At 37.7% G+C, this 60,948-nt stretch overlaps 1 protein-coding gene across 1 annotated transcript; it reads right to left on the bottom strand.

Moving 5' to 3' along the window:
* Positions 1-26,000: 26,000 nt before the first annotated feature.
* Positions 26,001-60,369, bottom strand: WDR75 (WD repeat domain 75). Its single transcript, XM_064373256.1, has 21 exons — positions 60,265-60,369; positions 52,780-52,909; positions 50,391-50,456; positions 49,444-49,534; positions 46,483-46,607; positions 44,848-44,918; positions 43,671-43,790; positions 42,812-42,900; positions 39,377-39,535; positions 38,390-38,449; positions 38,186-38,301; positions 36,604-36,779; positions 34,955-35,112; positions 33,887-34,067; positions 32,967-33,061; positions 32,093-32,188; positions 31,294-31,463; positions 30,677-30,736; positions 27,225-27,371; positions 26,750-26,841; positions 26,001-26,346 (listed from the first exon to the last, which is right to left on the bottom strand). The coding sequence occupies exons 1-21, from the start codon at positions 60,345-60,347 to the stop codon at positions 26,142-26,144; spliced, it is 2,490 nt and encodes an 829-aa protein (XP_064229326.1). The 5' UTR covers positions 60,348-60,369; the 3' UTR covers positions 26,001-26,141.
* Positions 60,370-60,948: the final 579 nt, after the last annotated feature.

The raw sequence follows: 60,948 nt of genomic DNA on the forward strand, positions 1-60,948 counted from the left end.
GAGAAAACCAACTAGTCACAATTGTCCAGAAACCTGAACTTTGTGTCCTCAGCCCACGGGTCTCAATGGACTGCCTCTTCCACAGCCGGAGGGTCCTGGAGTGGGTCCACCAGTCTTGGAAGCAAGCATGGCTTGTAAGGGCTTCATACTTAATTGCACCAAGTTCAATTTCTGGTGCTTTTCTTTTCTGATTATTATTATTATTTTATTATTATTTTTGACACTGAGTCTTACTCTATTGCCTAGGCTAGAGTGCAGTGGCCCGATCCCAGCTAACTACAGCCTCCGTCTCCAGTGTTCAAGCAATTCTCGTGCCTCAACCTAATGAGTAGCTTGTACTTCAGGTGTGAGCCACCACACCTGGCTAATTTTTATATTTTTAGTAGAGACGGGGTCTCACCATGTTGGCCAGGCTGGTCTCGAAACCCTGACCTCAGGTGATCCACCCACCTCAGCCTCCCAGAGTGCTGGGATTACAAGTGTGAACCACCATGCCAAGCCTTCTTTTTTGATCATTTAAATAATCTCTAAATCTTGCACAGCCAGGGTGGTGTCAGATTTTATTATTAAAATGTCATTAAGGACATTCATAGAGCATTTTATAATGTACAAAGCATATACATTTCTATTATATAATTTGAATCCTCAAACACTCTCTGAAGTAATCTATTTTTCTTGATTGACAGCCATGGAAAATGAGGCTTAGAGAGATTAAGTGATGAACCCGACGTCTCCTAGCTAATAAGGGACTGAGCAGGGGCTTCATCACAGGTGTTGCAGCACTGAGTTTTGTCTTTCCACGGCCAATAATTGCTCTTCACTTGAAGAAGAGCAACTTGGTTAAAAATACTCTAAGAAAAATACAGCTTCTTATCAAAGCTACTCATGTACCATGTGTCATAGAATTATATATATGTCTCCCAATTTTAGGAGTGCCTCCATTTGTATTAGTTTTTTTTTTTTTAATAATGGAGGAGAGAGATGGTTGACTTATACAGTTATCTTTGTAAAATGGCCACATATCTTTTTGTTTTAATTAAAGTTAAAGGGAATTGTTAACCAGGTTTAAAAAACAACAGGGAAATCCTCAAATGGATAGAAAGATGGCTAATATCTATTATTTCAATCATTACTTTTTAATTATACCAAGTTATATTTATATTATTTCAGGTAATAATCCAAAATATAAACCAATTATTTGGTTGAAAAGTCTTTGTAACAGCTGATTAGGCATTCTAAACTGGGTAAAACGTTGTTTTTCAGTATGAAGAAAAGAAGAATATATATTAATCCTTCAGGTTTGCAGTTCCAGCTTGATCTTTTATGGCTGGTCATTTAGTTGCACAAAAACCATTTTTTTTTGGTTGTCCATTTCAGAATTCAAGGTTTGTCAGTCCTGAATAGCAGATTTGTTGCCTCAGAGAAACTAAGAAAAATAATTGCAGCACAGAAAATGAGTCTCTTTGATTTGGGCCTATTTAGATTTGTATCAAGAATGCCTTCTCCTTAAGGCAAGCTTTATGGTGGCAGTAAAAGTCTAGTTCTTAGCTACATAAATATTTATTTGAAGGTCACCTGTAAACTTAGGTCATGGTTTAATACCAATAATGTTAATGTAATTAACACATTCTCTGCAAGGTCTCAAGAAAGCAAGAGGTTAAAAGGAATTTGTTCAATATACTTGGTATGTACAGCCAATTAGGCAAACATTATTGATTGTAAGATTTACCACTAATATGAAAACAGTTTCTTTCCTTTCTTGTGCCATGGCACACTTAGAAAACCATAAGCAGGGCTTGGTGTGGTGACTCACGCTGGTAACCCCAGCACTTTGGGAGGCCAAAGCAGGTGCATCACAATGTCAGGAGACAGAGACTGAGGAACTATGTTAACTTCTCTTCCTGGGTCCACAAGGAGCATGGTTTCAAAGGCAAGGACTTCCCAGCGCCATACCTCTATCCACCCCCGGCCCACATCTGGGAGCCTACAGTTATTTGTCTAACTTTCCTGTGTGTGGGAAGGTAGGCAGCCCAGGTGAGCTTCCTTTGTTTAGAAAGCCTGCCAAAAGCCTTGGAAGGAGGGGCTCTATTGCGAGCCAGGCAGCCAATCCAGCATCAGAGTCAAAGATCAATCACTCCAAAGGAAGTTTGAAAAAGCTCCTCTCACTGGACAACAACTTGAATGGGGCTGGAGTAACTGTGGGGTTAAATTCCCTCTTCTCCCTTACCTATACGGATTTCCCTCTCTGGGATCCCCTCCTTTTTCTCTGTCTGTCTCTCTTTACCTGTGTGGACTGCATCTCTGGATCCCCTCCCACAACAGCATGGGAGCGCTCTCTCTCTCTCTCTCTCTCTCTCTTTCTCTGCCTAATAAATTGCTTTTCTGCAAAGCTCTTTGGGTCCGATATTTATTTGGAGCTCATGGGGCCACCAGGGCCCTCTCCCATTCTTGGGTGAGTGAGGCCCAAGGACCTGGGAAAACACATCTAATCTGGGAACAGTGAGCATCTTTGGGATCCCCTGCAGCCTAGCTCCTGTCACCCAGTTACAAGACCATCATGGTTAACACAGTGAAACCCTGCCTCTACTAAAAATACAAAAAAATTAGATGGGTGTAGTGGCTTGCACCTGTAGTCCCAGCTGCTCGGGAGGCTGAGACAGGAGAATTGCTTGAACCCAGGAGGCAGAGGTTGCAGTGAGACAAGATCGTGCCACTGCATTCCAGCCTGAGCAACAGAGCAAGACTCCATCTCAAAAAAAAAAAAAAAAAAAAAAACCCCAAGAAACAAACCAAAAAAAAAAAAAAAAAAGAAAGAAAGCCTTAAGCAGATGACGGGCCTGAGGAGTCTGGTAGTGCTAGGCCCCACCAGTTTTTCCTGAAGGAAGACGAAATTAATACAAACAAATGAACAGACAAACACACGCCCCCCTGCCACTCCCTGCCAGCTTATTGAAAAAGAACATGGCACTGTTTTAAATACTGCACATTGATATAAAGACGTTTTGATTACAGAAATGTTAAAGGGGAAAGTGCATTTTAGGATAGAGGAAGCCTGGCAGCTAATTCTGTGTTACCAATTATTTTCTCGTTTACATGAGTCAGACTGAATCATTAGAGGAAGGCACATCAAAGAGACTTTGTTTACCAAACATCTCAATTCAGGGAGTTTCAGGACTCTGAGCTTAAAAACTGCTTGCCAAAACTGCTTGCCATGATAGTGTGCAGCTAAATGGATTTTAAAATGTAGAGTTTTTAGATAATGGGTAATTACTAGCAACTAGACATTTTCTTTTAAAACATTTTTTCAGATATTTTACATTCTTTCTTAAATATAAATAGAGGAAGAATTAAGCAAAAACCTTTGTATCTTGCATATTTTTAAAACAATAATATATTTCTTAAATATTCTTATTAAATACTGTAATTTCAGATAGATGGCTTGAAACTAGACTCATAAAATAGAAAATATAAATTAATTCATTTGTGCTGAAATGATATCAGGAAATCTGTAACATTTATAATCAGAGGAAAATTTACTGTTAACAAATTATATGGGTTTAATTTGCTATGCTGAAAAAAAATTCATCTCCCGTTTTATAGCCTGACTAGATTGGAGTGCATTATCAAAAAGCTAACCTGTTAAACTCATGCAGGACTCACTCTCCCAGATGTTAGTGGAGATTAATGGAGACTGTATGACTGCCATTGGCTCATTCGAAAATTAAATGTTTTGAAACCGTTGTGATGAAAGATTTTTTCTAGTCTCAATGTGGGATAAAATGTTGTATTAGTAAAAGTCAATTGGCTAAAACTTAGAAAGTTTTTGTGAATAACTACAGTTGGGAAAATTGTAAGAAACTAAATATGATTTTAATTCATGCTTACCCTAGAAAAATCATTAGTCGTTTTCTGTAAGTTCCTTCTAAATTATCTCTTGCCTAAAATCATCTTATACTATAGCCAGTGGTTCAGAGAAATCATGTCCTTGAATGAAATTTCTAAAATATTTTTCATTGTTTGGATGGAAGAAAGTGTAAATAGAATTTATATTAATATGAGTCATTATTTAAAAAAAAATACATTTGGTTGGTGTGTACCAACTGGTCAAAATATCAAGTTAGATCTCATTTGATTATTGTGGAATTACTATAAAGTCAAACTTTTTCAAACAAATATCATATTTATCATTTTCCTCCAAATTGAAAAATGGTCAAATGTTAGACAAGTATGTATTAAAGTGGGTTAAGCAGAGCTGAACGATGTTTTTTTCTTACTCTATAATTGATACAGCTTGTCATTGTTAGATCCATTTTTAGATACCTAGAAATAGATTCTTACTGTGATGAAAATCACATGGTTGGGTTGCAAGTTTCCTGTTACATTTTTAAGGTTATGAAGATAGTATGTGGCTTTACATAGGATACAAGGTAGGAAGAATAACCATTGATTCTGTTTGATGGTAATCCAGGGTCTTCCCTGGCAGAAAGATATACTGAAGTGTGCAGTAATTTTAAGAAGCGTTTAGTACCTTTTGTCTCAAAATAAGCCTTTGGGATCTAAGCTTGGACATTCTTAAATGCTTCTATGGGGTGGGGTGGGGGGAACCTATCTTCAAAGGTCTTAGCCTCTTTTGCATCTATTTTTCTAGCAAAGAACTTAATCTAATTAATTCTACTAATGCATGTTTGTTAACTGTATTTCATTACACAATGTGTCCTGAATTCAGCTAAAATTTCCTCTAATTATATAATGTGAAAACTCTTTCCTTTTCTATAGCACGTACCTTCCATTATCACCCCTCAGTCTAAACAGATTTGACTTTTCTAGGGACATACTTTTCTCAAGTGACCATATTTGATGTGTGCTAAAGTTTTACAGGAATTGTGGATAAATATTCTGGCCAGTAAGTATTTAGAAAGACCCTTGTGTTTCCTGAAATCCCAGGTGTAGACTTTGCCTCTTGAACTAAGAAACTTTGTAGTGAGTCAGAGGAACAGGCAATTGCATTTAATCTTATGTAAATCAGCCACCAGGAAACATTTACTATTTATTCCATAATCTATCCTTCCTATGTCCCCATCATTCCATATTCCATTCATATGGCAAGGCTCATCTGAGAGTATAAAAAAAATGACAGCAATATTTAACTTCTCAGCATGAGAACATTTGTCTTTGTGCATGAATACACCCACTTATTAGCAGTCATGGTAATCATTCAGAAAAAAAAATTTATTATTGAACCATTACTCACACAATAAATCTCTCAGTCTTTTCCTTAAAAATAGGATGTGACTGATTCATTGACCAGATATTAGCATAGGTTTTCCTATTCATGATGATGGTTTTTCACAGATCCAGCCACACTTGTTTGCTTCATTGCTGGTAACCTTACAAGCAATATGGGAGACAGCTGGTATGGGGTTAGAAATGTAAGTTGCACCTGCAGTCTTTAGTTTTGTCCATGTATGTTGTTGTTTATGGAGTAAACTGGTAAAACAGCAGACACATCCTTCTTGCTTTTATATATAATATAATCATTTGCAAATGAACTACAACCAACCACACCTGACTGAGCTCCAGGAACTGACCACACTCCTCACCAAGGGGACCCAGATTGCCTTCGTTATCTTTTTCCTTCTTAAATTTCTCCTCACATGTGGAGAAATAGGAACACTTTTACACTGTTGGTGGGAGTGTAAATTAGCTCAACCATTGTGGAAGACAGTATGGTGATTCCTCAAGGACCTAGAAATAGAATTTCTATTTGGCCCAGCAATCCCATTACTGGGTATATATCCAAAGGATTATAAATGGTTCTATTATAAAGATACATGCACACGTATGTTCGTTGCAGCACTGTTTACAATAGCAAAGACCTGGAACCAACTCAAATGTCCATCGATGATAAACTGGACAAGGAAAATGTGGCACATATACACCATGGAATACTATGCAGCCATAAAAAACAGTAAATTAGTGTCCTTTGTAGGGACATAGATGAATCTGGAAACCATCATTCTCAGCAAACTGACACAAGAACAGAAAATCAAACACTGCATGTTCTCACTCATAGGTGGGTGTTGAACAATGAGAACACATGGACACAGGGAGGGGAGCATCAGACACTGGGGTCTGTTGGGGGGGTTAGGGGAGGGACAGTGGGGGGTGGGGAGATTGGGGAGGGATAACATGGGGAGAAATGCCAGATATAGGTGACAGGGAGGATGTATGTACCTATGCAACAATCCTGCATGATCTGCCCATGTACCCCAGAACCTAAAGTACAATAAAAAAGAAAAAGAAAAAGAAAAATCATAAAAGCAAAAAAAAAAAAAAAAATTCTCACACTGTTTTACCTCCACCTTGAGAATACTGTGGCAAGACTTATGGAAGTCTTCAAAGTTTCTTCTTTTTGTTGACGTAATTCTTGCTACATATCTGTAGAAGACATATGAAAGGCAGACAATTACTTCCACATATTCTCCAAAATCCAATCACATTTTAATCATATGCATATATTACTTATTCAAAAGTTAATATAAAGCATTTTAAGAGGAGATAAAATAAAAATATATGGTCATAAATTTCACTAGACTGACTGATTTTCTCCTCTCCACATTTTTCTCCATTATTTTCTTCATTTTTTGGCAGAGTTATTTAGTAAACATACTGATAATCTATTATTTCCAAACTTCTGGCAAATGGTTTTTAAAAATGTAACCCAAGGAAATATATCATCCAAGTACAGAAATCTGTATGTGTACAAGTTTTTATTGTACCATTATTTTTGAGTAGTGAAGAATTTAAACAACATAGATGGGAGATGGTATAAATAAAATATGATGCATTAGTTTATTAGCATACTATGCAGGCAATAAAATTGTGATATGATCAATTTTATTCGCATGGAAATATGTTTATAAGAGAATGTCCCCATTGCCTGAGACTTGGTAATTTATAAAGAAAAAGGTTTAATTGACTCACAGTTCTGCAGGACTAGGGGGGCCTCAGGAAACTTAAAATTATAATGGGAGGGAAAGCAAATACATCCTTCTTCACATGACAGCATAAAGAAGAAGTGCATAGTGAAGTGGGGAAAAGCCTTTTAAAAAACCATTAGACACTGCGAGAACTCACTATCATAAGAACAGCATGGGGGCACAAATCCCATGATCTAGTTACCTCCCATGAGGTTTCTTCCCCAACATGTGGGGATTACAATTTGAATTACAATTCAAGTTAAGATTTGGGTGGGGTCAAAGAGCCAGACCATATAACATTATTACTACCAAATTTAATTTTCTCACATCAAATTTTGAAAATCTAATCTTTTCAAGGAGATTGAATTCACTCATTAATTTTATTGAAATTTTTATTATGTATAGGATTAGTGATTTTCAGTTTTATTTTGTGTTTATTATTTCTTCTAAGCCTAACTTGTTCTGGGTTAATGTGTGCAGTTATCCTTCAGCCAGTTTCCTGTTATAAAGAAGTGGAGTCCAGACCACTTGGAGAGACAAGAAAAAAGGCAGATGCAGAAAGCAGGTGGATTTGGTGGGGAGAAGAAGAGACGATGTCTAATAGTTTCTGTTTTCCCTGTGATGTATGAGACGTAGTGAATAACTAAACGTAAAGAAGAAGGACATGAATAAGTTTTCAGAGAGAAGAAGTCATCATAATAAGGAAATATGGTAGGATTCTTGGTTGGTGTTATATGCCCATTTGAGATTTGTGGTCACAGATTTTAAGTGAGATCAGCTGTGTATTTTTCTTCCTCTATGTTCAGCCTACCTCAGTTCAGGAGGGTGGCAAACAGTTGAGTTTCACCTGAGCTGGAAACTGGAAAGGTATTTATGGCTGAGGGAGAAGCACTGGTCCCATAATTATCTTTGCTCTCTCCAACACCATCCAGATTTTACTTACTGATTATTTTCTTTGGTATCAAATATGCTTCAGTACCTGTCATTCTTAAATAATAACAACAAATGCAAACACAATCTTTCTTTTATCCCACTCCTTTTAAGAGTCTAGCTACCAACCCATTTATCTGTTCCCCTTCAGGGTTTCACTTAAATGAATTTTCTGTCATCTCGGCTCCATTTTCTCACTTCATATTTCTCTCAACCCATTCCTATTAGGTTTCTCTGTCTCATCACTCCACTGAGTTTATGCTTATCATAGAACCAGTGACCACCACAGCACGGAAGCTATAGTAATTCTCAGTTCTCATCTCATTTGACCTCTGAGCATGTGGATATTCGGCGCACTTTCTTCTCTTGGCTATCTTGACACCACACATCCCTCTTTCCAAGCCCTGCCCATATTTCATTGGCTGCTCCTTTGAGGTCTCCTCTGCAAGATGTTTAAGAGAAAACTAGAAAAATCACTTTAAGTTTTCTAGATTAGAAAACTAAAATCACTTTTTCTAGTCTATTTTTTTTTCCTTGGGAATCTCTTTTATTACCAAGAATTTTAATATTATATGCCTATGACCTCCATAAATAGATTTTCCAATGTTGGAAAATCCTTGAATTCCTGGATCCACAAATGATATAGTGCCATTTTTGTACATTAAATGAGTACAAATTGCTAATGCTTTATTTAGGAGTTTTGCATCTGTATTTATCAATGATATTACCTATAACTTACTTTTCTTATTGCAGGGTAATAAATTATGCCAATGCTTAGCAGCTTCAAACAAACATATCTTAGGCATTTTCTGTGAGTCAGGAATCCAGAGTGGCTTAGCCTGGTGGTTTTCTCTTGGGGTTTCTCACAGAGTTGCAGGCAAGCTATCAACCAAGTCAATAGTCATCTGAAGGCCTGACTGAGGCTGGAGGATTTGCTTCCAAGATGCCTTATCAGGTGGCCATTAGTGAGAGGACTCAATTCCTCACCATGTCGTACCTTACACAGACCTGCTTACAACATGGCAATGAGCTTCTGCCAAAGTGAGTCATCTGAGAGAGAAATTGAGGGGAGAGGGTAAGAGAGTACTCAAGACAGAAGTAGTAGTGCCTTTTATAACCTAATCTCAGAGGTGACCTGCTATTGTTTCCACTGTATACTACTGTTCACACAAACCAAGTCTGGCACAATGTGAAAGGAGACTATGCAACGACCTGAATACTAGGAAGAGAGGATCATTGGGGACCGTGTTGGAGGCTGGCTGCTACTATAACCAGCACTGCTTCAGTACACTTAAATTATCTGCAAACTCTGGAAACTCTGGAGAGATTTGCATTTTCAACTTCTGATTTCTCTGTTTCTCTCTTAGGTGGATAAACTCCAAGGGTTCTGACTCAAAACAAGTTACTTTTCTTCTTTGAGACAGAGTCTCATTCTGTCACTGAGGTTGGACTGCATTGTGCTGATCTCAGCTCACTGCAACTTCTGCCTCCCAGGTTTAGGCAATTCTTCTGCCTCAGCCTCCCAAGTAGCTGGGATTATAGGCATGTGCCACCACGTTGACTAATTTTTGTAATTTTAGTAGAGACAGGATTTTGCCATGTTGGCCAGGCTGGTCTGGAACTCCCCGCCTCAAACTCCCAAATTGCTAGGATTACAGGCATGAGCAGCCACACCCAACCAAATTACTTAAAAAAAAAAGTGAGAGGGGAGAATTAGAAAGCGTGTGAAAGCCTGACTTTTAAAAAAAATCCTAGAAAATGTTATGTTTGAGGCTCATGTTCTTCATGCTCAAAAAATACTTTAATTTCAATGTGGAAAGCTTGCAGTTGAAGGCAGAAGGCTCTCAGAGTCTCACTCTCTGGGGTAGATACACCCAGCTCTGGACTTCTGAAATCAGCATCAATGTGATAGCCGAAAACCTCTGCCTAGGAAAACAATTTGTCACTCTACTATTTCCTCACTTTCTCCTTTTTCTCCTGCCATTTAAGTTCCTAAGGTTTTTTTTAAACTAATCTAATGTGAAGATACAATTGCATGGCTAGCCAACAACCATTCCTTTCTTGCTTGCTGTCAGGGTCCCAGTTTTGTTTGGAATTAGGTGATAGATTGGATCTGTGTTCCCAATCCTTCGTTCCAATTCCACAATTGAATTATACATATACACCTCTTAGCATACAACTTTGTAGCACTTTCTAATGGAGTATACAGAGTATGTCACCTCACCCCATTTATGTTGGACTTAGCCAGCTGATTTGTCTGGCAAAGGGAATGTCACTGGACATCACATGAACAGAGACTGTAAATGTATTTGTGTTCTTTTGTCAGACTTCTTGCACATCTCCCATTTTCCATGAGAAGAACATGCCATGGGTGGCCAGTAGTGTCATAACGAGCATATATATGGAGTTGGCTGGGTATGGTGGCTCATGCCTGTAATCCCAGCACTTTGGAAAGCCAAGATGGCAGGATTTTTTTGAGCCCAGAAGTTTGAGACTAGCCTGGGGTATATAGTAAGACCCAGTCTCTACAAAAAGTGCAAAAATTACCCAGACATGGTAGCTTGCACCTAAAGTCAAGTCCCAGCTACTTTGGAGGCTGAGATGGGAAGATTGCTTGAGGGCAAGAGATTGAGGCTGCAATGAGCTGTGATCATGCCACTGCTTTCCAGCCTGGATGACAGAGCAAGACCCTGTCTCAAAAAAAAAAAAAAAAAAAAGGTTACGTGTGGGGCAGACATAAAAATATACACCTCCTGGATCCAAGCCCAATCAGTCCTGACCAAACCTAGCAGAGTCTCAACTGGCCTACATGTCCATAAGTGGGGAACAAAAGCTTGTTCTTATAAACCACTAAGGTTTGGAGGATTGTTTATTATGAAGCACAGTATTACAAGCAGCAATCTGCCCAGCTCCAGAGGTTGCACTATAACCAGTCTAAACTAATCCTGTTGTTCTTTTCCAGACACTTGATGTCTAGATTATCTTGGCTAAATGACTCAATCTTAGCCAATACATATATAAAGATTCTGCTGGAGACTTCTGAAAATGGTTTTGCTTCCCTGATGAAAGTCTATCAGCACGATTTACCACAGAATGTGCTCACTTCATGTCTCTGTGTCACATTTTGGTAATTCCCACAATATTTCAACATTTTCATTATTATATCTATTATGATAATTTGTAATCAGTGATCTTTGATGTTACTGTTGTAATTGTTTTTGGGTGCCATGAACCATGCCCATAGAAGAACGTGAACTTAATCGGTAAATGTATTCTGACTACTCCACCAACCAGCCATTCCTGTCTGTAGAGGTGTGTACATTTTTATTAGGTGTAATATTATTGTACACATAATAGGTGACAGTAGAGTTTAAACATAACTTTTATATGTACTGAGAAACCAAAAAAAAAAGTGTGACTCACTTTATTGCAATAATTCATTTTATTGAATTTGTCTGGAACGAAACCCTAAGTGTCTCTGAGGTATGCCTATATACGGTATAGCCTATTGCTCCTAGGATACAAACCTGTACAGCATATTGCTGTACTTAATACTATAAGCAATTGTGACACTATGGTAAGGATCTGTGATCTAAACATAGAAAAGGTACAGTTAGAATATGATAAAAGATTAAAAGTACACTTTGGGAGACCAAGGTGGGAGGATGACTTGAGCCCAGGAGTTTGAGACCAGCATGGACAACTTTAGTGAGACCCTGTCTCTACAAATTTTTTTTTACAAAGTTAGCCAGGCATGGTGGTGCACACCTGTAGTCCCAACTACTTGGGGAGGCCGAAGTAGTAGGACTGCTTGAGCCTGGGAGGTCAAGGCTTCAGTGAACTATGATCACCACTGCACCCCAGCCTGACAGAGTGAGACCCTGTCTCTAAATAAACAAACAAATAAATAAAAAGATAAAAAAATACTACACCTGTGTATGGGGCACTTACCATGAGTGGAGCTCACCCACTGGAAGTAGCTCTGGGTGTATCAGTGAGTGAGTGGTGAATGAATGTGAAGGCCTACTGTATACTACTGTAGACTTTATAAATATGGTATACTTAGGCTACACTAAATTTAGTTAAAAATTTTATCTTTCTTCAATAATAAATTAACCTTACCAGTAACTATAACTTTTTTACTTCATAAACTTTTTAATTTTTTTAACTTTTTTTTTTTGTAATAACACAGCTTAAAATATACACACATGGTACAAAAATTTTCTTTGTATTCTATTTTATAAGCTGTTTTCTACTTTTAAACTTTTAAAATTCTTTTTTACTTTTTACTTTTTTTGTTAAAAAAAAAAGGATCTTTGCTTTTTTGGTTAAAGATCCTTTTTTTGTAAGATATAAACATACACATTAGCCTAGGCCCATGTATTGATGACAGGACCATCAATATTACTATCTTCCACCTCTACATCTTGTCCACCTGGAAGGTCTGCGGGGGCGGTAACATACATGGAGCTGTCATCTCCTGTGATAAAGACGCTTTCTTCTGGAATGTTTCCTGAAGGACTTGCCTGAGGCTTTTTTATAGCTATTTTTTTAAGTAAGTAGGAAAAGTATACTCCAAAATAATAAAATACAGTATAGTAAATACATAAACCAGTAACATAATCATTTATTATTATCAAATATAATTATACATAATAATTGTATTGTTATGCTTTTATATGACTGGCAGCACTGTCATATAAAAGTTTATATGATGATTCCTGGGAAAACTCTTCATGCTGTTGGAGACTGTCCATTTTGCAAGAGCAAAATGAGGAATAGAGGCAGATTGTTTCTGTTCAGATAAGCAATCCAAGCTCTTAACAAAGCCACTCTCAAAGAAAGACATAAAACAGACTTCATAGAGCCAGAGAAAAACCTACTCTTGGTACAGTGCTCCAGCAGAATTCCTCAGTGTTGGTACGGCAGCCATGGGTGGAGATGTAGCCTCCAAGCCAGCCAAAGGCACAAAGTCTGCCTGTCCAGCCAGCACATCTGCTTTAAACTGGCTGACTGACCTAACCGGTGGGAATATCAACAAGACAAACAAAGACAGAAAATGGACTTAAGAATACACCAAAATCATTGATGACATCTATGCTTCTTTGGTGGAAAACAAGATGTCCTCTGATTTATCTAAGCAGCCTCAGGGACTGATGACAAGCCAGCTTGCTGACAAGCCAGCATTGCTGACACTCCCCACACCTGGCTGTGAGATAATTTGTTGCTATGTTTGCAAGATCCCAACAGGAGCAACTGGAATGTGTTCGGGGAGTGCTTGAAATAGGGCAACCAGTGAGGGTTTGTGGGGTGCATCATAAACTAAATGGTCAACCAAAGAGTCTGGCAATATGGAAGTCATCCTAGTTAATGGCAGGACCTAATGAAATGATCAGAGAAGCCACAGCAGGAGACTTCTAGAGTGGATTTGAAGTTATACCAAATAGCTTTAAAGTGAAAAATAATTAATGATGTGGAAACTTAAGGACTAGCCACCAGGAGAAGATTTTAGAGATATGATGCCTTCCAGGTTTGATGATCTGAGTGCCAACATTCCATTGCCTGAGCGCACTTGAGTACATCAGGTAAGATGGCGAACTAAATAACAAATCTAGACTGCCAAACTACTTTGTTTGGCCAGATTTGGGTCTGAAGATATATAATGCTTACAGACTAATTAGAGATTGGAAATATGGAGCCTCAAGTCTTTATTTAGATATATCTGATGTAGCTAATGTTATGATCTATGTGGAAATTTCCAAAGGATAGTGTGACCGTGAAGAACTCCTTAAAACTATCCAAGACAGAATGCTGATGAACTAACAGCAAACTCGAGAAAACCCAGCAGGCTGGGTTCAGTGGCTCACTCCTGTAGTCCCAGAACTTTGGCCGGGTGTATCGCTGAGTCCAGGAATTCAAGACCAGCCTGAGCCACATGGCGAAACTCTACAAAAAACAAAGAAATTAGCTGGGTGTGGTGGTGTGCATCTGCGGTCCTAGCCACTCGAGACGCTGAAGCAGGAGGATGGCTTGAGCCAAAGAAGTCGAGGCTGCTGTGAGCTGTGTTTGTGCCACTGTACTCCAGCCTGGGCAACAGAGTGAGATCCTTTCTTAAAAAAACAAAAGAAAGGAAGGAAGTAAAGAAAGAAGAGAAAAGAAAAGAAAAGAAAAAAGAAAACCAAGCAGATCATGATCCTATACATGATCAGAGCTGGTATTTAGACCGATCACTAAGGCAGCATTTTCATGAAGAGTATGGAGGTCAAGGCTGAACTATTGTACAATTTCTAGAAGTGGAAAGAATTCCAGTTTTGTAGTCAAAGGTCAGTGTTTATCCCAGCAGGAACTCCACATCAGGCCCATAACTTATATAGTGGAATCAAAATGACTGAAGATTTTGTTTCTCTAGAGCACATTAAACAATGCTCCTGGTTTACTCAGGAATTACGTTATCAGTCACAGATTCATGCCAATCATGAAGAGGTATTATGACTTTAATATAGTAGCAGCATCTTTTAATATAGCACAGCTGGGTGCAGTAACAGTGAGGCAGCAATTTTCATGGAGTTATTTGAAGGCAGGAAATCTGGTTAGAATCTTCTCTTTCTATTTAATATTAAGCCTGCCTATCTATGATGATAATGGGCCTACTCTGAAACTGGGGAAGGCACAGTTTCAGGTCTCAGGGACTTTTAATGTAGCAGCAGCATCTTTCAATGCATTGAAAGATGCTGCTGCTACATTAAAAGCCAGTGGATCCAGTTTCTTTCAACCCTAAGGGTCTCAGAGATGCCTCAACCCATGCACAAATGGAAGGGAACTATTGGCAGCTGCTCAGACTCTTCAGGCAAGATTCCAGTGTTCTTTGAGACTCAAGTTACCTGATCTTTTTTTTTTCTTTTTCTTTTTAAACTGTATTGACTGGTGAGAGCACTCTGTTTAATATACATTTATGGTGTTTACAGATAATAAATGTGTGTGCATAGCAACTACAGAACATGCAGCTTTAAACTGTGACTTCTCATTTAGGGCAGAACTTTTTTTAATAAGCTCTAAACACAAAACCTCTTTGGAGCTCTAGAACAATACCTGCAGTTTACTCCCAGCTATTTGGTTGGACAACTGAGTCAAACTGCATTTGAAACTATTAGGAGTCACTCTGGGCAGTTAATTGGTGTTACATTTTGTTTCATGTTTGTCTAGTAGCCCTTTCCCACTCCTTTGGGTTCAGAAGAGCAATGGAGAAAATAAGCAGCCATGATGCAGTTCTTATTGTATTGTATAGGCTTGGTATTGTATAGCAGAAGTCAACTACTATACAATTTTCGGTTAACCATTTTTAGTTAAACAGAGTTTTATTGTAAATGAAATTTTGCTAATTTTAAGGGTTAAGCATTTTGCATTCAAGTAGTCACATAATAAATCATTTACACAATACCCTTGTTGTAAAAAGTGATATCTTAGGTTATCACACACTCAATTAGCCCACTTACTAACATCAGTTCCTAGTATTAAAGTTGTGATGTATGGCAAAAAGTGGGGCTTCAATTCATATATATATTTTTTATGGCCAAAATTCAATGCCATTTAATTTGTATACAATTTCTTAAGCTGGTCTGTTTTAAAAAGTTTTGACATCTTATTTCCTAAGAAGTAGAATAGCAAGTATTTCAATAATTAACATTGTATTATTAACATTACTGAGGGTTTACATAGAACAAAGGAAGTGGAAAGAATTCCAGTTTTGTAGTCAAAATGTCTGGATTAGGATTTGAATTCTATCAGTTATTCATCATTAGACTTTGGGGAAGTAACAGCTTCTGTGCAATATAACTCTTCTGTCTATAGTTACTGAGATTAATGAGATATTCAATGTGCATTGCATTTTGTTAACTGCAGAGGGGTCTGGATAGACAAGTTTCTCCTAATAGTACACGCCCCCAGAACAGCTGGGTGCAGTGACAGTAAGGCAGCAATTTTAATGGAGTTATTTGAAGGCAGATCATCCGGTTAGAATCTTCTCTTGCTATTTAATATTAAGCCTGCCTATCTGTGATGATAATGGGTCTACTCTGAAACTGGGGAAGGCATAGTTTCAGGTCTCAGGGGCTTATAACAAATTGACCATATACACTGTTGCAACTTAAGGTTAGAAGAAGCTGGATCTTGTTCACCTTTGTGCAAAGTATAAACTCAAAAACTTCTTGAAAAAAATTGAACATTTGGATCCTAGAAATTTCTTGTCACTCCTTGGTATGATTAGGACATTGTGGTTATTTGAGGGAAAATAAAGCTTCCCTGGATTTCTTAGTGCTTCTGTAAAAAACCCTAGCCTCCTGACACTCTTCACATATCATGAGAGTTAGATCTGTGCCCACTTGTCTAATTAATTGCTCCGATCTGGGCTGGATGCGGTGGCTAATGCATGTAATCTCAGCACTTTAGGAGGCCACGGCGGGTGGATCATGAGGTCAGGGTTTTGAGACCAGCCTGGCCAACATGGTGAAACCTCGTCTCTACTAAAAGTACAAAAATTAGTCAGGTGTGGTGGCGTGTGCCTGTAGTTCCAGCTACTTGGGAGACTGAGGCAGCAGAATGGCTTGCACCTGGGAGGTGGAGGTTGCAGTGAGCCTAGACTGCACCATTGCACTCCAGTCTGGGCCACAGAGCAATACTCTATCTCAAAAAACAAAACAAAACAAAACAAAACAAAATTGCTTCAATCTGAACTGATTGTGCAATTTCTCTTACATCCTTGAGAGAGCCAAATGATTATAATACAGACAAGGTCCCTGAATTAGTCCACCTCTAGAGAACCCTAATACAGTTACTAAATTAAGCCCTGAGGGGCCAGGAAGATGATAAAGCTATCTGTCTCAGGATGAAACACAGGCCTGGGAGATATCTCTGGGCCGTAAAAGCTGAGCCACGTGAGGCTATCTGGCCCATGGAAATACTTTGTTTACATAAGGAGCAAGTAATCTGGGTCTTCAAGCCCCAGATGACGATGAGGGCCATCCAGCAGGAACGAATCAGAGTCAGTTCCAGGATGAGGAAGATAATCCTGGAGGTGAGCAGCAGGTGGGTCCATGGACTCCTTGTCCCCCACACAGATATTGTGCCAGGCCTTGGAGAGGCAGCCCAGCTGGTCCAGCAGTGCTACAAGGAGGGTGGAGATACAGAGTATGGGAAGCCTGCAGTTTCTCGGACAGCCCTGGCAGAAAGGCCTGCACTGTATCTAATGGTGCTCTGTACCAGGAACACCCACAGCCCTTCCCACACTAGCTGAGATGGCAGCAGTGCTGTTGCCCAGGCAGGCATTCACCTTCCATCGGGGAAGGGTCCAGGCTTTCATTTACCCAGCTCAGCAGCTTCAGGATGATGCCTGGGATCTGCAGAGCAGCTGAGACTATGGTAAGATTGAGAGGAGGTACAAAGGAGACCAAGGAGCCTCCAGAGGGTGGGGACATGGGTGCAGGCAGACATCATTCAATGATGGTTCGAGGCCAGGTGGGGCAGAGACCCCACCCCACCCAGTCTCATCAGAATGGGAATGTTCCAGAGCCAGGGTGCTGCACTTGCAGGAGGCCTGAGGATGGTGGTGAGGAAACCCTCTCACTGATTTTGGGGACCACAGTGGCTAAGGAACAAGTCCTAGAGCCAAATCGAGCTGGAGCTTTGGCTCATCCATTTACTAGTGCTGTTACCCCAGGCAATTCACCTAACCTTCCTGGGCCTAGTGTCCTAGTCTGCAAGCTAGAGATTACAAAACTGCATTATCACATGCATCTTAAGGTGTGGATTGAATGGCACATGATGAGCTTTAGAAAGACTTTGGATATTCTCATAATTATTATGTTATTATTATACCTCTGGGGCCCTTAAAAAGCTGGCAGTAATCTCTTCCATAAATTGTTCATGTCTAACCCACCCCCCTCCTCCTCCCCAACAACATACATATACCCGGGCCTGAGCACTGCTAAGGCAGGACGTATGTGGGCGTCACTGCAGTTCCATGCCAGGAGATGTCCATCCCTCCCTTTTTAATTGTATAAAAAATTCTGTGTGCAACACAGTAAGATTCTCTATTACCATATTCTACAATAAATTATGACTATCAATGCATGAATTACCATCTTAATTACAGAAAATATTACATAATACACTTGCAATCAAGTACTATCAGAGTCGGAAGGCCCCTGGGATGCTTCAGCCTCCTTTCGCTTCACTGATGAGGAAATGGATGCTCATGAAAGTTTAAGTGATTTTCCCAGTAAGTCAGCAGAGCCACTGTGGCTGAGCTGGGGTTGAGCTACATTTTCTTTGCACTCCAAAAGCACCCTGGGGGTAAATTCTATAACATTTTGAAGAGTAAATGTGGGCTGAGTGATTTGTGTGCACATTTCTTGTACTATAGATATTCTCCAAAAACAAGCAGAAATTTTCAGAGTAGTCCAATTTCCCACCAAAAGAGGTAGTTAGATGAGTCAGGAAGAAGGCAAAGGCAAATATAACACAGGAAATTCTTGTCCCTGTCTCAAGATAGTCCCAATTCTAGGATATACCAATAAAGATGTGTTCTCTGAGTTGTTTGGTTTTCAAGAGTCAGTGATGCTTCTCTAAGAGACCTGGACATACGTGGTATATCTTGTAATGTTCAGTGTTTCCTGTAGCTTGTTTTATATAGTCAAGAGGATATTTTTTGCCAAGGTCATGAATTAGGGGGATGAGAGAAGAGTGTTACACAGGTTGGATATAGCAGAGGAATGGAGTGGAATGAAGTCAGATATATTTAGTTGGCAGGGGTTCCAAAAATCCCTTCGCTGCCTGAAATTCATGAAATGCAGTGCACATGTTACAGAATATATCAGTCTTTATTGTCTTATGGGAGTACTTGGAGCCTGGGAAAAAGATTTGCATATAAAGAGCAAGCTTCAGCCCTTCATTTTCACCTTGACTGTTAAGTAAAGCCGTAACCCTACCTGCTCTTATCTTGTTTATTCTGTGGTTATCTTCATTCAACAAATATGAGAGCTCCTTGTGTGTCCTACACCCTGCTCCCTTATTCCAAGTTTTATTAAGTCCTGCGGAGGCAGCCTGCCTCTGGGAGCTGTATTAAATACTTTGCTCATAGTTTCTCTGGAGATGTTGCTAATGGGAGCTCTGACACCAGTCCTGTTTTCTGGGGTAAAGTCTAAAGAGATTCAGGCAAAGAACACCTCAGTTTCCTTTAGTTAGTGCAGGATCTTCTCTCTTATTCAGAAATGTAGCCTTTGAAGCTGCTTCTTTCCTCTTCTGTCTGGCACCAAGGAGGCTGCAATTAAGTAGAAAGGTCACACATGTATTTTTGGATAGGGCCAACAGAGTTCTGGGCACTTTGGAGAATCACAATTTGAGAGTCAACAAAGGGGCTCAGAGGACCATATAGCTCTGTGATCTGGCGATAATCCTTTAAACTGTCTGAGCCTTAAATCCCTTATCAATAAAATGTGCTCTAGCCCCATGCAAATGCTTTTGTTTGCCTAATATGATTATATTGCACACATAGGAAATGCATGTAAAATGTGAATACTGCACAACATTATACACTTGAGTATATACAATATTTTAATGAAAAGTCTAGGCAAATTGAATGCATATTGATTCTAATGAAACCCAGGCTTCTTCGAGATTAAAACAATAAGACCTCAAATAAGAGAAGTACAAATCTAGACAGAGACAGAACTGGAGCTAGTGGTCTTCTGACTCCTAGACCAGTGCTGTTTCTGGCAGAGACATCACCAAATTGAGTTGGGCTAGTGGACTCAATTTCACAACTACAGATAGGCATTTCTGAAGTAATAAGAAATTTAAACTTAAATTCCTATGTGAGCTAGAGCATAATATCAATGTTTGCATTTAAAATACTTGTTTTCAGAGCACTTATATTCATCCTTCCGTTAAAGTAGACAACCACTGAGTAAGAAGGATTATCAAAACTCAACAAAACAATGAAAGGAACTGGTGCACTTTCATGTCTGATTATTTCATTTTGTGAACCAAGTGCTCTGATCTCCCAGGGAGTTTCTAAGCCAGGGGTATGTCATGCCTGCAGATGGAAAACTAAGATAGCCATCTCTCCACCTATTTAAATACATGTACCAAAAATTTAATACTTGCAAAACCAGTTTCTTGGCATTTCGAGGCAGGGGATGTGATGTGGGGCCTATGCTACAATATTCTGGTATCTAAGTTTTGATGTCACAGAATATCAGAGCTGGAAGGGGTTATTTTGTCTAATTATGCAATTTAGATGAAGGAATTGAGACTCAGAGATTAAGTGGTTTGCTCATGGTTTTTGAAAAACAAAGCAATCTGAGCCACATAACTATTGATTGCATCTCTGTGGATGAGTGGTTAATTTTGATTCTATTCTCTCACCTCCTGTTCTCATACGACTATCGAATCCCAGTTACTTCCACTTCTATTTTGTTTTAATCTCAAAGTTATGCTTCAGGAATAAATAATCTACCTGGGATCCAAAATCCTTCTCAGAACTTTTACCATTTCTATGAAGACTGTGTGGTGACAGGATAATGACTTTGGTGTCTTAAGGTAACTGTCATTTTTGTTGCTATCAATAAACACAACTAACGGAGGAAGCACAATTTCTAGAAGTAGTAGGTCAGACAGAGCAGCCTCACAGAAAAATTGGTGCCATTGACAAGATTTAGTTAATTTTAACCACATGGTTATGTTAATAGGTTCCTGTTAAAGGCTCCATTATAGTCATCGTACAAAGAACTGAAATTATTTAAAACACATTATCCACAACATTTTAACATACTCTATCATTTCTCCATTGGGTGCTAGTCTGTGATAGAAAAAGCCAAAGAGGAATGTTTTTCCAGCACATTAACAATGAGATTATTTTAATCAATCTCTATTCAATTAGCCTAGACTTTTCATTAAAATTTTGTATATTCTCAAGTGTATAATGTTGTACAATATTCACATTTTACATGCATTTCCTATGTGTGCAATATAATCATATTAGGCAAACAAAACAATTTGCATGGGGCTAGAGCACATTTTATTGATGACGGGATTTAAGTTGAGACATTTTAAAGGATTATAGCCAGGTCACAGAGCTAGCTAGCTTGTTTACAGTTAAGATTAGCTCTAAATCTGGGCTATTTTGTTTGTTTCTTATAATAATTCCTCCCCAGTTACAGATCCTTCTGTAATGCTAATTAGCTGCTTTAAGTATCTGGTAGACAATGTGTTATTCTAAAGTGCACAGGATTTGGGAGTTGATAGGCAGAGATCCTCCTGTTGTAGCCCCACCTCTGATAGCCCAGTAACCTTAATCTCTCCGAAACCAGTTTCCTCATATGTTAAATTGGGGTAACACCTGACACATGATATTATAGACAAAGTATGATGTGTGTGAAATGCACAGCACATAGCTGGTGATTAACATGCAGTCCATTCCCCAGTGAAGTTGAGATTATATATTTCCTGAATTACAGGATATGCCTTTCATTATGGACATACCAGTGAGGGCACCAAGTGTAACGGGCTCATGTCTTGATAGATAAATGAAATGAACAATGAGGGAGGGATAGAAGGTGAGTAGTCTTTATGCATTCACCTTCTATGACCAGACCAGTTTCCAGTAGGAAAGAAACTGAGGGACAGCATTATAGAATGGCTAGACGGAAGTCCAGGTTTTAAGGAATCAAGCAGCCATTTCCCTATTATTTGTATAGTCTTATTTGAAAAGAAAATTGTTAATATTGAAGGAAGAACTAAAATAATCTTCCCTGGCAAAGTTTTAGTGTCAGTGGTCAACTTTTTAGAAAAAGTAATTTAATTAAGTCCACGCTTACATAGTGATTTTTCAGGTTATATAGTAATCACTGTTTTAAAAAGATATGTCTTGAATTTACTTTAAGTAATTTGATTTGAAAGTATAAAATCTTTCATGTACAACTGCAAAAAATAAGTATTTCTTGCACTTGGAAGTATCACATCAGTGTCTGAACAGGGCAAAATAATAATAAAATTTATTTGTAATTATGTCAATATGCACCTCTCTCCTAAAGGAAGAGAGAGGGAGAAGCTGAAAAGATCAAAATGAATGTTGATACAATCTTTCTTGTTTTACTTAAATTTCCAAGCTAATCTGATCAAGTGTCTAGATTTGTGCTGTCCAAAACCATAACCACTAGGCACAGGTAGCTAACTGAGTACTGGAAATGTGGCTAGTTCAAATGGAAATGTGCTGTGAGCATAAAATATACACTGAGTTTTGAAGGCAGTATGGAAAAAAATGTAAAATATCCCAATAAATATTTAAAAACTTGGTTATATGCTGAAATATTTTAGATACATGGAATTTAATAAAACATAACGTTTATTTTAGGGTTTAAAAAAATATATCATTAGCATTAATTTCATTTGGTTATTTTTACTTTTTTATTGTACCTATTAGAGAATTTAAAGTTATACATAGGACTTGCATTACAGTTCTGTTGCATAGTGCTACTCTAGATACAACTACCACTATACAGAGGGTCATGTTAAAAGCCATGAAAGCAATCTGTAAAATCAGTGAGGAACTCACAGGGCAAACTTGATTTCTTCAACAAATTGTACACAGAAAGAAAGAAGAAAAAAAGGAAAGAAAAAAAGAAGAGGCAAAGAAGAAAATATAAACTGAGACTTGAGAGGTCTACTTCAATGGCAGTCTGAGCTCCATGGACCTGCTCCTCAGAACAACCATAATTAGTGAAAGTTACTTTAAAAAACCTAGCCATTTAAAGTTTCCAGAAATTGGCTGGGCCTGTAATCCTAGCACTTTGGGAGACCCAGGTGGGTGGATCACTTGAGGTCAGAAGTTCAAGACCAGCCTGGCCAACATGGTGAAACCCCATCTCTACTAAAAATATAAAAATTAGGCTGGGCACGGTGGCTCACGCCTATAATCCCAGCACTTTGGGAGGCTGAGACAGGTGGATCACAAGGTCAAGAGATCGAGACCATTCTGGTCAACATGGTGAAACCCCGTCTCTACTAAAAATACAAAAATTAGCTGGGCACGGTGGTGCACGCCTGTAGTCCCAGCTACTCGGGAGGCTGAGGCAGGAGAATTGCTTGAACCCAGGAGACGGAGGTTGTGGTGAGCCGAGATCTTGCCATTGCATTCCAGCCTGGGTAACAAGAGCAAAAACTCCGTCTCAAAAAAAAAAAAAAAATTAGCCGGGTGTGGTGGCTGGTGCCTATAGTCCTAGATACTTGGGAGGCTGAAGCAGGTGAATCTCTTGAACCTGGGAGGCAGAGATGACGGGGGCCGAGATCACGCCACTGTACTCCAGTCTGGGCAATGGAGGGAGACTATCTCAAAAATTAATAAAGTAAATAAAGTCTCCAGAAATTGTTTTAAGGGTATACAGAAAATGAAGAAACATTTATTCAAGAAATTCTAATCTTGGTGGCAAGAACAGTGAGAGTCTGTGGCACTCAAGTCACAAGCTTCTCCTTCCTCCCCAACTGAGCCAGCATGATAGAAACTCCATTCTGGGCAGCCGTGGCCAAGAAGACAGCTTCCTCTCCCCTCAGCTGTCAGCGTTTCTCATTGCCTCCAACTCTCTGTTGCAGAGGCTAAATTCCAGGCCAGAGGTTGGAATCTCCCTTCCTTCACCAAGACCCTACTCACAGAGTGGAGCCTCTACTCCAAGGATGGTAGGCCAAAAATACTGGAGCTCTGGTCACCACTGCCCCAGCTTGCTTGTAGGCTACTGCCTCTGCCCAGTTTGTAAAGCAAAAATAATGGCCTCTGTGTTTACCCATGGTTGTAGAACAGTGGCCCAGAGATCTTGACCAGGAGCAAGAGGCAGTCCATAAGAATAGAGTTCTGACATTATTTAAAACATAATGCAGAAGTTTAAGCTTCACAAACAATGGGGATTTGGGTGGTAAGCAATTAAGAGGAGGCTGGTAGCCCCATTAAAGCAACAGGCTAAACCATAAATCAGCTAGTTTACCAGAAACAAAAACAGGAAAGACAGTTCTGTCCTCCTGGGATCAGAACAAACCTCAAAGACTGGCCTCAAAAACTAACACTGCATTTTAACAGCAGTGAAAATACTCTGTGTAATACTATACTGATGGATACATATCATTATATGTTGCATAAACCCATAGAATTACACCAAGACTGAACCCTAATTCAAATTAGACTTAAGGTGATTATGATGGGTTGAGGTAGGTTCTTCGATTGTAACAAATGTACCATTCTGGTGCACCAGAGATGTTGATAATGGGGAGACTATCGCATGTGTTGAGGGAGAGGGTATATGGGAAATCTCTGTACCTTCCTTTCAATTTTCCTGATCTAAAACTACTCTAAAAAATAGACTTAAAACAACAAAAGCACCCCTGAAAGGGATCTCAATTTTTTTTTTTAAGTTTCCACCTTCCATCCCAACATCAGTAAAAGGGGCCTCGATTTAATGGATGATGTGAAGCAATTTATGTGCCATGATGTCAATAATGTAAAATGCTGCAGCTGGTATGTAAAAGTCTGGTGGTTCTTCAAAAGGTTAATCATAGTCATCAAATAACCCAGTAATTCTACTCCTAGGTATACTCACAAAAGTGAAAATAAAAAGCAATGAACTGATATATCTACAACATGGATGCTAAGTGAAAGCAGCGTTACAAAAGATCACATATTGTATGAGTCTATTTACATGAAATGTCCAGAGTAGCAAATTTACAGATAGGATGAGTTGTTGCGTTGTTGGTGAGGTGAGGGAGGTTGAGGGAAATGGCTAGTTTTGGGGTGATGGAAATGTTCTAAAATTGATTATGGTGATGGTGTGCAACATCTCAAATCTCAATGTAGCTATTATTTTTTAAAAATGTAGCAGAGATGAGAGGATCACTTGAGCCTGAGTTTGAGACCAGCCTGGGCAACATACCAAGACAGCTCTACAAAAAATTTAAAAATTAGCCAGGTGAGTGCCTGTAGTCCCAGTTACTTTGGAGTCTGAGGTGGAGGTGGGGGGCTTGAAAAAAAAATGTTTAGATTTTACATGAATAGTGATTCAAAAACACTTTAAGTCTGCTGAGCATGCTACAGACTGGGTGGCTTATAAACAGAAATTTATGACTCCATTCTAGAAGCCAGAAAGTCTAACAAAAGGCACCAGATTTGCTGTTTGGTGGGCCTCACTTCATAGTTCACAGATGGTTTTCTCCTTGCTGTGTCCCCACGTGTTAGATGGGGCAAAGGAGCTCTCCAAAATCTCTTTTATAATGGCATTTATCCTATTCACAAAGGCTCCAATCTCATGACCTAATCATCTCCCAAAGGCCCCATATCTCCAAATACTAAATAGAGGATTAGGTTCCAACATCTGAATTTTAGGGGGACACAAACATTTGGTCTACAGCACAAACTAAAAAGTCATTTGCAGCAATTTTTGTGAACATTCATTGAGATGGGCTCTAATGAACACTTTGTTTTTGTGCTAACTTCTAAATATAAATGTTACAGAAATACATCAGGGAAGTAGAAAACTCAAAATACTAGGTGGTTCAGATGGAGCAGCTTCACTGCTCTAACATAAAACAGGGGACTTGGATCATTTTCTACTAGCAACGGGACTTTGGGCTAGATGATACTGAATTCAGAATTTTTCAGCCCATATTATTACATAATATCCTCAGTGAGGTTTGTGGAACACCACATAATCAACTCGTCTCTAAATTTCTCTAAGAGAAATAAATACACTTAGAGGAATGAATCAGGACTAAAGAAACCTCACTCCAGCTCAGGTCATATTTGGCCACCAAATCAATTTTAGTATTAAACTTAAAACAATAATGTCAACGAAGCCTTTTAATTTTCAAAACTTTTCATATCTCCAACCTGCAGCTAAGGGGACACATGCTGTACAAGTCAAGTCTGCTGTATCACCTGTGAAGAAAATACCTACTTGTTTTATAAGGCTGATGTGTGACTCAAAATAAAAAAAATGAGATGATGTGGTATATGAATGATCCAGTAACTGTAAAGCATGATGCAAATATATGCTCATATTATCAGTTTTTTAAAAAGCAAAGCTTGTTAATATTTATTATCTTATTTTTAGAACAGAAAAAACATTAAAATAGATGTTTTTGGAGTATCAACATACAATCAAAAACACAAAGTGCAAGAATCCTCCCCATCTCTGATGCCTAAAGGGCAGCTATCCAGCTATAGTCTATTTTCCTAAATTTTCTCAGTTCTTTTTCTTCAGATTTTGACAACTGATGTATAATGTCTTCTCCTAAATCTTTGTTATTTGTATCCTGGATCTTTTCGGTAAAGTCATTTTCTTCATCTGAATTTTCGCTTTCCTTTTCTTCTTCCATATCTACATCTTTAGGAATTTCTTCAGCACTTTAACAGAACAAAATATAAACACTATTAAAAATGTTTCTAAACAGTAACTTTCTAATTTGACACCTATGTAAAAATATCATCATACAAAGTAAATGAAGAATCTTGTTACTGAGTAAGTACACTTTAAAAATTATGGGTTATTTACAAAAGAGCAGGTATACTGACACAGTGTAATTTTAAATTATGTACCAAACACTTCAAACACACACATAAGAGATCTCTTTTCTGAAACTTATTTTCAATGTATTTTACTTGACTTAGTAATCCTATAGCCTTTAAATTTATTTGAAAGCTTATGAAATAAAGAAATACAGTGGAAGCTTACTCAATAAAAGGATAAACACAAACCATCCTATTTCCCAAAACAGTGTATCTACACCTGTCTTAAGAACTGCTTTACCTCTTAGTCTCTTTAGACAGCAGCAATGAATTTACAAACATGGAGCACAGGAAAACAGCAGATGGCAGGACATGGGCAGGAGTGTGAAGAAGCTGGAGTCAAACAGAAAACAGGGTTGCAGTTAAAAAGGTTATCCTCCACCGCAGTCTGTCCCTACAGTGTCCTCATGGAGTCCCTTTTACTGTAAATGCCAAGAGCGAAACATGAAAAGGCTTTCCCCATACATAAGCCAAACCACAGAAAAACGCATTTCCACTTTCCTACATCTATCCCAACGATCACCCCTATCCTGCCCGAGGATCGAGGGCAAAACAATCTCAGATCACAAGGCTGTTATTCAGTTTGTTAGTTATTTAGTTTGGGTATCAAAGTTGTATCACATATAAATTACGGATTGACTGTGTAAAAACTCCAACTTCAGGGGCTTTAAATGCATTTGATCTATTTCACATGGTGTGCTTTCATAATTACTTACCTCACTAATTGCAGGTATGTTTTCTGTTAAGGGTAGTTGTACCAGCTCATTCTCTAAAGTTTCATTTAATTTTTCATCCTGCTGTTGCCTGTGTTTTCCCAATATGAAATAAAATGGGGTTGTGGGAAGACTTTCTTCTGCTAGCAGCTATAAGGATTTAAGACAAAGGGAAATTATGTCAGAAAAAAGGAAGAACTGCTTTTGACTTAACAGTAAGTACTGCAAAATCATAAAAAGTCTGGGATGAAAGGAACTTTACAAATTATCCAGCTAGTATGATTCTCTCATTTCACAGAGAAAGCAACTAAGGCCCAGCAGCCCACTTATGAGAAGAGCTAGCAGTGCACACTTAGACGTCAGAATCAAACATGCATTTACCACTGCTTCTTCACCAAATCCCACAGAAATGACAGCAAAAGGGCTTTCAAAGGGCACACACTCACAATGATAGAAAATGAGGGAAAAGGCCTCAACAGTAGTATGTTGGAAGCTGGAAAGCAGGCTGAAGGATGGTACTGAACTTAGTAGAGCTGAGAAAGCACAATTCTAAGCTGGCTGTAGGGAAAGCCAAGAAGCATCCCAATTCATACTACAAAATCCTGCAAATGCTCAGGATTGGGTAATAATAGTAACCCTGGATGTGGGGTAAAAATGGGACTAGACAAACCAAATAGTCTGGTATAAACTCTACTTAGAAAGCACCCTGATTCCCACAACTCCTCCTCAGCCCCAGCAGAAAGCTCTATGTTTTTTGGCTAGGTATGTGTAGCGGTGGTGGTATCTTCATATCTAGGCAGTTGTACTTCACGTAGGGAGTTCTCAGAACACTGGCAGGCAGGTCTAAATCCTTCAGGCAAGAATGCAGAAGAATTTTACATGGTTAATTTGACCAGCCTAAGTAAGACCTAAAAATACGCTGACCTTGGAATAACAAGGGTTTGAATAACACGTCTATGTGGAGTTTCTTCTGTTTCTGCCAGACCTGAGACAGCAAGATCAGCCCCTTCTCTTCCTTAGCCAACTCGATGTGAAGATGAGGATGAAGATCTTTGTGATGATCTCTTTCCACCTAATGAATAAGTATATTTTTCTCTTCCTTATAAGTTTTTTTTTTTGAGATGGAGTCTCGTTCTATCACCCAGGTTGGGGTCCAGTGGCAGTGGTGTGATCCAGGCTCACTGTAACCTCCACCTCCCAGGCTGAAGTGTCCCCCGAGCAGGTGGGATTACAGGCGTGCACCACCATGCCTGGCTAATTTTTGTATTTTTAGTAGAGATGGGGTTTTGCCATGTTGGCCAGGCTGGTCTTGAACTCCTGACCCCAAGTGATCCACCTGCCCTGGCCTCCGAAAGTGCTGGGACATGAACCACCATGCCCAGCCTCCTTATGATTTTCTTAACATTTTTTTCTCTCGCTTACTTTATTGTAAGAATACAGTTTATAGTATACATAACACAAATAATTGACTGTTACCGGTAAGGGTTCAGGTTAAGTTTTGGGAAGTCAAAAATTACACATAGATTTTCAATCTCTATGTTGTTCAAGGGTCAATTGTAATGATCTTTGAAATTGTCTCCATAAATTAGCTCAGCTAGTGGAAGCCAGGTGATAAGTTCTGCACAGGCAGGGAACTTCCAAGTGGCTTTTTAACACATTTTGAAATCCAAAGACAGCCAAGAATCGTCAGAATCTGATGAAAACCTCTAGATGAAAGGCAACAATCAAAACAAACCAGAAACAAACAAAAATGTGATGGAAATAGACCATGAAAAAGAAAAAAAGATTTGATGATAAAGATGAGGAAATCTTCCAGAAAACAAACAAAAAAATAGACAAAACATTAAGAATATTGGAGAACCATTATAGAAGGTCCAGCACTAAATAATAGGAGTTCTAGAAAAAGAACAGAAAATACAGGGAAAGAAGTAATTAGTTCCTCTTTAGTTCTCTACACAAAACCCACCAAGGGGTCCTATATTTCACTCAGAGAAAAAGTCAAAATCTTTTCAATAAGGCCTGCGTAGACTTCCATGTTTAAAATTACAAGCTGCACCCCATGCATATAATTTTGGGGTAGAAAAACATGGAATGTCTTTTTGTCTATTCCCCACCCTGCCATAAATCTTATCACCTTCTATACTCCATATTTTACTTAATGCATGTTGTTTACTGTCTCTTCTGGTGGACTGTGAACACCACAAGTTTAGAGACTTGACTACTGTTCTCACTACTGTATCCCAAGTGTCTAGAATGGTCCCTGGCATATGGTAAATAATTAATAAAAAAAAATTGAATGAATCCAGTGAATTTTAAAGGAAAATAAACAAGTCAAGTTACAGATAAAGGAAAAAGAATATGAATGGTATTGGACTTCTAGTAATACTGGAAATTGTGAAATAATAGGACAATAACGTCAAAGTTCTAAGAGAGTGATTTTCAACCTACAACTCTATAATAATCAAGTGAAAGAGAATAAAAACATTTCCAAACATGCAACGTCTTAAATTGACCTCCAACGCACTAAAAGAATGCTTCACTAAAGCAGGGGAATGACCAAAGGAAAAAACTATGCCACTAATACAGTAGAGGTCAAACATATCCCCAGAATGATGGCGAATATAGATCCTAGGATGACTGCTGTGTAGCAGGTTTCCAGAGCACTCAGTCCGGACTGAAGATAGTCGGAAGGCTCTTGGAAATAAACCTTCATGACTTGAAAGAATACCTAATGTGTCTGAAAATACTCAGAGAAGACTTACACAACTTAGGTAGAATTTGGGGTTGAATTATGTGAGAACAGAAAACTAAGCAAATGAGAAAAAAGGCAATCATTAACTCCAGATAAAATAAAAACTTGGTCACAAAAGGAAAAACGTTCTGTGTATTACTATATAGCTTGGCTATGAATTGTGTTGACACAGCTATGACAATGACTACTGAACTAACCAATTTAACATTTTCCCATATGGGGAAAATTGGGGAACAAGTAGGGAAAGTATGTGTTGTGTATATGCAGGGAGTGCTGATGTGAAAAGGGGCTAAAAATTCAGCTTCAACAGATCAGAGTTAACAGATCTAATTCCGAAAACCTATAATTAGAAACATAAACATTTCTTAGATTCTTAAAGATTCAGATTTAAATAAAAACTTCAGCTAAAAGATTTGAGAGTGATTGTTTTTATGGGTAATGGCAGTAGTGTTGGAAAAGTTTTTACTAAAGAGCCTTGCAAAAATATTTGACTAAGTCAGAAGCATATAATTCTGATATTATAAATTAAAACAATTTTAAAAGAGCACTAAAACTTTCAAAAGAGACACATCAGTTTGTAAGTGTATGGCTTTTAATTCCATCTTAGGGCCAAGTGAAATATTTTTCTCATAGCTGACTTCTAAAAGGTAATTGTATCCTTTTAGAGAGGCAATGCAGCCTGCCATGAAAGGCTAAAACATACCTGTTTGCTTGTTGGTGTGAGTTTTTCTTCTGGAGACTTTGTACTGAATGTCAATAAACTCTGAAAAGAGAGATCAATTAATTATGCAAAAGACAAACTGTACAGTACAAATCTAAATGAGGTGTTAGAGGGTGTTAAAAAATGGGAAGGTCAAATTTTCCATTTTGATTTGACAATGGAAAAGGAATAAAAGATTTAAACCTATTTAATAACTACTATAAGAGTTACAAGATTATGTCTGAGAGATATTTAAGAACTGGTAATGAATAAAAAATACAACTGACAGACCAAACTCAAGCCACCATTTTTTAAATTGCAAATTAAACACTAAAATAAAAAAATGAATCATGAACTTTGAAGTATTTTAATTGTCTTCTGCTTTTCTGCTGTCAAAGAGTTAATATAAGCAATACCTAAGGAACCTCAAAGGTGTGGGGTAAAGTGGTAATACATTTACATTAATAATACTGCTGTACTGAGCATATTAGACAATTTTTTGAGAAATAATCCTTTAATGAAGCTATTTTATCTAGAAACAAACTCATACCAATAGTCATGGGCTATTTCTCTAAAATTCCATGTACAAAGTGATTGCCTTTTTTGAGGGGGGCAGTTACCTGTGATTTTGTTAGGAAGTAAAACTGGGATCTATTTAGCCACTGGTAAGCTTCTGAGGTGAAGGATTCAGGGACATCTCGTGGAACAAACACTCCCCATTGGACTTCCTCTCTGGAGATACCCTTTTGAATATACAATGGCCTTGGCTCACTAGGTTTAAATACAAACACTAGAGGGAAAAAACAAAGACACAATAACATTTTGCCTGAAAAGGTTAGTTCTAGCCTCAGATGGGCAGATCACACTAATGCTGGGACTCACCCCATTGAGTAACTGTCCCAAGTCATGCCTGTTTTAGGCTTTGATTCAAGAAGTATCTACTGTGTATCTACTGTGGGCCAGACAGGTTAAAAATGAGAGCTATGAGGATGAAAAAGAGAAAGAAGAATTCCTGCTCCAGAGGCCAGAACCTACTGCAGAAGACAGACACCAAAATATTATTGCCATAGTATTTTGTCTGTAAGTACTAGAAATGTAGAAATTGCTTCAAGAACACAGAGGATGACCAATTATAACTTCTCAGGGGCAGTAGGGAATGTGTCAAAGTGGTGAAATCTCTTGAATCTTAAAGACTGAGTAGGAATTGGCTTGTGGAAAAATAAGAAACTTATTGGAGCTCTCCTAGAACTAAGTATGGATGCACACAATGACAAGGTGTTGGGGCAAGGAAGGGCCGTGCCTCAAGCAAAATGGCTTCCAATGAACATCTGATTTGAAGGCATGTTTGACTCAAATTATATTAAGAAGAAAACTTAGGCCACAGATTTTCTCTTAGTACAAAGTGTGGTTTGTACTTACAATCTGAACCCACTGACGACTGAGAGATTGCAGCAATATTCTCTGAATTAGGATCAGGTTCCATAACTCTAACATTTAATTTTGCACTCCACTCCACTGCGGAGGAAAAAAAGGTGATTCACTTCTAAGGAAAGATTTACCAAAAGCTTTAAAAAATTTCGATTATTCTCAGGAGGAGGAATCTTATGCTTCCAACTAACACACATAGACACATAATGAAATTATCTGTGGAAGGCTGCATTAAAGTGAGAGGCTGAAAGAAAAACATACTGCAACTACAGCACTCCTTGTACAAACCATGAAAAGATTACAATTTCATTAAAATTTATGTCTAGTGCTTTTGTGGACAGCAATGCTAAATGTGGACAGTATGTTAACCAGAATTAGCTGTAAAGAATACTGAAAAAAGTTATCACACACATTCATTACTAAGCAACTACCATGGCTTCCAAACATACACTCAAATGAGTAAAATGCCACTAAGTTCACGTTTGTTAGGGCTGTGATAGACTACATTTGAATATAAACTGTCAGGGATAATGCAGATGAGTAGGCATTAAAAATGAGCAGAAAACTTTATTCAAATTGTTATGAGGATGGGGAATATGGAGGGCACCAGAAAGTCCCACACACTGAAAACAGTGGAAAAAGGTAAGGATAATGGAAGCCGACTTACCAACAGTTAAACCGTTAATAAATGATGTCTATTACAGGCCCAGTATTTCCAAATTTTGGTGGCATAATATGTCATGTAAAAAACTGATTATTCCAAGTATAGACCTGAAGATATGATCCCTAAGTCCTAAAATGCCAAAGTTTAATGTCAACTCCCTATGTGCTTTGCCAGATCACTTCAGAGTAAAAAATGTCTTACATGCACAACTCAGCAGATTCCAACAGCTAAGAATGCCATTTTCAGTAGCACCAAGTAGATACTTTGAACATGTCAATCTCCCAAAGCAAAGGTGCCTGGATTAAAACCACAAGAAGTTAGCAACAGTCAGTTCGAGTAAATTTAGTTACAAAAAACTGTAGGCTTCCAGCGGCTGTATTAGTTCTATGTAATGAAGATTTTTATATAGACACATATGTTTTTGTTTATAACTATCTTGAAGAAAAAAGGCTCTAAGGAGTATAACAGGAAGGGTTCATTTAGCTATTTCTTTAATAAAATAGATCAGATGACCAATTCTTTAATACACTGTGCAGTATAACAACATGTAACAGAGAAAATGTATGTGAAATGTACAGAGTTATCTGACAAAAATCCTATTTTATGTTATTTACTGAGGAGATGAACAAGTTCAATTTCAATTCTTAAGAAAGTTTTGCAAAGTAAATTCAGAATCAGACATGCTAGAAATTAGAGATGATTTCATTAGGCACCTGATTCTGTCCTTGGGCCCAACTACCTGAAGCAGTACCTCAAGATGCTGCTGCTGCTACTTTCCCCCGAGCCTCTCAGAAACAATGAGGTTGGTGCATAAAACGGTTTTTATGGGAATACACAGAAAATAAGATGGTTTGGATCCCCTGAGGCTTATGTATAGTTTGTTGTTATCTAGCACATCCATGAAAGATTCCGAAGAAAAAATAGGTAGGCCGAGAATTAAATGTTAACCTGAATTTCAGAAATGTTGGCACAGTTTGTGGACTCAGAATTACTGGCTTTCCAGCATTTGATTAGCTGCTTGCCCCACTGACTTTCGCAGAAAGCATAAATGACGACTAAAGTTTTAAGACTTATTTAAATAAGTTAAAAAATACTATATATTCTCCAAATGATTTACCTACCTTATTTTCCCAGCTCGTTGGCAAAATGTACATTTAAGTTCCCATGTTTCAGAATCCCATATTGTGACTATTTCCTCAAAACTAACTGCTAGTAAAGAACCATCTTCGGAGAAGCAACAGTTAGTTGCTTGATACTTGTGATAACTACCAACAAAATCACAGGTCCAGCCAACAGCTTTTTCTGTGGAAATATAAGCCATAATGTTCAGAAATGATGGAAATGCTAGAGAACATTACAGTAATTCCCCTAGTCTCCCATAATGTGAGGTTTCACTTTCTGTGGTTTCAGTTAGGGGGTGTCAACTGAGGTCTGAAAATAGCTGAGTAAAGTACAAGAAGATATTCTGAAAGAGAGAGAAAGGCAGATAGAGAGCATGCACATATTCACTTAACTTTTATTATAGCATATTATTGTAATATACATTATTAGTTAAAATTAACCTCTTACTGTGCCTAATTTATAAAAATAAACATTATCTCAGGTGTGTACATATAGGAAAAAAACAGTAGGGTTCAGTACTATCTGCAGTTTCAGGCATCAACAGGTGGGGGGTGGTGTTCTTGGAATGTATCCCCTACTGATAAAGGGAGACTGCTAAACAAGGGACATTATAAGCAGTAGGGATTAAGAAACAAAGATGCACACACACAAATAAAAAATAAAATAAAAAAGGAACAAAGACACAAAACAAAAAGACGTGTTCCCCACAACTTCTTTAAGTCAGAATTGCTACAAAATACTGACTGTTTTGAAATTTATGCCCTCTCCTGGAGACCCTGAGCTCCCTCTAGTGGAAGAGTGAAAGGAATATAGGTAAAAACCCCTTTTACTTTACCCTAAAAAACTAGAATAATCAGCACATGATTAATCAAGAATGCCATTTGAGAACAGATTTGAGGAAACAGGCATGTAAAATGTAATCTCTTAAATCTATTAAAATTAAGCAATATCCTGTAGAATTCAATAAAGTAGAAAATGTCCTCCCAGAATGGATACAAGTCATGAAAGAAACAAATTAATTCCTAAAGTTGTACACATGTTAAACATACCATATTTAATTAACTTACTGTATATATCAGAGTCGTCTGTTAATATCCACACTTTGAAGTAACCATCTTTGCTAGCTGTAACCAAGGTGGGCTGTTCAGATTTTTCTGCATTACAGAAACAGAGAGCCGTAATGCAGTCTTCATGTGGCATGTGAATCTTGGTGTTAAGAATAAACCTAGTAGGAAGGAAATCACAAATTTATTCTTGCATGAGGACAAGGTGATGTATGTAAGAATTTCTGACATGCTGTACATTTTACAATAACATCTGGAAGAACAGGCAACTGATAATCACCAAGAACGACAAACAATTGAGTGCTCTACCTCTAATGGCCACAGGATGCAAACAGTTCTAATGTATCGCCTGTGTCCTTGTATGACTTGAGAATATTATGTGTAGTAGTCAACTCACTGGTCAAAATGAGTATAAAACAGAGGTCACCAATCAATGATACTCAAAAGCCTACTATGTATATTACACGTTACAGGAAACTTGCACAGAACCTAGATGCCTGCCTACTTTTGAAAATAAAAAATGGAATGGCCGTGAAATGCGCCACTTGGGGCAAGGAAATACAGAAAGAAAACTACTTAGTCAAACTGGCCGGTCATTATTTACTATTTTCAGCCACCTAAATGACCTCTTAAAGCTTGTTTTGAGCTTAGAGGGCAATGTTGTGAGTGAAAGATAACTAGGACTGTGTTCTTAAAAGAACATCAAGGCAGCATGGGGCTGTGATTTAAAAAAAAACAGAAGTTATAAGAACAGTGACGGCCAGATGCAGTGGCTCACGTCTGTAATCCCAACACTTTGGAAGGCCGAGGCGGGCGGATCACAAGGTCAGGAGATTGGGACCATCCTGGCTAACATGGTGAAACCCTGTCTCTATTAAAAAAAAAACACAAAAAGTTAGCCAGGCATGGTGGTGCATGCCTGTAGTCTCAGCTACTTGGGAGGCTGAGGCAGAAGAATCGCATGAACCTGGGAGGCGGAGGTTGCAGTGAGCCAAGATTGCACCACTGCACTCCAGCCTGGGAGACAGAGTGAGACTCCATCTCAAAAAACAAACCAAAAAAAAAAAAAAAAAAAGTGGCTAGGGACAACCACTTAATCTCTCTGGGCCTGTTTCTTCACCTATAAAATGTAGACAACAGGCTTATGTTACAGTGTTCTTTTGAAGAGTAGGACAATGGGTACAAAGCTCTAAGCCAAGTTCTTGGCACATAGCAAAGATTTGATAAGTGGTTATTATAGCCAACAGTGCAAGAATGGATTCCTTTTCTAATTACAACATCCATGCTATGCTATACTACACTTCCACCTACACTCCCTCTTTGCCAAAGGCAGTATGATGTTAATGGAAGAGCAAGGGAACATCTGGATTCTAATCCTGGATTTGCCTAGAATTCGGTATTATGCCCTTGAGGAGGTGTCACTTTTCCAGGTTTCTTTATTCATTATGAGATGACATTATGACTTAGAGGACACCGATGCTTTCTCAGAGCAGAAAGCTTAAAGGTTTTATTAGAGTAACACTTCTCCCATATCTCTAAATCTAAAGCTTGTCAAGATGAAACATCTTCAAGACTGACAATTGAAACCATAAAATAAGAAGTGAAATATTTTATACTCTGAAATTAAGAAGTGGCTACACAGATAGTATTACCCTTGTGTTTTCTTAGAATACATCCACAGTTTCATTTGCAATTCAAGCTCAGTTTCCTTTTCTTGCCGCTGTTCCACTGTTGCAAGCCAGTTACCAAAGCAGCCAAATGCAGCCTTTGTTAGTTCAATTTGGATCAGACCATAATCATTAATATATTCTTGCTGCATAATATCTAACTGATGAGTAAAAACACAAAAAACCAAAATGCTTATTAACGTAAATATACAAATGTTACAGCATTCGAGGAATGATCATTAACTACATCCAAGACAACTTCTGTAATCTATTTAAGTAATGGATTTTTAAAGGTAATAATGAACTAACTGTTACTATGGACAGCAAAATTGCTATTAAAAAGGGATCACGCCGGGTGCGGTGGCTCACGCCTGTAATCCCAGCACTTTGGGAGGCCGAGGCGGGTGGATCACGAAGTCAAGAGATCGAGACCATCCTGTTCAACATGGTGAAACCCCGTCTCTACTAAAAATACAAAAAATTAGCTGGGCATGGTGGCGCATGCCTGTAATCCCAGCTACTCAGGAGGCTGAGGCAGGAGAATTGCCTGAACCCAGGAGGTGGAGGTTGCGGTGAGCCGAGATCGTGCCATTGCACTCCAGCCTGGGTAACAAGAGCGAAACTCCATCTCAAAAAAAAAAAAAAAAAAAAAAAAAAAAAGGATTACATTACATAGCATCAATTTGGTGGTAATTATTCAATGACCTTGAATATTAGAGATTACTAACATGCACTATATGATACAACAGAACCATTAATTCATAGTCATGCTTTTCTTTTGTTTCTAAGAACAAACAGCTTTACATAATCTCAAGGCCAGATTCTCCATCACTAGAAACAAGCAGAACAGAAATAAATCTACCATCTTCAAGAAATGAAAAAAGACAACTAACGTAAGTAGGCTAGCACTTATTTATAGTTGTTTTAAAAAATCTCATTTCCTTGCCTATACTAAGTAAATAAAATGCCTACTATTATGTGTACTAAATGCCTACAATTTACAGGCATTGTACTTGAGATAAGCATAAAAAGATTAATATACTTCCTTTTTTGAGGGGTCTAAAGGCCATGGAAAGAAAGAGCTAGTGTCACAGTTGCTATGACAGAGACCTGTAAAGAGTCCTGTGGGGCATAAGACATCTGGATTGCACTTAACAGGACTGGAAGAAGTGTTCCTCTTTACACTGAAAATTTTATCTTCATTATGTGAATAGATAGTGTTTCACCACAAAGCAGATACAAATTTGTACTGTCAATCTACCTATTTTCGTCTCCTTATCCTTATGACTCAAAGGCACAGATGTATGGCATAGCTAAGAGGAGGGCATTCTGAAACAAAATGTAGACAGCAAGTGTATGAGTGCCAACTGGTTTACGTGTAATCTGCAACTGCGGCCTCAATGGAATTATGCTCTTAACAACTGAACTAAGTAACCACAGATAATTCTACGTTCAAGTAAACATATGCACAGGATCTTGTTTTAAAAGCTACTTAAGAAACTGCTTGACTCCAGTGGTGGTGTAAAGAGCTTTGATCAGTTTTAAGGCTAATGGATAAAAATCTTACATTGTATAACTGTTTATCACTCTGGAGAGAATAAAACTGCAGGTGGCCAGGTTTTCCATTTAAAACCAAAGCTTTAGTTCTTGGATCAATCATCAAACCAGTGAAGATACTCCTATCTGCAGAAGTGACAAATAAAGGTGAAATCAGAGAAATATGTACTCTTTAAAATGTACATGATTCCAAATCTACTGAGTTCTGCAATACCTTTTACTAGGCCTTGAATTACTGCAGATGCCTCAAGATTTCGGTGAATAATCATGATCTCTGTGGGTAGAGAAAAATAGGCATTTAAATATCAATAGATTAGAGAAAGCTTGTCCAACCTGTGCCTCAGGGTGGCTTTTTATGCGGCCCAACACAAATCATAAACTTTCTGAAACATTATTATTATTTTTAGCTCATCAGCTATCGTTATTGTTACTGTACTTTATGTCTGGCCCAAGACAATTCTTCCAATGTGGCTCAGGGAAGCCAAAAGATTGGACACCCCTGGGTTAGAGCTTCAAGGTGAAGGAGTCAGTTGAGTTTATATCGTTCTGAAATATACCAGAATATAAAACAACCCATTAAGTTCAATTAACTCAGAGTACTACTAGAAAATCAGGGAATATATTTTGTGATTTAGTTGAAAATCCAGAAGTGGGATAGGGGCTTTTCTGTTGGAGTCTTGCCACTAAATGGCTTGCTCACAGTTAAGTTCTTCTGTGAAAGAAAAGGAAGCGGATTTACAAAGACACCCTAGTCTAGGCTGAGTAGTCACTGGATGAACAAAATTTTGGAGAACTACAAGACTACCTCTATTTGTATCAAATCCACAGGACACCCACCCCGAGATAGTGGCTGTATCAAAAGAGAATCTTGCAGTATTCTTTTGAAAATGCCAGGTTTATGAAAGCACCAATGTCTTCTTCCAAACCTTCCCTTTACTTTCCCATGTCATCCCACACTAAAAGACTTTGAAAATGTAAGTGGCACATCAATAACCAAATACACTTAGCCTTCCATTTTATAAAAATAATTCTCAAAATGCTGAATTCTGGTGATACCTGTGGGTAGAAGTAATGAAATGAAAAGAAGGCTCATTACATCTTATACTACTCTAGGTTTTAGGTTTTTCTTCTTTGTTCCCTACAGATGCTAGATAATTTATGGTGTTTATATATTTTCTCACAATAAAAAACTTAGACTTACTATTATCAGAGTGAGAAGTACAGAATAAATCTCCTGCAGGCGAGACTGAGATATGTTCAATAGTAGCTCCTAAACGGGGGAGAAACTCCTTATTCTTCTCCATTGCATCGCGCCACTCGACAAGTACAGATTCATGACCGCCACTCAGCAGACTGCTGCCTTCACATCCATTCAAAGAAATTAAAAGGACAGTGTTTGAGGAAAAGAGAGAAAGAAAAATATAATTAATACATTTATTTTCCCTATCATATTAGAGAAATAAACTAATTTAAAACTATAAAAAGTGTCCTCATATCTTTTAATATACTCTCAAGACAAATGATCACAGGTTGAGGAATTTTTTTTCCAGTGATATCTGATTAGTTTGTTGCTGACCAACTCTTCTGTCGACCACTAGAAAAGCTGGAAAAACAAACATCTTTTAGGCCAAGTTAGCTTCACTAATAAATTTTTCTAACATTTAAGAAAGAAAGAAACCAATTTTACATGTAACCAAAAGAGTTTACATGTAACGAAAAGAGGACACTTCCTAATTTGCTTCACAAGATCCTCATAATACTATACCAAAAAAAATTATATAAATAAAAAAATACAAGCCAATTTCATCACAAATAAATTCTCAAACAAAATACTAGCAAACTGAGTCCAATGATATATTAATAGGATATCCTGTCATCGCAGAGTTTACTGCAAGAATGAGAGATTACTTTAAAAGTTGAAAAACAAATTAATGTAATTAACCCCATTTACAGAAAGAAAGGAGTAAAATCATGATTATCTGAATAGATGCAGAGAAAGCAAATGATAGAATTTTATACCCATTCATGGTAACATCTATCAGAAACTCAGAAATGGATAGGACCTTTTGAATCTCATCAAGAGTACCTCAATAACAACTATAGCAAACACCACACTAAAAGTTAAACTATTGAAAACTTTCCCTTTGTTATTAAGAATACTATTACCGTTTTCATTCAATATTAACTGGATGTCCTAGTGCACTGAAATGAAACCAGAAAGACTTAAGGATTGGAAAGAAGGAAATAATCACTTCAGTGTTCACAGACAGCATGACTACATCAAGGCATAGCCAAAATAGTTTGCAGATAAACTTTTAGAATAAGTAAATTCAGCTGATTGTAAGAGAAATATACAACAATTTTATTTTTAAAAACTAGCAAGTCAATTAGATAAAATAAAAAATACTATCAAAAGACCATCAAATGTCTGGTGAAAAATATAGATGAGAACCCTACAGAAAAAAAATCCTAACTCACGGAGACAAAGAAGACCTAAAAAGCGGGAAAGTATTTATTATGATTAGAGACTAAAATACTCAATACTATAAAAACATCAATTCTCCTCAACTTGATTGAGACCTGTATTGTCAACACGGTAGCCACCAGCCAAATGTGGTCAATTAAATTTAATGGTTAGAAGACAAACAAAACCCTGGAAGAGATTATCTTACTGGCTAAATGGATACATAAACATTGCCTAGGACACTGTTTTAGACTGTTTTCTCAAAAGTATTCCATCAAATAACCATTTTTCATTCTTTCATGAATCTAAAACGACTGGTTTTAAAGATCGCTCATTTATAATGGGGTTTTAATCAAATTTTCTAAAGCTGCAAACTGATAAAATCTAGCTAAACATAAGACTAAAGGTATGTAAAGTTGTAATGGACACAAACAAAATTAAGTTTAATCTGATATATACACATATATAATACGCTGTGCATACAGTTCATATATGCCTCATTAATTTTCAAAAACAACTAAAATCTATTTCTTTTACATTTACATAGCTATTTTTTTCTATTAACTCATATCTATACAGTCAGTAAGGACATTTCATTGACAACTACATACTGTAATCATTTTCTCATTTAAAAATATTCATGTCACTTGAAATATAACATCAAGAATTCAACTCTTGGCCAGGCATGGTGGCTCACACCTGTAATCCCAGTACTTTGGGAGGCTGGAGCGGGAGGATTGCCTGAGGTCAGGCGTTCAAGACTAGCCTGGTAACATGGTGAAACCCTGTCTCTACAAAAAATACAAATAATTAGCTGGGCACGGTGGTACATGCCTGTAGTCCTAGCTACTTAGGGGGCTGAGGGGGAAGGACTGCTTGAGCCCAGGAAGTCAAGGTTGCAGTGAGCTGAGACAGTGCCACTGCACTCCAGCCTGGGTGACAAAGTGAGACCTTGTCTCAAAAAAAAAAAAAAAAAAAAAAGACCCTGTCTGGAACATATACAGATGTGTACATATAGATACCAAGCACTCACTAGTATTTTAGGGGTGTGGAGTGGGAAGGAGGGTGGAGAATACAAATGAATAACCTACATTTTTTTATCTGCAGGGTTAGGTGAATTCCTCTTCCTTTTCTGTCTCAACTCCCACGTCACAACTATACTCCTGTTGTTACTCTAAGTGACAGGTTGGATCCTGCCTCCATATGCTAGTCATTGCTCCGCAAACCATAATTGGGCTGAAGGTGCCTCCTATTTCCTGGGGCTTCTGGGTATTAAACCCAAGTAACCCTGTAAGGATCCCACAGCACATGGTATCATCTAAGACTTGTCCTGTCAGTCTCCAGGAAGACCTGTAGAAAGAAAAATCACTTTTCCTGCCTTTTCATTTTTTAGGCACACAATCTTCTCTAGTATGTAGTAACCTTCTTACAAGACCAGTCACAATAAACTGACATAACTTTCACCACATGGGTGTGAGGACGCTAAAAGTAAACAAAGATAAGATGTGCTTCTCCATATTTCTGTTGAAGGCCATCTTACTTTGAAGGTATTTTTACTCGCTATAGCTACACTACACAAAACTGTGACAGAAGTCATGCAGCTTAAATGAAACAATGATTGAAATTAATTTAAAATAGTGAATGTTAAATAAGGCCATGTAACAGTTAAAAACAGGAGCTTTAAAATCAGAACCAGGTCCAGATCCCACCTACTTGACATGTGATGTTTGGCAAGTTAATATCGACTCCAAATCCTACTTCCTTTATCTGTAAAATGGGTATAATGCCACTCATTTTCTGGGGTCAATGATTAAATCAGATAATGGATGTAAAGTGTTAGAATAGTCACTTGCATCTGATAAGCTACGGTTATGGACCACACACACTTAGCTATGTAGCAGACGTATCTTCAAAAAGTCATATAATTTAAATAAGTTCTTTAGGTTAACAACAGAGATTTTTTATCACAAATGTATACTTTAGAACTTTGAAGGGCTTCAAAACCTAAAGTCTACTGTGCTGAGCAAAGCCCAAACTGCAGGGGTAATACACAATGTTTGCAATTCATTTGGCCCATGCAGCTTTAAATCTTCCAAACTATAAATATAGTGAATTAAAACATTTGATTAATATACTTCAAAAGTTCATTTTAATAATTAAACCTGCACTTACCTGTCACTGAAAAAGCCAAATCCATAACCATATCATGGTGCCAATGTAAACATGTATATGTGTATTTCTTTTCATCATAAAAATTCCTCCTGTTGGAGAAAAATGAAACTCTTAATTTGACCATAGGTTTAAGTTAGGAAAATGACAGCATGCCAAATATAACAAACATAATATATGCCAAATATAATAAATCATAATATGAAGCTTTCTGGTCTTAATGTGCACACTTTCTATTTTTAACCAGTGACTGACTTCTATAAATGTGGCGTTCTCCTAGATATTCACTATTGTCAGTCTTTCCTTTTTGGAAAACGGCAAACAAAAAAAGTTTTCTTCAATAAAATGATTATAGGGCCAGGTGTGGTGGCTCATGCCTGTAATCCTAGCACTTTGGGAGGCCGAGGTGGGCGGATCACGAGGTCAGGAGATCGAGACCATCCTGGCCAACATGGCGAAACCCTGTCTCTACTAAAAATACAAAAATTAGCTGGGCATGGTGGTGTGCATCTATAATCCCAGCCACTCAGGAGGCTTGAGGCAGGAGAATTGCTTGAACCCAGGAGGCGGAGGCTGCAGTGAGCCAAGATCGCTCCACTGCAGTCCAGCCTGGTAACAGAGAGAGACTTTGTCTCAAAAAAACAAACAAACAAACAAACAAACAAAAATAAATAATTATAAGCAACAAGAAATTTTTTACTCAAGCCCAAGGTTAGAAATTCTAAAACAGTAAGTAAGAAATGAAAAGCACACAAAAAAGGAAAGGGAGGCTGTTTCCTTGGACCTAGAGATAGTCCTGTTATGCAGGACTAACATAAAACAGTATATAAATGATTGCCATGCTCTTCATGAGTAAACTGACCAAAGACGAATTTTGCCATCCATGTGACCAGATGCTATGCAGTCTTCCTTAGGGTGACATGCTACACATGTAAAATTGTTCTTAGCATGCTTCTTATTTCTTGATGATGATAAAGTAAACCTAGGAGAAAAAGAAAATTTCCCTTAATTGTTAAAGTCTCCTGGTAAGTGGTAATGTAGTTAAGTAGAAGAGAGTTCCCAGCAATAGCGACCAAAATTGTAGAGCTCAAAATTCAATGAATATAAATGCAGGATTTTTTTTAAAAAGAAAATTTTGATTAAGAATTAAGCATTCTGTTATGTAAACATACATTAATATACAATATAAACTTCACGTAACTAATATTCTACCATAATAATTTATTTATGGAAGCCACTGACATTTAAGTAAAGACAAGACAGTCCTTTTAGCAATTTATTTTGGCCTGGGCAAAGCTTGTTCAAATTTCTCACTGAACCTAAGTTTTAGCATGAGGCATAATCAAACCTAAGACATTAGATCTGAGACAAATGGCTAATGCATCTGAAGGGACAAATCCAAAAAGATAAATATACTTGTTATAATATCTAGCCTATTTCCTATTCTTTGGCTGAATACTTGTCAATCTTCAGGCTCTGAAGAAGTCAGGATCCTTATTACATTAAAAAGAAAGCAACCTTAGCACGGTAAAAGGGAAGAGGGGGTTATTACTTTCAAATAGTAACTACTCAATGCTTAGCATTAGCTGCTCTAAATATGTCAACTTATTCATCATTATGCCTCTGTTAGGTAGCTATTATCTCCATTTTAAATATGTGTTAAATTGAGGTGCACTGGGGATTAAATGGACTAAAAAATCTGATCCAATTTAAACTTACATATCCCAAAGCCTATATTCATTCCTACATCTCTAAAATGGCAATGAGAATCACATGGTGAAATCTTGTCAAAATACACCCAACTTTGACTCCAAGAATGCAGACTAGAATTTAGGTGTATGGGGCTTTTGGCTGGAAAAAGCTTCCTAGGTTTTGGTGACCAATGGTATGGTTAAAAACTATACCTCCATACTTCACGGTCTGACAATCTCTTGTAACATGAAAGTAGGAATAGCCTTGGATTATAGCTGTAAGGAAGAAATAAAATTATAACAAACTCTTGAGGGAATAAAATAAAGTTAATAAAAAAGAATTCTTACCTTGATGTTGTTTTCTTTTTGAAAAAATAAACAGACAAATAAAAGTCCCGTACTGCAGCAACATATACTCCCTGGTATTTCAAAGAGAAGATAAACATTCACAAATATAGTCAACACTCCTTAAAAAGAAACATCCCCTCCCAACAAAAGTTAACAGTAACTTTGTTCAGCTGATAAGAGTATATTAATATAAAACGATATATTCTACTTTGGCTGTAGAAAGAATAATCATACTACTAAAACAATGATAGAAAATTAAAAGATGAACTTAGGTCCTAAATCCTAAAACTAGACTCTCAAGCTTAAAGTGCAATGATTTAATTTTTTTTTCCATTAGGAATAATTTATATATACCAAAATGCAATGTTTGACATACATGTATATCTACATAACTACTGCGACAATCAGGATCTAGAAAATTTTCTTCCTCAGAAATGCCCTCTTCTTCCTCTCTACAGTCATTCCTCAATGTCCCCATCCTCACCCATCTGTTTAGATCACCACAGCTTATTTCTCTGCTTGCTATAGAACTTCATGTAAATAAAATGGTAAAATATACACTATTTTGTGCTTGGCCTCTGTGGCTCAACATCATCCATCATCTTTTTGAATTTCATCCATGTTCTCATGTGTGTCATTAGCTCCTTTTTAATGCTGAGCAGCATCCCATATTCAACAAATATGAATACATATCGTATTTGTTTATTCTCTTGCTGATGAATATTTGGGTTATTTACATTTTGGAGCTACTATGAATAATCATTCTTGTACACATCATTTTGTGTTAATGTTTTCATTTCTATGTAGGAACGGAATTGCTGGGTAAATATATTTAACTTTGCTCTATATTCTGTCAACATTACCTATTCTAGTGGATGTTAAGGTGGTATGTTGCTATGGCTTTAATTTGTATTTAATTGATGACTAACAACACTGAAGAACGCTGACATTAATGATGTTAAAAAATTTTACTCTGAGAAATGAACTTTTTTCAGAATAATGCCAAAATAATGCTACAAAACTAAAGGCTAAAGAAATATGCCCCTACAGTCATGTCCAGGGCTTTTCATAGCATTTGATTTTAAAAGAGTAAAGTAACTGTTAACAGGGAATGGCTAAATAAATCACAATATAAACATCAGTTATTATTTATGGAAAACATGTTAGTATACACACATGCTGCAATGTTAAGTGAAAAAAAGATAAAAAGACTTCTGATCTTAATTCTTTTTGGGAAAAGTTATTTTATGAATGTTAAGAAAAAAACCTAGAAACGGATTCTTCAATTATCACTAGTGAGATTATAGGTTTTATTTCCTCATTATATTTTTCCGTAACTTCCAAATTTTCTATAATGGGCATGTTATTTATGAACAGAGAGGCCATATTTTCTAAAGATATATAGTCTAAGAGAGTTTACAAAGGCAATAGGACAGAATACACAAAAGTAAGGATGATCCCAAAAAATCTATTACCATAAATACATGCTAAAGCAATGAAGAGACTTCTTAGTTACTAATAAAAATAAAATAATTCAAGGGAATATAAAATCACTGTAACATAAAATGCCCAGAAGAGACACTACAGGAAAGAAATTTTAGGTACAAAACAGAAAACCAACAAAACAAAATTTACCTCATTTCCAAAGGCAATGCACTTGGGTGACTGGTTTATGTAATCCAAAACAATGGACAGCTCCTTGGCTTCTACTTCCTGGCTTGATGATTTTGGCAGTTTCACTGAAACCAGCTGAAATATATCTAGCCAAAGGAAGCTATATTAATATAAAGCTTCTCTAAAGACAGCGAACATGTGCATTTATTCATATGAATTTTTTTTTTTTTGACACAAATTCTCATTCTGTCGCCCAGGCTGGAGTGCAGTGGCGTGGTCTTGGCTCACTGCAACCTCTGCCGCCCAGGTTCAAGTGATTCTCCTGACTCAGCCTCCCGACTAGCTGGGACTTCAGGCATGTGCCACCAAACCTGGTTCATTTTTGTATTTTTAGTAGAGATGGGGTTGGCCAGGCTGGTCTCAAACTCCTGACCTGAAGTATCTGCCCACCTTGCCTCCCAAAGTACTGCAATTACAGTCGTGAGCCACCATGCCTACCCTGTGAAACTCCTAATCAGTACTCTAGAATTTATTCAATGCCAAAATAATAATTCTAGGCTAATCTTGAACAAAACATAATTTAAGGTTAGACTCTTTGTTTGAATTAATGAGTTTTAGTGGACGTCTAATGCCATAAATCATGTACATAAACGCCCCAAATATATAGAACTAGAAATCACCTTGTGTCTTACTGGTGCGTTTTACATTCCAAAGTACTAAGTTGAATGTTAAAATGGAAAAGGAATATGACTGTTGGTGAAGTAAGTAGCCAAAAGCAATAAACCATCTGAGAGTTTTCAGAAATACCATCTATGATGGGTCTGCCATAATATTTACAGGATAAAATCTCCTTTTCTGTAATATTGGCATATTATTCTCTTATATCCCTTTAAAAAATATCTCCTTAAGGTATTTTTTTTTACTCAGAGTAAAAGCAAAAGTCCTTCCAATATCCTATAATGCTACATATAATCTATTCTCCACTGGCTCACTCCCACCTGTCTCCCTTCTCCAATATAGCTGCACAGCCCTTATTCCTCTTATTTAATATTTACTCCTCCAATGTTGCCCATTTCCCTCCCCTGCTTTATTTTTCTATAGACCACCTTTCATCTTACTGTGTCATATAACTGATCCAGTCAGTTTACTATTGGGACTTATTGTGTGTTTTGTTTTGTGCAACCATACCAGCATCTAGCACATGGTGGGTGCTTAATTAGGTGTGGAATGACTATATGACGCTTAGCCAAGAAATAATACCATCAAAAATAACATGTAAATAAAAGGCTAATTTGTTTTTAAATTAGAGAAGTAACTGCAACATGATTTATTCAGTTTTCTATCAGAGACTCTGGTTTTGGGCTGCGGAACATGAACAACACAAAAAGGTACACATACATATATAATATATGTTTTTGTATTTGAGTATGAGAGGCCAGTGGTGCAGTAAGCAAGGCAGCTAGCACAGGGGAACTTTTCAAGCCTGACTGACATTTATGTAGCAGCAATCCAGATTTTCATATGCTGGGTGCCCATTATATGCCAAGTACTGAAGACTAATAATAGATCTCCTTATGAGAAGAATTTAGATTACAACGCAAGATCTTTACTTTAGATCAGTAGTTTTCCACCCTGTCTTGCATATTAGACACAACTGGGAAACTTTTTTAGTAAACAACTAGGCCCCAGCATATAGAATCTTATTACTTAAGTTCTTTGCATGATTCCTATGTGTACTTGGTGTTTAGAATCATGGATAAAAAGTTTTGCTACAGCTACTGGTAACTACTTTTCCAACTGAGGAATCAGGGAGTGAGTATAGGAGGTTGTTACCAAACATGAGCGATGAGAAGAATCATCTGGGATGATATTAAAAACGCAAATTCCTAAAGTACATCCCAAACCTAGTGATCAACTGCCAGTGAGGAAGAATAGGAATCTGAATTTTTCGTACATATGTGAACCGTTACCAAGAATCTACATATTCAACAAACAAAACCGAAATTAAACATTAAAAAGACTGCTATGTTTGAAGTAGTCATCTGGCAAGATGACTTAATTATTTTTAAGAACGTTGCCACCTCTAGAACATTTTTTGAAATGTCCTTTGGAGGTGGTTTAGTGATCCTCCCACCTCAGCCTCTGAGTGGCTAGGACTATAGCCACCATGTCTAACTTATTTTTCTTTTTAGAGACAGGGTTGTAGTATATGTTGCCTAGGCTGGTCTCAAACTCTTGACCTTAAGCATTCCGCCTACCTTGGGCTCCCAAAGCACTGGGATTACAGGTGTGAGCCACCATGCCCGGCCCCACTAACCATCTTAAAGCTGCTTCGGATTCTTCATTCTGAACAGAACTATATTTCATGGAGGATACCACAGAGTATGGTGGCATTCTTGAATTTGGGGATCAGAAAATTTCTTTAGATGTGTCCTCATGTCACTGTTCTGTTTTATTAAATTCTATGATAAAGGACAATTATGTCATCACTGACAATATTCCAGAAATTCCTACAATGCTGATGCACAGCAGTTTCAATGGACCAATGTTTCAAAGTCAGTGAAAACGTAATTAATAACTTAGTCACACTATTATTCTTAATACCAACCAATTTTCTTTGCCATTTCCTACCCTGACTCAAGAGAGTAAGAAGTGTTCAACGATGGATAAAATGATAGTGATGCTGAAGAAAAACAGATTTAAGTTCAGTAGGAAAACAAATTCTATCCACCTTTGCAAAGCAGATTTAAAATTTGAGCTTTGCAGTCTATTATTACAACCACATATAAAATAATCCTTCCCCCACTGCATATTTCAGAACTCATACAAAGCCTCTCCTAATAAACACAATAATGACAAAAGCAATTTAAATGCCCACTCTAAAAACTGTTAGCTTTAGATTAAAACCAAATGTTATATTTTGAGGAATTGTAAAATGTAAAGGCCACTCAATGCCATATATAGTAAGTAATTATACTATACCTGGTTTTTCTTTATTTACTGTAACAAAGACAGAATCCTCAGCTTGGGCAACAGTAAACAGGGCATGAAGTTTACATCCAACTATGAAAGTCTGAAAAATAAAGAGCACCATAGTGTTTACTGACTGTTCCCTCCAGTAGAACATAAGATCCATTAGGGCAGGGATTTTTATCTATTTTGCTCATTGCTGTATTCCCAACATAAGGAGAGTACCTGGCCTACAGAAGACAACTGCTTTGTATTTGTTAAATACCCTCTCAAGTTTCCTATATACAGATCTGACTCTTTTTAATGGCTGTATGGTATTGTATTGAATGAATATATCATAATTTTAACTGATATCAAGGTCATATTTAACTTTTTTCCTGCCGTAAACAATGTTTTAAGGACTACATGTACAGGCCATTATTTTAACAAGAGATTGTTAGAGGTTAGACTGCTGGAGCAAAACGTGTTTACTAATTTTAGTTTTAACTCTCATTGTGTACAAAGTACCTGTTTCTCTATACTTTACCTATCACTAGACTTTTTTCAATCTACAATTTGGCTAAACTTACAGGGTAAATACTATGTCATTTGTTTTAATTTCTGTTTCTTTATTAATGAGTTTAAACATCTCTTCATATTTATTGGCTACTTGTATTTCTTTTTCTTTGAATTTACGTATTCCTACTTTATGCCAATTTCTCCTACAAGGCTATTAGTTTTTCCTTATTGGTTTTTGGGAATATTTTTGTATATTTGGAATAATATTTTCTGTAAATATTTTCTCCCAGCTTTAACTTGTCTTTTTGTAAGTGGAAAATTTTTATGTAGTCAATTTTTTTTTGATGTTATTCTGTAACTTGTTTAGGAAATTGATTTAAATGTTTGTAACAGTACATCTACCATTATATTACATTGCCTTTTATTTTCACATAAGGAAAAATAAAGATTAATCCACATACCTTTATTAAGATGCCATCTATATAGTCCCACAGTTTAATTGTGCCATCAAGGGAACAAGAATACAGCTAAAAGGGTAAAACAGTACAAAATTGATTTAAAAAAAGGAAATTCATCAAGATACCAAATGAATAATGCTGATCAGGGGCATTTTCTATTCATTAATTCACTGTTAACCTTAAAGAGGTAGAGTCATTTACATTGCTTCTGTGAAGCAATCTTTTCATAGCTCTCTGCAAGAAGCAGATCCATCCATTTCAAGTTTCAAGTAAAAGAGAGAGGAAAAAAGTCAACCTTCTATCTTGAAGAGTGAGATGGTAAGGTTGTGAATGAGATACGAAAAGCACCTAGGTACAGTGGGTCCCACCTATAATCTCAGCACTTTGGGAGGCTCAGGTAGCTGTATCACTTGAGGCCAGGAGTTCGAGACCAGCCTGGCCAATATGGTGAAACTCCATCTCTAGTGAAAACACAAAAATTAGCTAGGTGTGGTGGCACATCCTGTAATCCCAGCTACTTGGGAAGCTGAGGGTACAGTGAGCTGAGATCACATTGCTATACTCCAGCCTGGGCAGCAGAGTGAGACTCAAACAAAAAAAAGTACTTAAGAGCTTGCTGCTCTTTCTGCCAGAACTTAGTTTTATTAGCCAAACTCCTTCCACCTTATCAGTGTTAAAAGAGTGCCTCTCAAGTGATTAAGAATATTCTGCGTAAAAAAAATTTCTTCCAATTCGTAAAGGACCAATACTTTCATAAAATACAATAGAAATTACAATGTGCTAGGATGCTGTGGCAATGTCAAAGTGTTTTGTGACACTCACTTTCTGTACTGTCATATAGAATGGTAACTAATGGTTTAGGACACTGGACTGTGGACCATACTTTGGTAGTACCAGAAGACCTTAGTAACACATAGCTTTATGTTTGTCCTAATGCACTTAGTTTTATTAAGTTTCTGCTAGATTTTTTGTTGTCGTCGTTACAGGAAAATACTTTGCTTATAATGTTTACAAAGAATTTTAATATTTTTAAAGAAAGTGGCAATTTTAGGATTTCTGCACATAGAGACATAGAGAAGAGAAATTTTAAAATGTTGGAGTAAAACCATATTATCTATCCATGTCAAAAAATTATACTAACTAGGAAATTTATATCCCAATGACTGTATATAAGAATCATAAATAAGGACTAGTAAAATGTAACAAGTGAAAACATAATAACTGTCAAAACAATGGTTAATACACAAATACTGTAACTTCTAAGTCCAGAATTGCTGCCCCCACACCTCAACCAAATCTACTGAAAGTTATAAAATCTGATTTTATTTTAACTTTCAGTCAACCTGAAACAAAGCTTTTATGCAATGTGTATACTTTTTTTTTTGGCTATAAAATTTAGTATATGGGCTTCACAAATTTCAATTTTAACAAAATATTTTTGCTATTAAAAACATTCAAATGCTACACACAGTGATAAACTTTTGTCAAACCCTCAGAGGACAGCAAGGATAAAATATGTACTTGGATCCTGCAGAAAAGTTACTTAACTTTGATTTTTAGGAGTAGCTCATTTAATTTTGGAAAGAAAAGATTGGTGCTACTTTAGTTCCTTTGGAATAAGAGTGAAAGGTAATGCAAATTCACTTAATAACTTCCAAGTTGGCTGTGACTAATCCAGAAAAATGGAATTTGATTAAAAATGAGAACAAAAACAAAATATTGTTGAGATAAAATTTTAGTAGATTTGCTAAAATTTAGGAACAGAATTAAAATGACCATTTCATAATTCTTGAATACTGAGAAACAAGGGCTACTTTATTAGGGAAGTGGCAAAGTCTGGACTAAATTAAATTCCCAAATTTGTCTTGAAACTAACTGGTTGACCAACTCACCAAAGAAATGTTCTCATCTAGACACTGGTCTTAAGACTAGGCAACATCTAGAGTAAGCCAGAGCCTCACTTCTAAAGGAACAGATCTACCAAATCAATACCTCCTGGCCAACACTTTTCAAAATGTGTCCCAGAAACCAAATGGTTCACAAGTCAAATAAGTTTGAGAAAAACCAAATACTGCATACCCCTTTTGGATATTTGCAATACATGTAAGGGGACCTAAGAAGACCTACAATCAAGAAATAGATTTAACTGTGCCTAGCCCTGAATTTCAGAAACTCATACAGCCAAGAACATCCTTCTCAAGTAACACCTATTAGCATTCCGTGGAACAAATGGTTCATAGAATAGACTATGGGCAATGTAGTTTAGTAAGTGAAAAATACCCTATACCTGAAGATAAACAAATATTTTACTTATAACCTGGAAGGTTTCCCTCAAATTTTTCTGTCAAGAACAAAACCACTCTTAACGATTCAGCTATAAACTGTTTGACACCTGTAGATGGTTGTTGGGGTTGAGTTGAATTCCAGTCACCAGATTTCTGTGCCCATGCAGTATGTGTACACACTCTTCTGTAGCTGTGCTGTAAACTTTAACAAAGTCTCCAGAGACACAGAAGATATACCTGGAAAAAAAAGAAAGAAAAGCAAGTTTCACATACTGTTATTAGTCTGTTTTCATGCTGCTGAAAAAAGATAAAACCGAGACTGGGTAATTCATAACAGAAGGAGGTTTAATGGAGTTACAGTTCCATGTGGCTGGGGAGGCTTCACATTCATGGCAGAAGATGAAAGGTGAGTCTTACATGGTGGAAGGCAAAAAGAAAACTTGTGCGGGGAGCTCACCTTTATAAATCTATGAGCTTTCATGAGACTCATTCACTACCACAAGAGCAGAATGGGTGAAACTGCCCCCATGATTAGTTATCTCCAACTGAGTCCCCCCCAACAACACATGGAAATTATGGGAGCTACAATTCAAGATGAGGTTTGGGTGGGGACACAGCCAAATCATATCACATACTCAATAGTAGTACGATCTTTTTATTGTCCATGATAAAAATGCAACAGAGGTTTTTTTCAGTATAGTTTAAGAATTGAATATTCAAATTTGTGTGCCTTTTGTCTATGGGGACATCTACGACCAATCAGTTCACTAACTCAGAAGAGATTAATGATGCCAATGTCATATCTCTTGCCTGTTGGCAGACAAAGGCTTTAAATGAAATTATCCTGCAAAGACAGCCAACTTAATAACCAAGTTGCCTGCTCATTAAATGGTGCAGACACTGTGCTAGTCACTATCAACTATTACTCTTCAATAGTACTGCCAACAGGAGTGTCTTTCCATGTCCCCAACATCTCCATGGTTCACTAGCAACACTGGCTTACAAATGCCAAGTCAAAGTTCTGCTCCAGTTGGTGAGGTCTAGGCCTCTTGTACAGAAAAATACAAAGACTTTATTCCATTTTTTTTCTTGTTGCTGAAAGGCTGGCTTTGCTTTGTCTTTCTGGATTTCTTTCATGTAGTAGTGGCTACTAAATTACAAAAGGTGGTTAAGTTGGGGCATTATTTGACTGTTTTCATGATATTATCACGGAACAAGGCTCAGAAATATAAATCTTGTATCTTCCAAGTAAAAATGTTTGCTCTGTGCCCATTATATCTACAGTAGTATTCTCTTATTTATGGTTTCATTTTCCCTGGCTTTATATACCTACAGTTATAATTCATAAGTTTAAAACTGTATGCCATTCTCAGTATAGTGATTAATCCTCTTGTCCCACCTGAGACATGAATCATTCCTTTTTCCAGCTTTCTTTGCTGTAGACAAACCCACCCATTAGTCGCTTAGAAACTGTCTAGGTTATCCTATCCACTATTGCTGTACTGCAGTACTTATGTTCAAGTAACCCTTATTTTACTTAAAAATAGCCCCAAAGTGTAAGAGTAGTGATACTGACATATTGTTATAATTGTTCTATTTTATTAGTTATTATGTTAATCTCTGTGCTTAATTTATAACTTAAACTTTATCATATGTAGGTATGTATAGGAAAAAATATAGTATATATAGGGTTTGGTACTATCTGTGTTTCTAGGAATCCACTGGGGGTCCTGGAACATATCCCTTGTGGACAAAGGAGGGCTACTGTATTACAACACACTAAGAGTACATCTGTTGCAAACTGAGGCCACTACTATCCTGTTTTATCAGTTCTAAGATACTTGATTTTTACATGTTCATCTCTTTGAAATTAGGATGCATCTTATAATCAATGGAATCTTTTAAGTGCTATCATTCATGAGGCATGGTTGTACGAAATGGTATAAGATCAAGAATGTATGAGCAACAAAGCATTTGAGATATACAGCCTCCCTCTTCTCAATTCCCATGAGTACTTCAGTTCAGAGGCTTAACATCTGCAGCCTGGACCACTCTTGAGGGCTTTCTACAGTCTCCAGGTGCAGTCCTTCAATACAGCTTTCACACTCACACCAGACTAATTTTGCAAATTTGACCATATCACTTCCACAGATGAAATTAAGTTAAAATCCTTCAATGTTTTCCCTCTGCCTTTAGGAAATGATCCAAATTCCTGGTAGTCTGATACTAGTCTAACTTGAACTACTTTTTCACTTAACACTGTGCTCTATTAAAGTAGTTCACAACTCCAACAATTTCTCCCATCCCCCTAGATACACCCTATCAGTATCAAGAGGTCCTTTAGACATGGCTTCCTTGAGACCATAGTGGGTAGGTGGCTACTGTTGGCCCAGAAATGTTCCCTAATTGATTCTGATAAGCTTCCTCAGAAAAAAGGAATTTTCTCTCTTCTTATTTTTCAGCAAAGAACAGTGGCTTCATTACTTAAATGCAACCCCTCAAAGTCAAATTTCTCTCCATGATTATGCACTTTCTCCTATCTACATAGAACATGTTTTTTTTTTTTTAAGTTTTAAAGTAACTTTATTTACTTTTGTGGAGGTCAAGTGCTATGTTGTTCCCATTAAATGCAATATTTACTCAAATTATTTCAATACAATATGAAATATATATTATCATTTCCAATTTGCAGATGAGAAATTCTAGGCTGAAACATTAAATCACTGACTCAAACTCATACAGTTGGTCAGGTACAAAGCTTGCCTTAAGTTTTCTTGACATTTTAATAAACACAGTAGCAGTAGACGTATGTCACTATAAGTAAATAAACATATACCTAGTCAGATTTTTCAAAAATTTTTACTTAAAGGGGAATACAACCAGAGTATTTGTTTTACAGTGCTTTTTTTTTTTTTTTTAAATTATACTTTAAGTTCTGGGGTACCTGTGCAGAACGTGCCGGTTTGTTACATAGGTATACACGTGCCATGGTGGTTTGTGCATCCACCCACCAGGCATCTACATTAGGTATTTCTCCTAATGTTATCCCTCCCCAATGCTCCCACTCCCTCTATTCCTTCCCTACCCCTCCAACCCCCACAACTGGCCCCAGTGTGTGATGTTCCCTTCCCTGTGTCCGTGTGTTCTCATTATTCAATACTCAGTTATGAGTGAGAACATGTGGATAGAACACGATTTTCTAACTTCTTTTTTTTTTAATTTCTAAAGAGTAAGCTTTTTATTTTTTAACTTTTAATTTTGAAATAATTTTAGATTTACAGAAGAATTAAAGTTCCTGTATACATGTCACCTAGTTTCCACTAATGTTAGCACTTTACATAAGCACAGCACATTAGTCAAAACTAAGATATTAACACTGGTACATGACTATTAACTATATAATTTATTTGGAGTTCTTCACTTTTTCCATTAATGTCTTTTTTATGTTAATAGAACCCAATCCAGCATACCACATAAGTTATCACATCTTAGAACCTTCCAATCAGTGACAGGTCTTTCCTATTTCTTAGGACTCTGACTACTGCTTTAAGATTCAGCTCAGAATTTTCTCCCGGAAGCCCTTCCTCATCTTCTCATTCTAGATCAGCACCAGTCCTAATGTGCTTCTACACAACGGTGGGCTTAGCTCCATCACAGAACTTACCATAACGCATTAAGACTGTCTGTGTACTATGTTTCTCCTCTACTATACTGCGAGTTCTTTGAAGTGAGACAATGTTTTCACTTACTATAAACAATAATAGTAAGTCAAACACAAATGGATTCAAATGCCAGCTTTATCATGTATTAGCTGAATGATGTTAGAGAATTTACTTAACCTCTTTAAACTTCATATTTCCACTTACAATTACCCACTGTAAAATGCAAATAACACTTTCTCATAAAGTTTAAGTGAAACAATGTAGCATACACAGTAAGCACTCACTAAATAGGGATAATACCTTAACCTTGTAGACTGGAAGGTGTGTAATGCACCCAACCACAACACCTGTCGCATAGGATTCATCTTTGTTGAGAAAGTGAAGAAGTAAGAAATTAGGGATGTTCCAAGCCGGAACCAGGATTTAAACTAGGCTCTGAAGGATGTACGATTTAAGTGGTAGGAAGAAAAAACAGCAACATAAGTAAAAGCATGGAAATAGCATGATTATGTACAAGACACAGAGAATGTACTTATCTGACAAGCAAAGTATGTATAATGGGTAGTATCAGGAAACAGTTGGGTAAGAAGACTTGAGCTGTATCAGGTAAGGGACTGAAAGCCACATAGAAGAACTACAGTTAAGGAGGCAACAAAAAACTGTTACAGAGTTCTGAGCAAGAGTAGGAATAAGAGTTAGAGTAATAATGTTATAACAGTAACAACTTAGGAAAATTGTTACAGCGGCAATACTCAGAGTGATCTGCAAGGGAAAAATACTGAGTTTGCGACACTAGCTTGTGGGCAATTTAGGAATGTGAAAGGCAAGGATGACCCATTGTTTCAGTTTTCTCTCACCTAGCAACCCCAATGCAATAATTCATAGCACTATATAACTGGGGGATGCAGCGGACTGGGATGCAAATGGAACTGGACTGAGAGTCAGTAATATCTAATGTGAGAACACCAGAAACTTTCATGTAATACCCACTTGCCCCTCACAACAAACCACTAAAGTAGTCAGAACAGAGTTTTTGTTCTACTTTCAAGAGGAGGCTGCCAAAATTCCACAAGTCCGTCATTTTACTATTTTGGCTTTCTTAATAAGCATTTTGAGGTAAAATACAAAATTGCCTATTCCTCTTTGTATAAGGCAGCCAATTCCTTATAGTACCTTGTAGATTATCTTCAAATCTTTGCTGAGTTCATTATAATCCTGTTCATTTGTTAGAGAACTGGTTTTAAGTATTAGCTTATATATAGACGATGACAAAAAGAAAAAAAACTCTACATTTTGACCAAGTTCCCCAAATTTCAGTCCTGAATTTCTGCCTACTACTAGCTATATCCACCTGGTTGTTTTACAGGTACCTTAGAGTTAACAGACCCGGAACTGAACTCTATCTCCCCATTAACACTGACTGTGAAATCACTCTAAAACCCTGTCTCTCTTCTCCATGTTCAATATTTCCTTAGTTTGGGCAAAAGTGATTTCCTGCTTGAATGCCTGCACTGGGCTTCTAACCCCTGGTTTCTATTCTTCCAGAGTCTTTTCCTGCCATCTCTTATACCCGATGCTGTAATACACTGACTCGATACCCCCAGTTTTCAAGGCCCCCAGATTTCAAGCTTGTTTGCCTGGCATTCCATCCCCCAGTATCACTGGTGAGGCAAACTCTTGCCAGTGCTACAAGATCCACTACTGAAGGGAAAATTGACTATGTAACTCCCTCTTCTATGCCATCACTGTACTTTGAGATTACCAGCCTATCCAGCTCTCGTTTCTCTACTCACCAACATGTATCATGGAGTTTTACAGTTTTCAGGTTAACATTATTGAAGAAACACAATCAGATTACAACTGATTACTGCTGTCCCCTTAAAGAATTAAAAAATCATTCTCTCTGATCCAAACAACAACCAACAAATTGCTGCACGTGTCCTTTCCAAATTCATTTCCCAATACCTCCCTTGATATATACCATTCTTACTATACTGTTCTTCTGTTGAACAGGCTGGTAGCTAACAGGACCAGGCTGTTCAACAGAAATCACTTCTTTCTTGCTTACACTGTCCTCCCTACCTGAAATGTCTTCTGTCCATATTCTCCAGTTAAAATATCACCTAGGCCTAGCACAAATGTCATTTGCTCAACAACATTCTCCATCCTTCTTAGTTTGAAGTAATCTCTTCTTATGAACTCCTTCCTACAGGATCACAGTATGCAACACTTGTTACTGAGTATCCCTTTTACTCACTGGACTCTAAGCTCCTTGAAGGTAAGATCAATATTAAAATTATCTTAGTTTTTGTCATTGCAGCATGTTATACATAATACATAGTTGACAAATACTTGAAAAATGAATTGTTGGGCTTAGCAAATGAAACATACAATGGACCTCATTATAATAAATAAGGTGTAGAAACAGTACATTGAGGAAGAAACTGGTTACATGGATATGAGTCCAAAGTGGCAGAGCTTTGACAGCCTCTGTTTCTTCCTTTGATTCACAAGATCAATGTCAACAAAGACTAAGGACTCATTTTTTTTTTTTGGCTTCTAAGGCAATTTATGAATGCTCTTTCAGTCATACATGCATTGCCATCAACAACTAACTGTCATACACTCATATGCAGAATATTGTGGGGTTTGGCCAGGCACAGAGGCTCACAGTAATCGCCGCACGTTGGGAGGTTCAGATAGGCAGATCACTTGAGGCCAGAAGTTCCAGAGCAGCCTGGCCAACAAGGTAAAACCCCCTCTGTACTAAAAATGCAAAAATTCGCTGGGCGTGGCAGCACATGCCTATAAAATCTTGCTACTCGAGAGGCCGAGGCACCAGAATCGCTTGAACCACGGAGGCAGATCAGAGGTTGCAGTGAGCTGAGATCCAGCCTCTGCACTCCAGCCTGTGTGACAGAGTGAGACTCTGTATACCCGCCCCCCTCCAAAAAAAAAAACAAAAACAATATTGTGAGGGCTGCAAACTTTCATAAGATACTACCTCTACTAAGACTCTGTGTGACAGAGTGAGACTCTGTATACCCACCCCCCGCCAAAACAAACAAACAAAAGTATTGTGAGGGCTACAACCTTTCATAAGATACTACCTCTACTCTTATAAGACAGAAAGGGTTTTTTGTTTTTATTACTTGTCACTCTACCTTAAGTGATTTGAAAACCTGACAATACAACAATAATGATTACAGCTACATACACTGAGCCGTTAAATACCTGGCCTTGTCTGTAAGCATTTAATCCTCCCAATAACCATGTGAAATGAACTAAATATTATCCCCGTTTACAGATGATAGCAACTGAGGCAAAGATTAAGAAACGTACAAAGGTTTCATAATGTAAGATTTGGATTCTGAAGCCAGGGAGTGGTTTGGTTTCCAGCTACACTGAGTAAAGAGACCAAGTCTTAGCGTATTTTAATCTCATAAAGAATCTAACATCTGTTTTCATGTAAAGCTCCAAAAAGACTGCCACTATGCTCTATGGTTCAAGGGTGAGGGGTGGGTAGGAAAAGAGGAATACTTTTAGGTTTTAGTCACTCCAAAACATGATTCTGTACGAGAGAGTAGGTACTGCTAAAGTAGTGGCTTATACATCCATCACATCCATGCCCGGACCATTTTCCAGGTGCCCGAGCACCCTCCAGATCCTTGACACGGAGACCTGCCCCAGGGGCTTTCAATCTACCTGCAGGTAAACTGTCCAGGAATCGGGTGGGAGGGAGGAACATTCGAACTTGCAGTACTAACCGGACCTCCGGGTACCCTGGGGATCCCCCACACGCGCGTGCTCTCCGTGAAGCTGATTATCTGCCGGCGGGAGAGTCCGAACGCTACTGACAGTTCCTTCTCCCCGACCCTCGGGAAACTCACGCCCCGCCCCTCAGCCAAGAAAGCGCGGTGCCCCCCATACTTAGAATCCGCAGAGAACACAGCTCTCCTAAAGTTCAATTCGCTGCCACCGCAACGAACCACGCGGATATTCTCCTCCACCATCTTTGCGCAGTCGCAGAATGGCTAATCGCTAGTCCCGCCCTGAACTTCCTATATTCATCCGGCAATAGGGCTGTTCCCAGCCCAAAGAACCCACCCACGGGCCCGTCTAGACCTGAGACTCAATGGTAGGACGCAGCGCCTATGCAGCCATCTTTTGTGTGGGCAAGGTCAAACTAAGACACTTGTAAGAAAAGGCGAAAGGAAAACAGAGACTCAAAGACGATCAGTTTTTATTATATACCTCTACACAATTATTTAATACGGACATATTTCTTTCCGACCTTGTCAACCTGACTCTGGCTTTTTCCGCCAGAAGGGAAAGGTGGCGCACAATGCACCACCTGACCTCCAGTCATCTTCTCCACCCGCCCACAACCCCCGCCCAGGAGGCGTCGCTTTTTTGTGTCTGTGATCCTGGCGCTGCAGGATGACGTAAGCCTCTCGGGTCCCTGCGTTTCTTGGTCGTCGCCGCCTTGAGTTATTGGGTGGAAAGGTAGCATTCTCCTCATGGTACAGCGTTTTTGTTCCTGTCATTAGCCTTTCTCCTGTTCCTGTAAGCATCGCGTAGGTTCCTACAGAATCTCCACAGCTCCTAGGGCCT

Source organism: Aotus nancymaae, unplaced genomic scaffold (assembly GCF_030222135.1).
Source record: "Aotus nancymaae isolate 86718 unplaced genomic scaffold, 86718_ANA_hifiasm-v0.15.2.pri h1tg000008l, whole genome shotgun sequence".
NCBI classification, from domain to species: Eukaryota; Metazoa; Chordata; class Mammalia; order Primates; family Aotidae; genus Aotus; species Aotus nancymaae.

Coding starts and splice junctions, on each gene's coding strand:
- WDR75 (XM_064373256.1), bottom strand. CDS start 60,347: ATGGTGGAGGAGAATATCCGCGTGGTTCGTTGCGGTGGCAGCGAATTG. Junction 38,450..39,376: donor TACTTCTCACTCTGATAATA/GTAAGTCTAAGT, acceptor CTCTACCCACAG/AGATCATGATTATTCACCGA. Junction 30,737..31,293: donor ACTTCCTAACAAAATCACAG/GTAACTGCCCCC, acceptor CTCTCTTTTCAG/AGTTTATTGACATTCAGTAC.